The sequence below is a fragment of the Ylistrum balloti genome, unplaced genomic scaffold, assembly GCF_031769215.1.
Source record: "Ylistrum balloti isolate Yb309-2 unplaced genomic scaffold, AGI_CSIRO_Ybal_v1 Utg370214, whole genome shotgun sequence".
NCBI classification, from domain to species: domain Eukaryota; kingdom Metazoa; phylum Mollusca; class Bivalvia; order Pectinida; family Pectinidae; genus Ylistrum; species Ylistrum balloti.
In genome coordinates this window covers 19542-80489 of record NW_026782182.1, presented here as the reverse complement: position 1 = coordinate 80489, position 60948 = coordinate 19542, and the positions used below count along the sequence as shown (strand labels likewise).

The following is a 60948-nucleotide window of genomic DNA, read 5'->3' as shown; positions in this document are numbered from 1 at the left end:
CAATTTTCGGATATGACACCAGCCAAAATTAAGCGTAAAGTCAGTATCATGTAAACAAAAACTGAACAAGAAAACTGTTAAAGTGTTGATAGTCTGAATTTCAATCTATGTTGCCAGGATGATTACATGATCATCAGTGGCGTAGCAAAACATTTTTAAGAGTGTATGCTTTCAAGAGAGAATCCAAGGGCGAAGCCCCGGTTAAAGGGGTCTAGGGGCGCAGTAAGGTTAAAAAAGAAGGGCAAATATATCTCAATGGAATTCGAGTGTATGTTTAAGCATACAAGCATACATTATTGCTACGCCTCTGGTCATTGTCTTAAATTATAATCTGTATTTTGGCTCGGGACAGAAAGACAAAAAGGTGACTCGCCACTTTTGTCTTTCTTCGCCCTCGTTAAAATATATCTTATATTTTAAGACATTCACAATGTATTCTCGATATATACGAAATAAACACAGATTAACGATCATATATGTATGGCGTCATCCCACTGAAATGTCACATCGCAGTGTTGTTATCATATGTAGCATCACCCCACTGAAATGTCACATCGCAGTGTTGTTATCATATGTAGCGTCATCACAAAGATATATCACATCTTGATATATGATAGTAATCATAGCGTCATCGCGCTGAAATGTTACATCGCGATGAAATGATCACAATCCGATAGCGTTATCACACTGAAATTTCTCTTCTTGAAATTTACTGAATAATTATACTGGAACACTACCATTGTGACTACACTCGGTGGTACTTGAGATGGAAAGTGTTACGCCTGGGTTCATCGGGTCTGAACACATCTATAGGATCAGCCAGGTCGGTGGAGAGTTTCTCATTTTTAATTCAACTGAAAACCGTGATTCTAAATATTTATATCGCGATTTTAAATATTAATTATATGTTTTCGACCGTTATTATTACAGTTTCGGGTATTGAAATAAATGAGTTAAATACATTATATACTTTGTACGAACTAAATTTACTTTACAAATGAATACTAAAATTGGTCCTAATTAAAAACGACACCAGAGAGGTATATATATGCCCATACTTATATATCTCTTAAACCCTCCTTACATACCACTACACAAGAATATAGTGTGTGTGAAAATCTCCTTTCAAGTATTAAACTAGTTTAGTTTAATAAACAATAATTTTATTAACACAAAAGTCTACTGTAACCAGAGAAATATATATACGTCTCTGACTGTACTGATAGAACAACAAATAAAAAAATGTACTCGTTACAAGTTCTGGCTACTTCTAGTTTCTAAAAAAAATCATAATTTTTAAATCTTCTTTAATATCGATCAATTATTTATCTATTGCTTATCAATAAATTTCAATTATCAACAACTGAAACAAACTTCTCTAACGACTCCGTCTTCTTAAAACATCTATACACTATACAAAATGTACACAAACACTGAGCACAAATCACGGACAGGCAGCGTATGTCAGTACCCTCCTTAAGGCTAACTGAAAAATTCCAAACAGCGTTCTTTTTTATGTCGTTATGTTTTGCTGTCAAAATATTTTCTTTCAGAATATATATGTTTATCAACAAAATCTACAGAATGATAGATGATTTGAACTGCCGTGACCAGTGTTTTGTTCTGCACGTGGGTACATAAACATGCAGGTTCGATTTGCACGAGCTACCCGCTTAGTAAAGAGAGCACTCTTTGTTGTCGAAGGTACGAAAGCTCCTCAAATGAAAGTTTTGTCGGGGAGTCGGAGATCCTCGTTGACGAAGACACCGCACTAGAAGACGCTATGGTTTTGCTTATTTTCATAACGATGGATGTACATAACCAGTAAGTCTTAACCCATGGTTTATTTGTATGCTGAGGCAAATGCATTTCGTTGTTACATCGAATTAGCTCTTAATACATAACCTATTCATGCAAGTTTGTGCAGCAAGTGTGATCAAGACACGCAAATCCTGCCCACTTACGTTGAAACTGAGTACATATTCATTCAGTGAGCCTTTCGATAATTCCACATTTTGTAAGTGTTCATTATTTTGTCAAATATAAACGACAAAGTTTTAATTTTAGTCGAAGTTAAAGCCATCCTGTTCCATCTTTATGGAAGGGAGATAATCCCAACTCGGATTGTGACGTCACTCCATGTTAAAGGGAGGTCTTGTAATTCTAATAATCATCAAGTTCAGATTAATATTTAAGGTTATTGACCGAGGATTCACACTTTTTTTAAACAGAAAAGTAACACTGTTTGTATTTTGTTGGATCCAACTTCTCAAGATTTTTTTGGTTTCTTTATTTCTATGCAAGTATGACAAGTCATGCTTTGTTTTCAACTATCATTAAAGCTACTTGAAGTAAGGGTCCTTTAGAAGTTGTAGGAGTAGAGTAGTCCCATTTATTGTCGTGAGGTCAGAAGGTGGACTGTCCATTTGGCCCGTCATCTGCCACTATTCCGTATGTGTTTTCCTCCACCCCAACCCAAACAATGAACTAATTATCAATGAATCATGTTAAATAATAACTATCAAAAGTAAACTTGCATTTCTTTTTACCACTAGTATATTATCTTTTTCAGCACAACATCATCTGATAGTAGGAGATTCACAACACCCTACGTCTGTTGTCTGTCGAACCATCTGCCCACAAACAAATAAATGAAGAGCAGGTAGGCTTACAGGTACACTCCCGCCATTATAGATTGTTATCACCATTTCTTGGTAAGGACGGGATAGACCTTTCCTAAATATTTTTGTATGTTACCCAGGTCCCTAGTTGTGTATTGTTTATTTTTGTGATGGATCAGAAGATTAAAGCAGTTGAAAGTCAATCATCTTCAATATTGACAGATATAGTTTTGTTATTACTATTTTGTAAGAAGTATGTGATTGATCATTTTCAAATTCCTTATGTAAGTAAGGTTTCCCTTGGTCCTTAATATGGCATTGTCAGAAATGATTGGAGAAAATATTCTCAAATTTTGCTCGTCAGTATCTTGTGTAATGATTAATGATGAGTTCATTTGTCAATACAATAAATGAATAAGAACAAAGGAGAGGAAAGATGAGAAAAGAAACAAAAGACTCAACTTGAATCAAACCAATAAAAATCATAGGATAGTGGGCACCAAGTTCCCTCTGGGGTTTCTCGTTTCCTTATTACTCACTGATAAACTTTGCCTATAATGATATATCTACATTTATGAAGAGTGTGATCACGAGAACAAAATTACATTGATGATTTTTTGCAATATTATAGCACAATAAAAGTACCAATATATCATGATTTTTAGCTCACTGGTTATAGATTGAAAAAGTGTATTACAAGCTGCATGCACCTCAAATCTTCCATGTTTTTACAGAAAGTTCATGGTGACAAGATTGTTTTTGAAACATTATAGTTATGCATACTACATTCATTTAAAATAATTTAAATAAAACTCTTAGTCGATACTGACATTCTAATTTCATTGGACAACTACAAAAAGATAATAACAAGTTCACTCTTTTTCACATCAGAAATAATCTCATGTTCATTTTTCAGATATATGCCATGCTCTTCCAGTTGATGCTGAAGAAATATATGAAATGTTTTTGACCAAGTAATAGAAACAGATGACTAGGTCGAGATGGAGGAAGCTATGATTGTCTCAGACAGCAACACCACCATGGAGTCAGATATGAAAGGAGAGTATTCTTCCGATACCAACAATGAAAGTGAAGTTGAAAATGATGATATAGAAATCACTTTTGGACCATGGCCACCCTTTCCATCTAAACAGGACACAGAAGTTTCCGAAGACCAGATTCAAATGACAATTAACTCTGAGGACTCTAGTCAGCCTTTTATGCTTTATGAGCAAGAGTCTGTCGGTAGTGAGATTTCACTAGATGAACATATAGACCTAGAATCAGTAGAAGACTTCATAAAAACTGATGGCATCATCAGTCAGTGTGTACAGACTGATGAAACAGAAACGGCGGATGTCAGTGGTCAACATGAGGTACTCACAAGTAATAAAGCCTATACTATGAAGGACAGACTGAATGACCCAGAATTCACTACAGATGATGAAGGTAAAATTCCAACAGATGACAGTGCTGTAACAGATAGTTCTGTACACTCTGGTAGTGACATTATAGCAGATATTGGTGAACAGACTGCAAACTTGGCGAGTCTCCACACAGAATATGATGATGTCACCAGTAAATGTGTTCCTTCTGACAGTGATTCTAGATCTGCTAATTCTGATTGTGATGTTGACAGTTCTAGCAGCATACACATCAATGAGCACACTAAAAAGATGATCATCCCACCAACAGAATGTGGTGATGTCATTAAAAAGTATGTTCCTTCTGAAAGTGGGATGAGTCTGAATGTAAATGAATCTGTAATCTCAGATGTCATCAACGAACAATCTCAAATAACACCAGATATTGTGGTGAAAGACGAACCAGTGACTGATGGTTACCCTGACTCGACCCAAATGGTGATTGCGCAAGATGACAATCTCTTTGTCTCCACAGAACATGGAAAAATGTTCATGCGATCTGTGGCAGCAGAACCTTTGGAGAATGAAGGGAATGAGTTTGAGGAGAGTAAAATGGATAACTTAACAGATAAAGTACAGACAGATAGGAATGAAGTGTACAGACTTGAACCAGGAAAAGAACTGCTGAATAAAAATTTAAGGAGAGGTTGTCGAGAGAAAGCCAGAGTCCCTGGAGGGGAAGCTGGTAAGTTATAAAGAAACAGTCACAGGTTCACATGCGCAGGCATGGCAGTTGATATCATATGACAGCATTGCTTTTTAGAGAAAGAAAAAACTATCAAAGGTTGAAAGTAATGATGTTTGTCTTATGTCAAGTTCGCTTGGATACATCATTTTGTGCTTAAATATGTGGTACAAGTGGGAACTTAAGTCTATACCAGCGTTATTCGCAGTTTGAAAATAATCAGTCTTCCTTGTATTTATACATTACATATCAGTTGTAAGTCTGCATTGTATCTTATAATTACAACTGGGATATGTACACATACATTGATCCTTTATTTTTACCACAGTTCAGTGCAAATTTCATGGTCCCGGATAAGCAACCCACCAATTATACCATGTTGGTTCCCATTTTGTTGTTACAAGCTACCATCGAGGACTCTGTTATGTAAAAGCACTTGGCTTCCTAGGCCTGTGGACAGCGGAACAGGGTCATATAGGGGAAATGAAGCAATTGCTTTAAAATCCTTTCTCCTTCTGTTTGGATGAAGGTATTCTGATCAAATTTGGTCAGAAATATCCTTAAGGAAGAGACAACAATTTGTATAAATGGTGGGTCTTGGTCCCCCAAGGGCCTCAGGGGATTTTATCAGATATTTGATTTCCTTCATTTTCCTTAACAGAATTTTGTCCAAATTTATTTAAAGAGAGAAAATTTATTGTGTTTAAACCAGAGGTCTGACTTTTCTGACAGAAAAGGGTGGGATAGGGGTAAATATCTAAAAATTTTCCCCTTCTGTATTGATCAAACAATTGTGACTAAACTAAACCTGGCCTCATGTTTCATTTTACACTAATTATTTTTTTCATTATGTTTTTATGTAGATATTAGAAAAGGCCATGAGCATATACACGGAAGAATTATTAACCAAGATTCTGTTCTGGGAAGGAAAACAAGAGTATTGACAGAACCAAGGGATCACGAGGACACTAACTTAGATAAACAAGTACTAGTTCCAGGGACTAAAAGAGGAAAATTCAAGAAAAGATCTAGGAAATTTGCTCTTAGTTCTCCAAAGAAAAGAAAAAAATTAGAGGAGGGATCTGAAAAATTGATCAGCAAATGTAGAGTAGTCTCCCATTCTCAGTGCTTTTCTCCAGTATATAGTGAGGTTGACAACGACATGAGACCAGAAGACCAGGTTAGTAAATGTTTCCAATTTATCATTGGTCAGGTTAGTAAATGCATGTTTACAATTTAACATTGGTATATTGTGGTATATATACTGCTTTTGATATATTTTATAATACACTGTTTGCTATTTTCATTCTGCAACAAGCCCATTGGACCACCACAGCATTGCTTTATAAAAAATCAGGTGTGGGTTCATTACATGATGGTGAAATAACATATCTAGTTGATATATTTTGAGCAGGAATAGAAATGGATGGACTTAATGCTAGGCATGGACTTTTAACAGCTTTGTTTAATGAAAACATTGACATTGAAACTTGATTAGAAATGGGTGCATTTTTCTGACCTTGAAAAAATTGCCTCTGGATAAATTCTGTTGTTTTCATCCAAATATTCTGCAATGATGTTTAAAGAACAACTTTTTTTGTGAGTGGTGCTTTTGTTACAACCTTAACCAAATCATGTCTGTACAGCTCTTTCACTTTTGATCCAATTTTAGAGATAAATGTGTAGTGACCACATAAATGAAGGTTTGAACTTCATCTATAATGTTATTATGTGTAGGGCGTACTTCTGAAAGCTGTAAAATCATAAAAAAATATGTTGAATATTGTGATTGCAAAAGATTAAAATCATACCTTTAGAATCCCCTTAAATGCTGACATTTCCTTAATTGATATATCTACCAGAATAAAATAAATCAGTCAGTGTATTTACTTTCAGGAAATGATACACACACTATTCTCAAGTTGTTAGGTCAAATGTAATCACATTGGAATTCAAACTTTGTGTAGCTTTTTGATTCATACAATTCTTAATTGCTCTTTCCTTTACCTTGAAACCTGGATATCGTATAACATGAAAAGTGATTTGTGCTGTAATTCTTAAATTGGAATCCCATTTTTTTTTTTCAGGTGTCCTACAATTTAAGTTCTAGTTCAGCTGTCAATGCAGTGGGGAGCCTTACGAGCCATGAACAAGTTGACTTATCCCTGGTGAAGACTGAACCAATAGAATCCACTGACCAGGATCAAGGGAATGCTGGTATTAAATTAATGGAGACAGAAGCTACATCATGGATGAAAAAGGAACCAGATGAAAATAATCTTATGGAAAGTTCAATTGAAACCACTATTCCAGTTCCAGTGAAACTAATCCGAAATGAGGTTATCAATTCTGGGACACCAAGACCAGGAATGGGGACCGTAATTTTGACCAATTCGCATCAACAGGTAGGTAGTACAACCAAGATTTTGAAGAGTGTGACTACTGACATGTTAGAAGGACCGTCCATTAATCTAGAGAGAGGTCAGAAAATATGGTATGCTGTACCAAAGGGAGACCACTCTACTATTCCGATTAGTGGTACTGGTAGCAGTGATCAAAGGATTGTTAAAGTAATAAAACTGGACAGTGTAAAAAATGCCCCCCAAACTCTATTGCTACCCGGTAATCTAAAGCTGTGTAAACTTCAGAAAACACCAAATATGGCACTCTGTGAAGGCAAAGAAATTCCATTGTCATCTGTTCCAAGTCATAGACACGCTGTTGCTGACGATACATATACTTCTGATAATGAGGAGGATCATGAACAGAAAAATCTGTCATCTATTCTAAATCATAAAAATGAGATGCTTGCTGACAATACATGTACTTTCAATCAAGAGGAGGATCAGGATGAGAAAAACCTCATGCTAAAGAAAATTGATAGTATCATCGAAAAAAATCTTGAACTGATGAAGAAAAATCAACTTCCTACTATGAGAAAAAGAGGGTCTAACTTAACACAGAAACTGTTTCCCTCCCAGAATCAAGTGATGGGACCTCATTGGTGTGAAAAAATTGATGAAGAAACTGGAAAAACCACTATGGTTCTAATGCCAACTACAGGTGAAGAAATGACGACAAAAAAAACACTCCCTAGGATTATCTACAGATCAAAAAATTCAGGTTCTAAGAAAAAACAAAAGACAGATAAATGGAAAAAAAAAATTCCTGTGGATGAACAAATTGATGGTATAATTAGAAAGAATCTTGAGATGCTGAAGAAAATTCAGCTTCCAGAGAAAATTCAGTCGCAACCGCCACAAATAGAAGAAAAAAATGAAAATACAGATATGGTTGTGGTGAAAAACATAGTCGGAGAGGAAAAAGATGGGAAACCACTCAACACAGTTATCTACAGATTTATCTCATCTAGACGTCAGAGTAAGCAAAATATTACAGACACTTCCTGTTCCAAGACACCTACTCCAGCATCCCCTTCTTTACAGCTACCTGATGTAGCACTTCAAGCCAAGGAGACTCCAGTCCACAACAAACCACTCATGTGTAACAGTTTCACGCAAACAAAGGGAGATAGATCAAATGTTAAGAAACATGAGACTGGAATAGCTGTGATGGTGAGGGATGCTTCTACACAAAGTAACACTAATCTAGAGAAACCTTCATCATTCATTGAGGATGGTTCTGTGGACATTCTTGAAAACAGTGTAGGTCTTACAAGTCCAGATGTGAAAATATCAAGTCATACAGGAGATACAGACCTGTTAATGGATGTAGAAGAGGTTGACTTGAGCAATTTGGAGAATAAAGCACCCAAAGATCCACTCACTACACTCCGACCAATGTGGAGGTGGGCTGGTCGACAGACAGTGTCTGTTGGCGTAAACACAGGCGAAGCATGCAAGGATGTCTGGGAATCTGTGAACCCTGTTGATAACCAGTATACATTTGGGCCCATCAAAGAGAAAGAAAGGCGTAAAGCTGTTTACAAGACTGAAAGAGTGAAACAGCATAGTAATCTGTCAACAAAGGGCCAAAAAATGCAGAAACTGATTAAACGCAGGAAGTTTCTTAAAAATAAACAGTGGGAATATAACCGTAAGGTTGCTAAACTAAGACTGAAATTTGAACAAAAGAAGGCGACCAGTTCTGAGGTTGTGAATAAAGACTTGTCTATAGAAAACACTGTTGTGTCTGCTGATATGGCTACTAAGCAAACCCAACAGTTTGGGATGAAAGATTCAACTAATGACAATTCAGTGGGTAAAGTGGAAGATACAAATTTAGACAGCAATGAGACTAAAACTGATTCTTCAGAAAATGATAAGCATGCTGCTGTAGAACTTGGAACTCGTACTAGTTCTCGCATCAAGGCCTGTCAAGTTAAAGCACTTGACAATGCAGACTTGTCAGGTTTCTTTGAACATGTCCAGAAAAAGCTTAAGGATGTGGAGGAGGTAGAGGATGTGAAGAGCACCACCTATATTACAGATTCCAGTGATGAGGAGTGGCAACAGGTTAGTTATGTAGTTAGGACACATCTCCTTATGTCCAGTGAAATTCCTCCTGGCTTCCCAAGTGTTCCTAGTGGAAAATTTCTCTTTTTTTGCCATTTTTCGAAAAATTGAATCTTATGTTCCATGTTGAAATGAAATTTCAAACAGAGAAAAAATATCTACGATTGAGCAGAAACTGTTTTGAAAAAATTACTCTGCATTGGTAAAGTTTTAAGAAGTATCTTCAGCTTGGCAAAGAAGTCTGGGTGGAGATTTTCTGATCTCAGTCCTACTCTTACAAGTTGATTAAAAATGTTTATTTTACGTAAAGTTTTGAGCTAATAGACACTCTTGCATAATCTATCACAAATAAAGTTACAGTATGACAAGAATTCCTTTGCATGGACTTGTGTAATAAGGAAGGGGTTGGTCTCTCATAAATGACCCCAGTTACTTATATTGAGGCACATCAAACAGTGATGGACTGTCATATATTATGTCTGCATTTGGACAGATTGTACTTACATTGAGAGATTTAACAGAGACAAGATCTGTTCAGTCAATGTCTGCACTAGTACTAATGCAAGATAAGTTACATATTTGATCAACATGTAATATAATTAAACAAACAAGTAATTGAATTATGACGACATATGAGGGAAATGTTTATAAGGACAGGTAAATTTACAAGGTTAGGACTTGACTACATATAATCCCTGTTGATCTAATTTTGTTACATATTATGCACATTTGTTAAATTGTTCAGTATTTTGCACCTGTAACACTGTTTACCTCAGCATTTTTTACCTCCAGTCCTTTTCAGTTATGTATCTGAGGTTTCACTGTCACTGTATACCACAGTATTGACCTGTATCACCTGGTATCTAAATTTGTGTCATCCTTTATGCAGAGTTAAAATATAATTTCTATTTTTTGCAGCAATTTATAGAGAAGATTGTGTGATTGAAGGAATTGAAACACTGCTTTTAAAATTTGTTGTACATGTAGATATTGCTATCTTATACTTTGTGTTTCAAAAATAGATTTTTAATTTTATTTAGAAAGAGTTAACCATAGTGGTCTAAATAATTGCAGCTTCAAATTTTATTTGAAGCACCTTATGTAGGCTTTTGAGGCAGAATTTTATAAAATTGTTAGCCTCTACTAAGGATGACACTGCAGTTAAACCAAAATGTTTAAAAAAAAAAAATGCTACACTCCTGAAATTAATTCTTTCATTAACTTTGAAGCTTTCTTCTGTTGCCGATCATTTTCTTGACTTTAAACATTTTAAAAATGTGAAGAAGAGGGCAGTGTTGCTTGTATGATTACAAGGTAAGTATAGTGCAATTTATACTAGCTGTGTTTTGTGTTGTGATGAATACAGACATTTAAGTATACCACATTGTCTTGTGATAGTTCATGTTTAGTACCAGTAATTGTATAAATCTGCTGTTCACGGTAAACAAAATTTCAAAAAGATTATCTTATTGTGAAGAATATTTTTTAATATTAAGTTGAGTTTCCCAAAGAATTTTTTTAGGAATCAACATGGTCAATTGTTTCTCACGACTTATTGTTCCTGTTACAAAGTCACAGGTAGCATGTGTATATACTTGAATGTTTGAACACAACTAACATTTATGAAACTTTGCATATGTCTTACCTTCACATTAATGTTTGCATGTGTAACTAATCACTTGGGGGACCTAACAAAGTCTTGTTCTTCTGATTTACTTAAGATTTATAATTTCAATATTTTTTCTGAATTGTTTCCCTTTATTCCTCCACCATTTAATTGGTAGGGTTTTGGAGAGAGGTGGGGCAGGGAGGCAAATAATAGTATTACCCATGGCCGTCTGTCCAATCACATCCATTCATGGTGTCATAACATCTAGTTCTACACCTTACCATATTCATGTGGTTTTCAGTCCATTTAAGATAAAACATTGACATGATCACATTTATCTTTAAGACATTTTCTAATTTTCTTTTGGTCATGCCAGCGATGAAAAGTCGCATAAGTGAGATTAGGATGTTGCATTGTCAACATTTTACTTCAGGGTTTTTGGTTTAGATCAGTTGCTCAAAAAAGTCTTGTGTTTAACACTGTTTCTTGTAAAAGACATTTGCTAATCCATTCATACTTGGAATATGATTACACAGAAGTTCAACATTTAAACCCTTCAAATTGATGATATGATGTTTTCTTTTCATACTTTTTTGCGAAAAAGACTTTTGAGAAATAACTACACAATCTTAATGACTTGTTCTATTCAGATTAAGTTTAAAGTCATATCAAAACAAATACTGTAGTGTGTTATCACATTATCCTCTCCCTCTTCTATAAAAGCAATACAGAGTGAAAATGTCCTTGTTTCCATGTAGAACATTAAAGAATATGAAAAATTTCATTGATTAATGTATTGTATCAATATTTAAACATGACAACATGCTTATGGTGCTTACATGTCATTAAACAAAATTCACTTGACAATTTTAGAGTATTTATTTTCCTGAGGGGTGGGGTGGGGTGGTGGGGGGGGGAAGAGGGGATCAGAATATAGGTGTATTTTGCAGTTACATTAAAAATCATTTTAATAACAAAACATGACAGGTGATAGTCACACAAATTCTTGTATGAGAGTGAAATTGTATATCATCTTTTTTAGCTGGTGATTAAGCCTTAGTTATTACAAATTATCTAATTGTCGCTGTCAAGAATTTTCTAATAGTAAGTACTCTTCTGTATGATAATTTGGTCATTTTGTTTCACATTAGTCCATTTGTTAGCACATCATTGAAATTGTAGTAAAGGCCTTCAGATATAACATACACAGTAATACACTTCAGTGCAGTGCCAAAAAAACGCACATCCAACACATGAGCTCAGTTCACACACAATGGGATGCCATCTTTAAATGTCCCTAGCTGTTTGAAGGACATTAAACAACATCAAACCAAACCAACGAGGTTAAAAGAAGAAAGTTCATGTCAATATGGCTTATCAGCCAAAATTAAAATTCATGGTACAATTGGATTGGATTTGAGAAATTGTAAACTTTATGGAAATTGAAGCACAAGGAAGTGTTTAGTCTATTCAATCAAAGATCATATTGTCAATGTGAAATGAAGAAATTTTGTTGTTGAAATGTTGTGTAGAAAAATTAAAAAAAGAAAATAAATAAATAGACAAAATTTCTAAAATTAAATTAATATGGAATACCAAAAAAAAAAAAAACTGAAATTAACTTCAATAAAAATTATTTTTCCTGTTACAGGTGATCACTGAATTGTCTTCCCTTGGCACTGTATCTGATGTACAAGATACTCCCACATACACCAGTCAGTCTGTCAGTGACAGCAGTGTTGACCAGTCTGGAATACAAGGGGTGAGAGAAGTATGTATATCAGAGGAGGAGAATATGGAAGTGTACCTGATGTGTATGCAAGACACTAGTCTACAGGAGATGGATGTCTACTTAATGTACACAGATGACTTTGACATGGACAAATATACAGAAGTCATTCAGTCTGAACATCACGACCAAGCAGTGAGTGATGGTAGCTGGGATGAAGATGTTGAACTTGAACCTCAAAATGACATTGAAGACATTCAGCAGAATATTGATGAAAATATTTTCACAGAAAACGTGAATGTTGATGGAAATTCATGCAGTGGTCAGTCATATTTGAGGCATAATAAGACACTGAGTATCAATCCATTGTCTCCACATCAGTTTGATAAGATGTCCAGGGAGTCACACCATTCCTTAAAAGTCAAGACAATGAGAGCTCTCTCACTGAAACCTGTCTCTAATATAGCATCAACACAGGCAAGTATAGAAATGTCACCAAGTCACAAAATCTCACCTTCTCTTGAATCATCAGAGGTTAAAGAAATCGAAAGACTGAAAAATAACTGTAAACCATTAACAGTATCTCTGGCAGTTCAGGAAAGGTCACATACATTGAGACAACAAGAGGTCAAGGAAAGGTCACATACATTTAGACCACAAGAGGTCAAGGAATGGTCACATACATTGAGACAACAAGAGGTCAAGGAAAGGTCACATACATGGAGACATCAAGAGGTGAAGGAAAGGTTACACACAATGAGAACACAAAAGGTCAAGGAAAGGTCAAATACATTTACACCAGAAGAGGCAAAGGAAAGGTCACATACATTGGAACCACAAGAGGCCAAGGAAAGTTCACATAGATTGAGACCAAAAGAGATCAAGGAAAGGTCAAAGGGACGAGAGGTCAAGAAAAAGTCAATGCAACATCAAGTGGCCAAGGAAAGGTCATATACAAGGAGACGACAAGAAGATAGTCCCACGATACAAACAACTATACAAGAAAGTCAAGGAACATTACCATCATCAGGACAGCTATGTTTCCTAGAAATATCTCCAACTTCAAGACCATTGAATGTCGGAGAAAAGTCACAAGTATCAGGACCAGTTAATGTCCAAGTCCAAGAAATGTCACCAAAACATAGAAATCAAGAGGTCAAGGAAACTTGTAATAACTTTCCATCAACACAAACTCCATTTCAGAACATAGAATCAACACACATGACAGAGAAATGTGAAGAAGTGAACAAAGTGCCATTCTTAGGGTATGGATCTGAAGTGGTATGGGATGAGACTGCTGACGTCAAAGATGCTGATAATGTAGAGAAACAAAAGATAGATATAAATAATAACAACTGCACACCAATAGACTCCCCTACAATGTTCTTCACTGATTGTGAATATGAATATACCACTACTGACGATTATCTGTATCTGGATCCGTTGGATTTGTCCATGAAACCACAAAACTTCAGTAACCCTTTCCCTGGGAATGATCAAAACAGAAGCAATAGTGGTGTACTTAGAGAACAGAATCCTGGGTATGCATCAGGCATGTTAACTGACAATGATGTTTGTACTAATTTTGCTGCAGAAAGCAAATTTCAAAAGAAACTCTCCAGGCCCACTGTGGGTGCCACCCGAGTCTCGCCCTCGGTTAGAATCCAAATTCATCAGGATACTACCAGCATTGGAAGTGAGGTTGGAGTGAATGCCTACTCCTCTAGAAATCATTTTCAGGGGCAAGATGATAACAGTGGAAGAACCTATTATGCAAATGGCAGATCCAGGTCTTGTCCTGAATATAAGGAATTTGATATGAATTCCAACCATACTGGTCTTGATTTGAATAACAATGAGCCATGTTTAAGTAACTCAGATGTCATTTGTCAACTTGATGTTCGTAGTTCCTGTGAAGATTTAAAACAGCATCCTAGCACTAACTGTATATTTCCACATGCTGCTACTACTCAGTCATGGTACAATGACAGATATTGTGATACATCTACCAATTCGGAGTGGCCCTGTCTCCGCTGGGAGGGAGATATTAGTGAGAAGATTCATTCCTGTTGTCCACTACTAACAAGGCATACTAGACAAGAAAAGGAGGGGGACGCTCTGATCACTCACCTAGAGGACAGAATTCAGGACAAATGTAGATCAGTAGGGGATGATGATTTCCTAAATTCAAACTGTCGCAAAATGGGCAAGAATTTATTGGAAAGTGAAAAACATTTTGCAAGTACCAACTCCTTGAATGAAAGCCAAGAATGGAGAAAATTCCACGACCCCTTTAACTCTACTATGGATAGAAACACTGGACCTAATGCTCACGAGAGGATGTTGATGCATAGGATGTATGCTCAGTCAGTGTTAGAAGATGATACATGTAAGGAGGACCCCTATGTAGAACAGAGAGTTTTTAACAGATTACATTCTAACCATCCAGTTGATTCAATGGAAATGTGTCTGAACCCTGCTGGGGATGCACTCAGTCAGGAAGATTTACCGTTGGATTTGACTTGTAATGTAAATTATACAACACCAACAAGATCCATTCATGGTCAGCCTGATTTAGGAAATTCTGTATGCAAACTCAGGCCTGAATTTGAAAGTTCTATTTTTAATATACAGCCAAGTTATGAAACTGAAAACGAAATGCTTAATAATGGAAAGTTCAACCCCAGTTTTTCGATGAAGCAAGGAGTTTTAACAAATCTGCAGCTCCCTGACAATATACCAGAACTTTTGTGTCAACGTGCTATACCCAAGCCAGGCTGTCTGGCCTACCCGCCACAACATACTACTCTGTCTAATCCTAGACCTACAGGTCCTACTGATACTTGGAGGAACTCTGCTGCTTACCAGCCTGTGCTAGATGAGGTTCCAAGAGGTTTTGCTGAAAGGAATGTATGCACTAATCCATCAGCATCTCCCAAAGCAGTTCAACTTCCAGCTTGTGTATTTAACTCATTTGGGGAAAATAATATACAAACTACGAAAGATGACATCAATAAAAACATTTCTAGAAAGCGAAAATCAAAGACCAAGAAGAACTATAAAGTTCTCAGCCAAATTCTTGATAGCCATAATGAAATGACATCTTACAATTTACCCACAACAGAAAACTGCCATGTTTCATCTGGAAAATCTGGTACTTCATGTACTGGTTACCATGTAAATCCTCTTCCACAGACTTTCCCTGCTATGCCTCATAGACATGCTAGGCTTAATACATCAAACGCTTACTCATCTTCACTGCCTGCTAATTCCTCTCTATGGCTTCCTTCTCAGCAGCCCTTTTATTCTGACAATACTTTCAGAACAAAGCTATCAGGACTTTCAGATTATTCAATGTCAATGCCTACACACAAGGACTTGTTCAGACCCTATATGGACCCTAAGAAGACACAGTTTAACAGGGATTCAATTATGACAACAGATATTGGTTTTCAGAATTTAGATTCAAACAGGGTAGGCATGCTGGGGAAAATGAAATTTCCTGAAGGAAGGAATAATGATGAAGGAGAAAGTTTTGTTAGAGAGTCCTATGAAGAAAAGAAACGGTTCCCCTTCAGTGGAAGTCAAGCGACATGGTCAAACGCCTGTATTAACAAAGCAGGATATCCTCAGTGTAGAGACACAGGAAATATTCACCAGTTTAGACATCCTGATGGTGCAGGTTCACAGCCAAGAGGACTTGGTGGTAACTGGGGGCAATTTTTGTTCAAGGGCAATGAGTCCAATATATTTAGATTTTCCAATGAGACTGGCCAAGTCAAGTACAGGAATAAAGGACCTGCCCTGGATGGCTCTATCAATGCAGCTGTCTTTACCCAACAAGGAATGATGGACATGGAAATGTTACATACAGCTGGAAGGCCAGAAATTTTACAAAGAACTGAAAAAACTGGTAACATGGGAAAGGCCCATACTAGAAAATCAGGATACACAGAAACAACATCCTTTGAACAAACAAATCTTGTAGATTTTGCTGATAAAAGTTTAGCATTTGCCCAGGGTCTTAGTAGAAGGCAGTCCATGAACAAATCAGCTTGTCAAAGGAATGTGGAATGTGTAAATGTGAGTATGCTTTTATCACATGATCTTAAAATGTCTAAAAAAATTCGATGTTTAGCTCACCATGTGATGATGATGAGGGCTTCTCAACTCATTCTTCGTCCATTATCCTTCGATACATTCATAAATAATTCTTCTTGTTGCGATTTCTGGAGATGCACTAGATAGGTCTTTCCTAAAATTCCTAAATAGATTCTCCTTGATCCCTAGTTGTGCAAAGTTCATTTTGAGACTGATCAAACTAGGAGGCAAACATGTGGCCCTCTTGAATTTAGACTGTAAAAGTTTGTGTGTAGTATTTCTTGATGTATTGGATAAATCTTTTTCATATTTCTTAGTTGGTTCTCCTTAGTTCCTATTGATACACACAATCATAAACATATTACATTTAAGATTTTATCTTCTAGAATTTCACTATTTAAGAAGGCACAACTACTATATTGAATACGTTTATTTTCTTACAACTAAAAAACCTTTTTTTTACTTGAAAATAAAAACCAGACAATTCATTAGTTACAGTTACAACTACTTTTTATTAATGTTAGAACAATAGTTTTATCACTTACTCTAGTTCTAGGAGCCATTTAAAACATGCATACCAAGTAGAAAGAATATGTATTTGAAGGAAAAGTTGTGTTAGAAATGATTCTTACCTGTTTCAGTACTGCTGTAAGTGTTGGTCGCGGGGAAAATGTCGTAGCTGTGTGTGTAGTAAGAAGGGCTGTTACAACTGTAGAAATCCTCTCTGCTGCTTTAAGGATATGGTAAGTACAGAGTCAGTGTAGAGATATTTTTTGTGCCAATGTCAACCGCTGACTTTTGGTGACTGTAGTGAGAGTGTTTGGTGCCTGTTTGATTGCTTGAGGTATCAGATATCTACATATATGTCATTGTTGTATGCTATATCAGCCATTTATCTAATGGGTATGTATTGTCTTTTATTGGGCATATAATTGATAGAATCTCAAAATTACATTGCTGTACATTCTGTATTTCTCAAACTTATTTCAATAATCTTAACTTTTCCCAAGTTTATATCTATACTGTCAGACTTTATGAAGCTTAATGACATTAGTGTACAATTGTCTTTTCAGAGTCCCAGTTGTAAGAAAGTGCGGAGGCAAAGCAAGAGTCAAACAAGATCTAGACGACTGGCTGGACAACACAATGGACAACACAATGGACAACACAATGGCCAACACAATGGACAACACAATGGACAACACAATGGACAACACAATGGACAACACAATGGACAACACAATGGACAACACAATGGACAACACAATGGACAACACAATGGACAACACAATGGACAAGATTGTAGTAGGGATCCCAACACTGGATTTGTCGGCTGGACATGTAGACTAAGAGGCACTTCTAAACAAGCTGAGGACAACAATGACCAGATTAAAGGTTCAGTGTTATTAGTTACTGAACAGGTAGGAAACTTACAGGCATCCAAAATTTCTGAACAAGCAACAAAGACCAGTTTTTGGCCAGAAGGTGTGATGGACAGAAAACTAAATATGATGGATGCGAATGAAAACTTTTGTGTCACAGAGGAAAATCTGGTGGCAGGATCAAAGGGAACATATGAGCCAGCTCATCAGACAAGGCAGAGGAACACTATTCAAGCCTTAAGGGAGAAGTGTGAAGCAGGCTCCATGAGGAAAAGAAACAAGAGTTCACTTAGCAATTCCATCACTGAGCAAAGATCAGAGTTTACAGAGCAGAGACCAGTTAGATTAACACCAAATCAGTCCAGTGTTATGATAACTGTAGGTGAGGACTTAGGAAGTGGACAGGATAAACAAAACTTCAACCAGGGAAAAGAAAATCAAAGAAGTAGTGCAACTTTTGAACATTTAGAGCCACAAAATGAAATTTGCGGAATATTTTGTGGGCAGAAGCAGTCATATAGGGTTCCTGTAAGTGCCAGCGGCTTTATGACATATTTTACTCGCGAACAAAATGACAGAGACAGAAGAAGTAAAGATTTTATCGAAATTGAAAACAAGAGTGACAAAACAAGTACAAACGTCAATGAAGGAACAAGTAAAAAAGAATGTGGAAGAAAAGGAAAGGAAAAGAAAACCAGATCGAAGGATAGAAAGAAAGTACAAAAATGTGACCTAAACAACAATGCAGAAAGTACCTATAGAAAGACTAGGAAGAGATTTGGTAGTGATGACAAAAAGGAGGACCAAATCCCAGATGTTATGATTGCCAAGATACCAAAATCATCTACCAACACAGAAGCTTCAGTTAACTTGGTGGATGTAAATAACAACTTAAACACTACCAAAGGCAAAGACTTTCCTGATGTTATTGATGTCAATAATAATGACTTATGCTGTCCAAAGCCTTCTACAACACTTATAAATCCTAAATCACAGACTGATAGGACAAAAATGGTGAATACTTTGATGAACAGCCCACACCAAACTATGAAGAAGTCAAAGATCACAAAAGAAATGGATAAAATTGGAGATGTTGAAGTATTTCACGAGCCATGTGTATCTGGAAACATTGACAATGCTCCTGAAATTGAGCCTGGGATGAAAATCAAACAAGATAGTCAGACTTTACCAAAGAAAGGTAGACCTCGAAAAAAACCACTACTGAAAGAAAAAAAGTGTGTTCCAAAAGTTCTCATAAAGCTTGAGGATCATACCGACAAGTATGAAGTAACTCAATTTACTTCATTCCACAAGAAAGACAGAAACATAGAGGTTGGTTTAAAGTCGTTTGAGCGGTTTACCTGTCGTTTGTGTTGTGGTATATACCAGTATAACACACCAGACCGTACATCCATGGAAGACCACCTGGCTCAGCATCTGTCTGGACGTCTCACCTGTCCGGACTGTGGACAGACATTTAGTCAGGCCATCCATGTACAGGAGCATCGTCAGAAGACCCACAGAACTGCTAAATTCACATGTGAAATATGTTCCAAGAAGTTCTTCACTAACACCACCCTCAAGCGTCACCTTTGTAAAGCCCATGGACACAAACTCTTCAATTGTAAACAGTGCATGGAGAAGTATTCATCTGTTGATGAAGTAAAGGCACATGCTTATCAAGTTCACAAAGGGGAGGCAACTAAGTGTGAAAAATGTGGAGTAATCTCATTGAGTAGTAAAGCAGCAGCAACCCATGCAAAATCTAAAATGTGTATTGCACGGGATGAGAGTAATGTCCCCTGCCCACACTGTAATCGTATTCTGTCCGTTTCCCAGATGGCCCATCATGTGAAGAGGATACACCTTCGTGTACACACATACAAGTGTGACCAGTGTCCATACACCACACTTGCCCGCACAGCACTCAACAACCATGTGATGATGCACCAGGGTAGGTGTAGTCAAATTACCAAAGTGAAATGTCCCTTCAGTTCTCTTCCATAGCAGTGGCAATTAGTTACATGTCCATGTTGGTAACTTTTGCTGAATCAACTTTAACTGCATTTACCAAAAAGAAAATGGTGTTAAAATTTGTAATTAAAAGTTCTCTCAAGCTTGTCTTGGTGTGAAATATTTATTTAATTTATCATATTTGGTTCCTTGATTTTAGGTGTACATCCATTCCAATGTGAGTTGTGTCCCTTTTCCTGTGTGAAATCCTACCAGTTGTCGTCACACATGCGAACCCATACTGGTGTCAAGCCATACCGTTGTGACAAGTGTAGCTATGCAGCTGCTTGGAATGTCCAGCTGAAGGACCACATGCGGGCCCATGTCTCGCCACATAGTATCCTGTGTAAGGAATGTGGTATCCTGTTTAAAGATGATCGATGTCTTAACCTCCACAACAAGAAAGTTCACAAATCTAAAGAGGAGGCCAATGTCACAAAACAGGGAAAGGTCAAGGACAAGCGTACAAGACCAAGAAGGCTGAACAAGACAATGGCAGTAAAAGACAAAACACCAGCTGATCCTAATTCTGATAACACACAGCGAGAAACATTGACTTAAGGTGGAAGAAACTGGATTTTCAGTTGTCACTGACTTGAAGTGGAAGATATTAGATATTCATGTGTGTCAGTGACTTTAAATGGAAAATAATAGACATTCATGAGTGTCAATGACTTAAATTGGAACATAATGGATGTTCATGTGTGTCAGTGACATCAGATGGAAGATACTGGACATGCATGTGTGTCAATGACTAAAGATGGAAGATACTAGATGTGTATGTGTGTCAATGACTTAAGATGGAAGATACTTGACATATATGTGTGTCAATGACTTCAGATGGAAGATACTTGACATATATGTGTGTCAATGACTTAATATGGAAGATACTGGACATGTATGTGTGTCAATGACTTAAGATGGAAGATACTGGACATGTATGTGTGTCAATGACTTAAGATGGAAGATACTGGACATGTATGTGTGTCAATGACTTAAGATGGAAGATACTGGACATGTATGTGTGTCAATGACTTAAGATGGAAGATACTGGACATGTATGTGTGTCAATGACTTAAGATGGAAAATACTGGACATGTATGTGTGTCAATGACTTAAGATGGAAGATACTGGACATGTATGTGTGTCAATGACTTAAGATGGAAAATACTGGTCATGTATGTGTGTCAATGACTGGACGTTTATGCGACTACCTATATCTAATTGTAATTGGTGTTACACATGTGTACCTCACTTGTGGAAGTACATAACTGTGTCCCCATATCTTTGTGATTAATGTCACAGAAACTGATCATGTATTATGGGTTAATTTTGTGAAGTTCATGTTGATAGGGCAATACTTACTGTTTAAAGGAAAGTAATAATTGCTCAGGATTTGATATAGTAAAATTTTCCTGGGGTTGAAATCTGTTGTATTTTTGTATATGTTGGGCAGGTGAGCGAAATACATCCAAAGATAATACTAGCTATAGTATTGACCTATTTCTGGTGCTATAAAGTTGTTGAGTGCTGTTGCCTTTTTTGTTTAAATGTGGCTAACAACTTTATAATGTAGTATTACTTAATTTGGTGAGTGTTTGTCTGGAATCAGCTGTTGTTTGATTTCTGGTGCTTGTGTACTGTTATTATTCTCTTGTAAGATTAATTCTGTCTACTTGGAATTTGTTTGTACAGATACATATTCAACTTGTAATGTTCAATGTCAAACTCATTTTAAAAACCCATGTTGACATTTCTGTTTTTCATTTTGATCACATTGTAGGGAGATAGTGCTGATATAATACCTTGTTTGATGTAGTTAAAACAAAATGCGATCATCATTAAATTTTATTATTTTGTATAATTACAGACAGTATTATACCATCTGTATATACAAGATTTGTACAGATGTTTACATTTACATAAAAACCAAATTGCTTAATTTTCATATTTGACATGTCTTTTTCAAATTTCATAGGAAGAATCCTGGTCCCTAGTTGTGCCCTTTTGATTCTGTAAGTGATCAGAAAAAACAAAATGGCTGAGAGGCAGCTATCTTGGATTTTGACTATAAAAGTTTGTTATCCTTATTTCTTGAAAAGTACAGGATTATTATTTTTCACAAAACATATGCAAGTTCTTCTTTGTCCTTTGTACTCTTTTGATTTAGGAACTGATCATGGTTGAAGGCAGTCTTCTTTGATTTTGACATTGCAGGTGCAAGCTTATTATTGCTTTTTCTAGGAGTGCTAAAGGACATTTCTCAAATGTTATATGTAGGTTCTCTTAGTCAAATGTTGTACCCTTTTGATTTTGAGACTGATCAGAAAAAGAAAAGCCGACAGGTGGCCATCAAAGATTTTGACATTTTAAGATTGTTATCAATATTTTTGAGAAGTTTTTCATATGTGAGTTTCCATAAGTACCTTGTATTGGATCAATTTAATTCTGATGGAAAGGTCTGGGTTTTTTTTATTGTTATTTCTAAAGAGGTCCTGGATGGATCATTCCTCAATTTTATTTGTTGGTTCCTAGCTGTACATCATCCATATTTAAACTGATCAGAAAAGCCAAATGGTCAACAGGCACCCATTTTGGATTATTAAGAATCATTGTCCATATTTTATAAGAGGTATTCTCGAAGTTCATATGATAAAGAAAAAGTAAGATGAGTGAAGAGAAAAGATCGTACTCATGAAGAACAAGGATCATAAAATGATGATTGTCAAGATGTTTTAGATCCGTTGATGGTGGTTGATATTGTGTTATCGTTGTTAAGTTCTTGGGTGGGAAAGACCCTTTACAACAATTTACTATGGATGACACGTGACTGACCTCCCCAGTATACTTCAGTTAGTTACTACAAGGAGACCATGCCTTAAAATGAACTTTGTTGTTCATTGAGTGATAAACTCGCCAAATAGTATCATTCAGATTCCCTGACTGTATAGATGGAATCACAATAAAATTGATGTGTTAAACATGAAATGATCTGAAGTTTTGGTTATTCTCACCATGTGTTATGCCATAAATGTGTTCAGTGTCATGACAGTGTCTGATGTCATATGACTGTTAAATGTTTGTTTAGTGTCATGTGATGTGACTGTTAGTAGTCTGTGTAGTGTTGTGAGACTTGGTTTAAGTGTTGTGTGACTGTTTAATGTTTGTTTAGTGTCATGTGATGTGACTGTTAGTAGTCTGTGTAGTGTTGTGAGCCTGGGTTTAAGTGTCGTGTGACTATATTAAGTGTCATGTGACTATATTAAGTGTCATGTGACTATATTAAGTGTCATTTGACTATTTAAGTGTCATGTGACTATATTAAGTGTCATGTGACTATATTAAGTGTCATGTGACTGTTCAGTGTTGCACAATTGTTCAGTATAGTTATTGTTACCTGTAATATGACGTTCCATGTCTTGTGTTGAAAGTTTTTTGACTATGTTTATCTTGTCATGTGATTATCTTCAATGTCATGTCAGTATGTAATCAATGTCATGTCAGTATGTTATCAATGTCATGTCAGTATGTAATCAATGTTATGTCAGTATGTAATCAATGTCATGTCAGTATGTAATCAATGTCATGTCAGTGTGTAATCAATGTTATGTCAGGTGTGAGAGGTAATTTAATGTGGAAGGGTGCGCCCTAGTTGATTCCAAGCTACAATGATACAATGGTATGAAAAGATGGGTGTTAAATATCAACAATTATATACTCATCTCACCAGAGACTGTATTTCATAAATGAGTGGCATAACACAGTTAGTAGACCTTGGATCAACCAAGATTTACATGGCAGGTGTCCTCGATGAAACACAACATCTGGTATTATTCTCCTCAATAATTCTTTTGTTTTTATTTTGCCATAATTTTTATGACTTTAGATTTGGATTATGATTATGTTGATATGATATTTTCGTGGTGTTTTTTAGGAGCCTTTATCTTCATTATATCCTTTGATAAGTTAGATAGAGGGGGATGATCATTCAGGTCGCTGTTACCTGAAATAGAATTTAGCATTCATTCTCTTTGTTATATATTACTGGAAAGGCTGCACTTCTAGACAAAATTATCAGTGTCAGTCAAAGTCAAGATCATTGTTATATACAGTCAAATTCCTCTCAAGTAGAATTCCTCAGTAACAACTGATTGCTGTGTCAGATTCTTTTTCCTGTATCAGTAGAGTAGCAGCAGTTCTTGACAAATTTTCATAATAAGTTTAGTTGTATAACAGCAGATTGCTGTGTATACAGGTCAGAATGATCAAGCAAAAAGTAGGTTATCGTTACCTAAAATAGAATTCCACTCTCTTACTTCTTTGTACGTATCACTGGAATGGCCACAATTCCTGATAAATTCTCAGTTGCGATACTACCAACACCATGTACTTACTCCAGTGCCAGAAATGCAGCTTACAATATGTTTGACAAACTCTAACTCAGTCCATCAGAGAATGTATGGTCACTTCACGGACATACTTGGGCCAATCAATACAAACCCGTGTCCCGCCATTTTATGTCAGACAACCACAACATTGATGATGTCAAAGTTATTATTATCACCACAACAATGGCCAACATCAACATCCACCTCAGAACAGAAAAAACATGGATTGAAACACTGGAACCATCCGGCCTCAGTCTTGGATATGGCTAAAAGGAAGTTTACAGCACAGAAGATACAACTGCCTACCAGTAACAAGACCAGCCTAGACTTTCCTCATTGCCCCACGTCTGTTGGAAACTTGTCTGCGTTACGATGACATATCAATCACAAGCATTCATCTAACCCACTGAGTACTGTTGTTAGATTTACGTGTATCTTCTCGTGTGGACATGGTCATGCAGATTTCATGAAACCAAAATATCTGATGTTTCAGTTTGTAAGTAACGAACAGAATTGACAGAAATTTTGACAGAATTGGTCAAAATTTGTCTGCTTTTTTGTGATATTTTCTGTATTCAATACAGATGTGTAGCCAGTATTTACAGGCAAACAGCCCAGGTCTCTTAACAGGCCCTATCTACCACACATATTGCAATATCAGGATACATGCCATGAATTTATCAATCTGTAATGGGCGTACCCCTGCACCAAATCAGAATTTATTGCCTCTTTCCTCCCCTCCTCCCACCTCCGCCCCCACTCTGTTAATGCATGATAAATACGGTAATTGTTTTACCCAAGTTGCATATACAAATTAAAGTATAAAATATGTTTATTTGAAAAACCGAATTAGGTGATGACCTCAGTAGAATGATAATGATTAACTAAGGATACATAAATATTGTTGAGTATTAAACCCTATAAGGAATTGTGTGTTGAACTTTATACATATTGTCATTTGTTTGAACAGATGGTGGAGGAGCAGGTCACCAGAAAGTTAAAGCAGCTTCATAAGGAGATGAGAAACTTCGACCAATCCTTCTCAGATTCTGATTCGAACACATCTGAACCAGCTATTGAGGATGATGACACTTATTCACCAGATGAGAATGAGAGCAGCTTCTCACACGATGAGAATGATAGCAGCTTCTCACCAGAAGAAACATCTCAATCACCAAAACCTAATAAGTTTATCAAGGTTGTAGTGAACCCCAAGCTGTTGAAGAAGGCCTCCAAAATAAAGCCAAATCTCTATCTGGATATAAAACTAGAGGATTTTCCAGAAATGTGGGAAAGAAAACTCTTTACTTCAAATTTACGTCAGGTGAGTCACTATGTATTAAAAAGGATTAAGCACTTGATTTAAACAACAGGTCAGTTACCAGATATAAAAAAACATGTAATGGTCGCCAGATGTATATATCAAGTCACTCAACAGATGTTTACATCAGGTCGGTCCACAGATATATACACCAGGTCAGTCACCAGATATATACACCAGGTCGGTCCACAGATATATACACCAGGTCAGTCACCAGATATATACACCAGGTCAGTCACCAAATATATACACCAGGTCAGTCACCAGATATATACACCAGGTCAGTCCTCAGATATATTTACCAGGTCAGTCACCAGATATAAACACCAGGTCAGTCACCAGATATGTACACCAGGTCGGTCCACAGATATATACATCAAGTCAGTCACCAGATATATACACCAGGTCGGTCCACAGATATATACACCAGGTCAGTCACCAGATATATACACCAGGTCATTCCTCAGATATATACAACAGGTCGTTCCACAGATATATACATCAAGTCAGTCACCAGATATATACAACAGGTCGGTCCACAGATATCTACACCAGGTCGGTCCACAGATATATACACCAGGTCAGTCACCAGATATATACACCAGGTCGGTCCACAGATATATACATCAAGTCAGTCACCAGATATATACACCAGGTCAGTCCTCAGATATATACACCAGGTCAGTCCTCAGATATATACACCAGGTCAGTCCTCAGATATATACACTAGGTCAGTCACCAGATATATACACCAGGTCAGTCCTCAGATATATATACCAGGTCAGTCCTCAGATATATATATCAGGTCGGTCCTCAGATATATACACCAGGTCAGTCACCAGATATATATACAAGGTCAGTCACCAGATATATATACCAGGTCAGTCACCAGATATATATACCAGGTCAGTCCTCAGATATATATACCAGGTCAGTCCTCGGATATATATATCTGGTCAGTCACCAGATATATACACCAGGTCAGTCACCAGATATATACACCAGGTCAGTCCTCAGATATATATACCAGGTCAGTCCTCGGATATATATATCTGGTCAGTCACCAGATATATACACCAGGTCAGTCACCAAATATATACACCAGGTCAGTCACCAGATATATACACCAGGTCAGTCACCAGATATATACATCAGGTTAGTCACCAGATATATACACCAGGTCGGTCCACAGATATATACATCAAGTCAGTCACCAGATATATACACCAGGTCGGTCCACAGATATATACACCAGGTCAGTCACCAGATATATACACCAGGTCGGTCCACAGATATATACACCAGGTCAGTCCTCAGATATATACACCAGGTCAGTCACCAGATATATACACCAGGTCAGTCCTCAGATATATACAACAGGTCGGTCCACAGATATATACACCAAGTCAGTCACCAGAGATATACACCAGGTCGGTCCACAGATATATACACTAGGTCAGTCACCAGATATATACACCAGGTCAGTCACCAGATATATATACCAGGTCAGTCCTCAGATATATACACTAGGTCAGTCACCAGATGTTTACACCAGGTCAGTCCTCAGATATATATATCAGGTCAGTCCTCAGATATATACACCAGGTCAGTCACCAGATATATACACCAGGTCAGATATATATATCAGGTCAGTCCTCAGATATATACACCAGGTCAGTCACCAGATATATACACCAGGTCAGTTCTCAGATATATATACCAGGTCAGTCATCAGATATATACACCAGGTCAGTCACAAGATATATATATATCAGATCAGTCCTCAGATATATACACCAGATCAGTTACCAGATATATATACCAGGTCAGTCACCAGATATATATATCAGGTCAGTCCTCAGATATATACACCAGATCAGTTACCAGATATATATACCATGTCAGTCACCAGATATATATATCAGGTCAGTCCTCAGATATATACACCAGATCAGTTACCAGATATATATACCATGTCAGTCACCAGATATATATATCAGGTCAGTCAACAGATATATATATCAGGTCAGTCCTCGGATATATACACCAGATCAGTTACCAGATATATATACAAGGTCAGTCACCAGATATAAAAACAATATACAGATATATAAAATGGTTCATTATGTAATGATACACACAATAAGTAGTTTTCACATTTATGGCCCCAACAGCTAGTTAATTAGAGAGCTGCCCTCTTAAGTTAATGCTCCTCTTAATGACTGTATGATTTCATGTTTCAGGAACGTAACGTAGCAGTAGAATCCAAGTCGTATGAGGAATACAGGTGTTTACTCTGTACTGGACACCATGCATTCCACACAAGTGCCGCTGACCTCATGGAAAGCCACATTGAGGAACATCTCAACTACAGCTTCCCGTGTAAGGAGTGTGCTGCAAACTTTGATCAACAGAGTTTGCTGACAGAACACTGCCAGAAAGAACATAGTGTCACGTGTGAGATCTGTAATCAAGAATTTTCCTCAAAAGGATTATACAAACGTCATATTGGACGCATGCACGGGCAGAGGAATATTCCCTGCTTCAAATGTGATGAAAAGTTTAAAAGCAAGTCACTGTTTAAACAACATCTTTTAGAAGCACATCCTGGCTCAGCACAAAAGTGTGAAAAGTGTGGCGTTATACTAAGGAGCCATCTCAATGCGATGCAAGGACACCTTAACTCTAAGAACTGCCTTCGACGGCAGCAGGGTAATCTAAAGACACAATGTGAGATATGTGGTAAATTATTTTCGGAGAATGGGATACGGAAACACAAGCTGCGAGTGCACCAAAAACTACGTACATTTAAATGTGATGTCTGTTCCTATGCTGGTATAACACTACAGTCCCTAAAGGATCACAAAAAAACTCATACAGGTGGGTAAAGTCATTTCAGGGTGTCTTTACACTACATAAAAAAAATACTTTCCATTTTACTGGAAAAGGAAAGCTGTATGTCATTATATTAGGTACAAAATGTGGGTGTCATTATCTTAGGTAAAATGATGAGTCATAAGGCTGGGTTGAGGTGCATGCTATGTCCAAGGTTACAGTAACAGCAAGAGCTCAGAGGTCAAATAATTGTAACAATCTTCAAGACTAAACCATATGAATTGTTCTAAATTTTTCATACATGGATGACTACTATAACTTTTTTTCATATACTTTAGTATACAATAAGCCCTTGTCTTGTAACAAACCCACATTGCTGTTCAGTATAATTATCGTTTAGTATCAACAAACACAATGTACGTTCATTGTCCTGTAATTTAGCCAGTATCTGTGTGAAAGGTAATGGGCCTATTGCAGAATATACATAAGGTACAGTTATGGTGTCTATATCTGGTGTTATGTATCCTCTAGATCTGAGGGGAAAGTGTTCTAATATGTTTAGCAATAAATCTACCTGGAAGTCCTGAGTCCTGTACTTACGTAATTTTGTAATTTCTGTATTTTTGATAGGACTCCTGAAATTTCTCTAAATACCTAATTAAATTTTACATTGTAAGATCCATTGTTTTTGGCAACAAAGTTGAAAAGACCCGTGAAAATGATTTCTAGATTAGTCACTTATGTTTCTATCTAGAATTTCTGAATGATAAACAAAATCAAGGCCATTTAGTTTTAGAACTGGTCATTCATATTCAGAAGGTATATTAAGGGGTCAAAGTCAAACCATTTTCAGATTTGCAAATAGCAAATTTACAGCAATTCATGAAATTCATTTCTGAATGACTGATTATACCTTCATTGGAAAAAACTTTACTATATGTATCCTGAAAAGACATGTTCTGTGTAAGAAACACTGGTATTGTCGAGGTCACAGAACTGTGAGGAATGTTAAAGCACCATCATTATGAGATGTGAAGTAACAAGGGACATATAAACCCAAAGATTCCTCTGACTCAAATTACCATAAGCTAGACATTTTGACAGATATCTGTCACTTAAAATGACAAAAGTATAGTGTTAGAAGTGGAAGCATGGAATAGGATATGTTATACTCCTTCAATATGCCTATATTCTCTATACTGTAGTGAAGAAGTGGGGAATCAGACTTCTAATTTAGCTATGTGTTTCAATTGTTTTCCATCTACCATAATATATGTACATATAGCTCATATGTAAAGTAGGAAGTATTCATTCGCTGCATTATGAATATATGTATGCGCCACCAAATTTACAATAAATATATTGTTTTGAATCCATCTCTCTTTCCCAGGTGAGCATCCTGTAAAGTGTACACTGTGTGAATTTTCCTGTATCAAGCCATATCAACTGAAATGTCACATGCGGACACACCTGAAATTAAAACCCTACAAGTGTGACAAGTGTAACTACGCTGCCTCCTGGAATGTTCAGGTGAAGGACCACATGCGGGCCCACTTTAGTCCAACACGAGTGGACTGTATAGAGTGTAATATTTCTTACAAAGACCAGCGAGGGCTGAACCTCCATCGCCTCAAAGAGCATGGGGAGGGACAGGCAGCCAAGAGGGATAAAGTGAAGAACATCACTTCAAAGAAACGTGGAAGACCGATTCGTCTAATGGAAGGTGATGAGAAACCCAAAAGTAAGCGGAGAGCAAGCAAGAAGAAATTAAAAGAGCTATCATCTGAGGAGGAATATATGGACACAGATGCAGAACCAGAAAATGAAATGTCAGAAGAGGAAGAAAAATATGTTCCTCGCAAATCCACCCGCAGAAGAGCCGCCAAAAAACCAAACCCACAGTATGCACTTATTTCAGGGGAGGAGGAGTATGATAAGGAAGAGCAGGAACAGGCAGATTCTTATGTACCGTCCATTTCAATGCTTAACAGTAAATAACTTCAGATGACACTACTCATTTGCCTGTGTATGAAGTTGGAACAGGAGAAATAATGGGATTTGTGGCCAACTTGATAGCATTACACATCCAGTTTACAGCAATAAACACACGGTTTACAGCAGTAGACACCCAGTTTACAGCAATACACACCCAGTTTACAGCAGTACACACCCAGTTTACAGCAGTACACACAGTTTACAGCAGTAGACACCCAGTTTACAGCAATACACAACCAGTGTACAGCAGTATTCAGTTTACAGAAGTAAGACCCAGTCTACAGCAGTGCACACCCAGTTTACAGCAATACACACCCAGTTTACAGCAGTAGACACCCAGTTTACAGCAATACACACCCAGTTTACAGCAGTACACACCCAGTTTACAGCAATACACACCCAGTTTACAGCAGTATACACACAGTTTACAGCAGTATTCAGTTTACAGCAGTACACACCCAGTCTACAGCAGTGCACACCCAGTTTACAGCAATACACACCCAGTTTACAGCAGTATACACACAGTTTACAGCAGTACACACCCAGTTTACAGCAGTAGACACCCAGTTAACAGCAATACACAACCAGTTTTCAGCAGTATACACACAGTTTACAGCAATACACACCCAGTTTACAGCAGTACACACCCCGTTTACAGTAGTAGACACCCAGTTAACAGCAATACACAACCAGTTTACAGCAGTATACACACAGTTTACAGCAATACACACCCAGTTAACAGCAGTACACACCCAGTTTACAGCAGTATACACACAGTTTACAGCAGTAGACACCCAGTTAACAGCAATACACAACCAGTTTACAGCAGTATACACACAGTTTACAGCAGTAGACACCCAGTTTACAGCAATACACACCCAGTTTACAGCAGTACACACCCAGTTTACAGCAGTAGACACCCAGTTAACAGCAATACACAACCAGTTTACAGCAGTATACACACAGTTTACAGCAATACACACCCAGTTAACAGCAGTATACACACAGTTTACAGCAATACACACCCAGTTAACAGCAGTACACACCCAGTTTACAGCAGTATACACCCAGTTTACAGCAGTATACACACAGTTTACAGCAGTAGACACCCAGTTTACAGCAATACACACCCAGTTTACAGCAGTACACACAGTTTACAGCAGTATACACACCCAGTTTACAGCAGTACACACCCCGTTTACAGCAATACACACCCAGTTTACAGCAGTATACACACAGTTTACAGCAGTATACACACAGTTTACAGCAGTATACACACAGTTTACAGCAGTATTCAGTTTACAGCAGTACACACCCAGTTAACAGCAGTAGACACCCAGTTTACAGCAATACACACCCAGTTTACAGCAGTACACACACAGTTTACAGCAGTAAGCACCCAGTTTACAGCAGCACGCACACAGTTAACAGCAGTACGCACCCAGTTTACAGCAGTACACACCCAGTTTACAGCAATATACACACAGTTTACAGCAATACACATAGATCTCGAATACATCAGATCCTCCCATCTTCAGGTACTTGTATTACCGGACTAAATTAGATCCTACCATCTTCAGGTACTTCTATTACCAGACTTAATTCATGAAACCTAGAACTAAGATTGATCTATATGTCACAGAATTGGATTGTGAAATGCCTGCTATAATATGGAATATTCTTCATTAGAAAATTAAGGAATTGCCATCTCAATGGTTTGGCAACATTTGGCTTAACTAATGAGCTGTCAGTATACAAGTCATTTTATAAATCCAGACAGGACTGTTACAAAAGTATGAAAACAATGTGCAGTTATAATAGAACAAAAAATATTTCTTGAATGTTCATCAGCTTACTGAAAACATTTGCTTTTGTAATGTGAACATGTGGACATTCTGCAAGAAATGCTACCAGATCTTAAGAATTCATTTCAACTGGTATTGTTGTGAGGACTTATGATTAAGTTGTGAGATATTGCAATTAAGTTGTTTTAATACAGAATATTATAGGTTTTATATACATGGATGAAATCAATATTATTATTTGATAGATATTTATTTTAATATATACATAACTTTTATCTGAAAGAAAATCCATGAGGCCAACTAAAGATCTCTTTCTTAATGTGATGTGACGGAAGATAGTGGAAAAGAATTCCTGCAATATGCGTTGTTGTAAACCTGCAAAAGCTTATTACAAGACCAAATGGTAATTTGCTTTACAGTACTGCTGATTATGTCAAAGCTTATGTAAAGTTTGTACAGCGTAAAAATGATTGAATAGAATCCAGCATAAATTGATTTGAAATGTGACCAACATTATTACAGTCTGTGTTGTCCAGTATTCTGTTGCTATGCTCTTGCCCGTGATATTCATTAGCAAGTATATCTCAGCCAAATATTAAAATATTGAAGATCAATCTTGTTGTATTCTTTGTAAAAGTAATTACATGTAGAGCCTATCTCCTGAAAAATTAAGTAGAAATAAGATTGAAAGTAAGACTACTTGAAAGCAACTATTTCTTTCAAATTTTTCACCAAATTGCCATAAATTTGCGGCTCCATCATCAGCGGCTCCCTCTCCAGTAAGGAATGAAAGGAAAGATGATAATCTTTGATGTTGCATGGACGTCGAGGAAAACTTAAGTCTGTCCGTCCCTCCAATCCCGGGAGGAGATGACTAACAGAGAAAGCCTGACTTAATATCTAGCAGGTAGCATTATGGGTTGTAGTAGGATGTTGGCCTATAGTTGTGGCGACACATGGTCATGATCACAGCAGGCAAAGGTGTACAGTAGTTCTGACCATACCAAATTACTGATGCATGTAATTACTTCTGTCAAATTATCATTATTCATTATTGCAAACTCTGATAAAATTAAAATCTCATTTATCCAGTTCTAGTCAAATCTTAATCTTAGTTTTGATTAACTGGGTTAAATATAAAGTTTTTCATGATTCTGTTGACTTTGAGATAATGAAGTTGGAGTACAAATAATATTATCAATGACTGTAGAAGTAACGACACCACTCGTGTTTACAACCAGAGAATAATATTTATTGAGTAAAACTTATATAGTAAGTACAGAATTTAGTACAATCAAAAACTCATAAAAATCAGGTTTCTTCTAACATTTAAAAATAATATTATACTCAACAAAAAACTAACAGTCAACCCAGTTCTTAAAGAAAACTTAAACTATGGCATTTAAGTTGCAAGACAATTTCATAAAATTAATTGATCCACACATTATTGTATGTATATAAGAAAATCTTAACATTCCAGAAAATATCTAGAAACTTAATTCTGTTAATTCGAGATAATGTACTAAACAGTAAAATCTAAACAGATTCTAGAATCCGCTAAAGAAAATAAATGAAAATCATCCTTTGATTTCCAACAAATGCTTCTAAACTAATTTATGATGATGATAACCATCCTACTTCTGCAGGAAATTCAGCTTATTGTTAATTTTACTGCCAACAAATCTAGGTTGCCATCGTTTGAAAGAATTTTGCAATAAGAATGGAGTTAGATTATAAATATTTGTCAAAAAGAATTCACTGCAACTAGATGTGATGGCCCCTCAGTCTACAGCATAGTTGGAGATCATTACTTAATGGATGTACTTTGTCGGTGACCTGCACCTTTGATATCCAAGAAATTCCAATACAGCATTTCAGTAACATAAGGAAAGACCCAATGTAAATGTCTGCAGTTTGATTTTCCATTCACAATGAAACTTGAGTTAAACTTTGGAAAATTAGTGTCTTATTTATTGTATAAAACCTTGACCTTTAAAACTGGTAAGCATGTAAGAAAGATTGAGTGATCGGCCAATGAAAACGCAAGTTATTGTTTGGAAAAATCAGTATTATTAAACAGTAAATGACTTGGCCTTTAAAACTGTTAAGTATGAAAACTCAAGTTAAGGCAACCTTGCAAGAAAATGCAAGTAGCAAAAAGAACTTGATCTTAACTGAGATAAGTAGATGAAGTGGCAATCAACATAAGGTGGATCATAAGATTTTTCAAACTTCAATTCAAATATGTATCTAAATTTATTTATATCCGTCACTAATGATCAAGGTATATTCAGTTGGGGACTCCAATTCATTACCATTATCTTACCAAAATCTATTTAAAACTAATTATCAGGATCATGATAAGGGATTACATATTTTCCATATTGTTCATTTGTGCTCCATGTATGCTTTTCATGGAGTTTGATGTTGTGCATCAAGAAACCAAGAATGCTTTGTAATTAAGCACATCTTCAAATATCACTTAAAAATAGCATGTCCAATATGGTAAGTTGTGTTGGACTCGGAGAGAACTATCTGGATTACTCTTGTGAGACCATGTATACCTCTATATCCATAGTAGGTTTGTTTGGATTTCCACAATTTCGACACTGAGGGACATTTTCTTTTGAAAGACAATGTTCGCGATTTCCACAATTTCGACACTCAGGGACATTATTTTTTGAAAGACTTTCTTAGTGTGTGCACTCCCCATTGTAGATCTATTTTTTTCAAAATTATTCAGTATATACACTGAAACAGATTGCTGATGTTACCCGTTCACAAGGTAACATGTGTTGATGCATGCTTTACACTTTTTCCATGTACTCCAGATCCTCAAGATCAGAACTGCTGTCATTTTCTGTTCCCTCTATCTTCACATCATCCTTAACAAAATTGTCAGAACAATTAAATGGACCGGATATCTTGTTGGTTGACGATGATTGGCCATTTTGCTCAGTGTCCATTATGGAATGAAATGTGCCACAATCTGAAGAAACAGATATATCTTGATAGGTCGTATTTGTATTTGAAACTTCAGTCGTTTTATCAAAGGTTTCATTCACCAATTTTAATATTTGTTGCATGAAAGAACAGTCCATTTTTCTGGTCTCCATAACAACGCTTCTATCCTCTTCTTTGTTAGCCATGTTACTAGAATTTTCTAAAACACTCGAACATGGCTCTGACTGCTGACCACCACCACAGTATAAAGGCACATCCGCATGCAATTTCTTACATCCTAAATCAAAACTGTCCTTAAATTCATGGCATAGAATCTTCCAATTAGTTTCTGAACTAGAAGATATTTCTGTTTCCTGTATTGTAAGAGGTTTGACATCATCCAAGTGACCCTCAGGATGATTGTGTGAACCAAAGCTACTGGAAGACATGTTACCCTGAAACCCTGAGGTCCTACTGGTAGATTTATCATACTGTGTGTTTTGTAACTGAATATTCTGATCTGAATTCTCACTTGGATGGCATCCTTCACTGTATGGCCTCTCAGTTATTGTTACATTCTCCACAATATCTACATACATATCAGTGTGTCCTTCCTCTCGTCCTCTTATCACTTGGTTTTCTGCGGGACACACTGGATAGGAAACAGTGCTGACAGTAGCACATCCATTGTTAAGAGTACACTGGGGTTTGTGCGGATATAAAGAACTGTTTGTAACATTATGTTCGGGTTCACAGAGGAAGTTTGCCATTTCTGTAGTGTTGCACAGTTGTAGATTTGTTTTAGGTCCACCATTTTTGGTCACATTACATTCAGGTTCCCATTTGTAGTTCACTACTTCCGCAGTGTTGCACAATTGTAGATTTCTCTGAGGTAGGTGTGTTACACTCTTTCTGTCCACAGATGAACACGGGTGACAGTCTTTTATTTTATGTCCATCGTATTTATCTGGAAAAATTCCCTCTGTCTGTTCCCATGCAAATGTTATTTTATCGAAATTCTGTGTGTTGGACACGACAGGACTAGCCACCTGTGGTGCAGAATCTGGCAAAATGGAACAAACATTGCCAAAGTGATCTAGTTTTTTGTCTACTTTATTTCCAATGGTTTTCTTGTCACCTTTTCCCTTCAACAATTGCTCCCTCTGTGTTCCATCCAATCCAGATTCTGTCTTTACATCACCATCTATAACAGCTTCAGAGTTTTGAAACCCTTCAGTCAAAACCTCTTTGTTGGGTAGTTGTACCTTACAAGAGGCATGGAATACCTTTGACAAAGTGCTGTGTGAAATGAATGAATTACGTTGCTGATAAGCTTTTCTTGATTTTTTCTTAATATGAGCCTGGATCATATTGACAAGTCCAAATGCATATTTAGGTGCTTTCTCGTCCTGCTGTCTCCTACTTTTTTGCATCTGAGAAGGAACCGTGTCTAGCTTTTTTCTTTTGGGACGTTTTCTGTATGTTTCGGCTAAGGTTTTCCTTCTATGTTTTTCTGATCCTTCTTGTAATTTCTGAGTAAGTGCCGGTAGTAACTTACCTTTTAAGATTGCGATAATTCTGAGTTTCTGACAAACAATATTCTGTCCTATATAAGAAATTTTAGGAGCTTGTTTATAAAGAAACTGTCCTCTACACAAGTGAAGACTTCTGTTGTCCAATGATCCTTGTCTACATCTTTCCAGCGAAGTATCATCCAGATAGGAAACCAGTCCACCTAAACTGTTCAACTGCTGTGTGAGGACCTCCTGATCATGTTGAAGAATTCTAATTAAGAGATTATTGCTGCTAGTTCTGTCACACTCACATGACGCAGAGTATTCATTAATGACACAACCGTCCTTTCCTCCATGGTCCAGCAAAGGTCTTGTTTGATGTAAAATTGGCCTATCTCCCTCCTTCACACCATAGCAGGGAAGTTCTTCAACTGGAAAGCAAAAAAATTGTCTGTAATGATTGTTTATTATCTATTTAAAGAATGTACCAGTTAGAAAAAAAGACATATAATTTGTCTCTAAAATATGTGTATACACAGTTTCATACACAAAAAACAGTTTCATAGTCAAAAGAACATTGTTTGGAACAACAGCGTAAGTTAAAAAGAAGAAATAGAAAAGTATTAACTAACAGGTAAATAAATGAATAAGTAAATGTAAACACAGACTCTAATCCTGCCTATACAGATTTCATTCTTAGATCAGAAAGTAAAGTAGTAATGAGTTTTACTGGATATATAAGTATGTAAATATAGACTCTAATCCTGCCTATACAGATTTCATTCTTAGTAGAAAGTAAAGTAGTAATGAGTTTTACTGGATATATAAGTATAAATATAGACTGGATATATAAGTATGTAAATATAGACTAATCCTGCCTATACAGATTTCATGTAAATATAGTAATGAGTTTTACTGGATATATAAGTATGTAAATATAGACCCTAATCCTGCCTATACAGATTTCATTCTTAGATCAGAAAGTAAAGTAGTAATGAGTTTTATTGGATATATAAGTATGTAAATATAGACCCTGTATTTCATATAGAAAGTAAAGTAGTAATGAGTTTTATTGGATATATAAGTATGTAAATATAGACTCTAATCCTGCCTATACAGATTTCATTCTTAGATCAGAAAGTAGTAATGAGTTTTACTGGATATATAAGTATGTAAATATAGACTCTAATCCTGCCTATACAGATTTCATTCTTAGATCAGAAAGTAAAGTAGTAATGAGTTTTACTGGATATATAAGTTACTGTAAATATAGACTCTAATCCTGCCTATACAGATTTCATTCTTAGATCAGAAAGTAAAGTAGTAATGAGTTTTACTGGATATATAAGTTACTGTAAATATAGACTCTAATCCTGCCTATACAGATTTCATTCTTATATCAGAAAGTAAAGTAGTAATATATAAGTTTTACTGGATATATAAGTACTATAATAGTATGTAAATATAGACTCTAATCCTGCCTATACAGATTTCATTCTTAGATCAGAAAGTAAGGTAGTAATGAGTTTTACTGGATATATAAGTTACTGTACTGAGCTATGAACAAAAGGCCAATTTTATTGGCCTGTATTACTCATCTGATCTACAGGTCAATAGAAAGAATTTGTAAGAAAATATCATCTATATGCCATTTTTAGCCCACCATCATCAGATGGTGGGGTATTCAAATCGCCCTGCATCCGTGGTCCGTCCGTCCGTCTGTAAACAATTCTTGTTACCGCTATTTCTGGAAAAGCACTGAATGGATCTTTTCTCAAATTTCATATGCAGGTTCCCCTTGGTCCCTAGTTGTGCATTGTACCTTTTTTGGACTGATTCGAATTCAAGATGGCCGACAGAAGGCCATCTTGGATTTTGGATGTAAAAGTTTGTTACTGCTATTTCTTGGAAAGTACTGGATGGATCTTTCTCAAATTTCATATGCAGGTTTCCTTTGGTTCCAAGTTGTGCATTATACCTTTTTGGACTGATCCGAAATCAAGATGGCTGACAGGCAGCCATCTTGGATTTTGAGAGTAAAATCTTGTTACTGCTATATCTGAGGAAGTACTGGATGGATCCTTCTGATATTTCATAGATATTGGTTTCCCTTGGTCCCTAGTTGTGCATTGTACCTTTTTTGGACTGATTTGAAATCAAGGTGGCCCACAGGTAGCCATCTTGGATGTCGACAGTAATACAGCACAAGCATATTGTCCATTATCCACCTGTAACTGACTGCTATCTAATAATACTTTGGGATCTTTTCAAATGATATTTGCTAATAGGTGCTTAATAAAAATATCTTGTGCCATCATTGAGTACATTCAATGAAGACCAGTTCATCAACATTTACAACACCTGTAACAAACAAAAAAAAATAAACAAATCTTCAAGAACTCAAAACAGATCCTCAAATGGTGGGCGCCAAGATCCCTCTGGTCATAGTTATGTAAAACAGATTCCCCCTAATCATTTTACTTGACTATCTTAAGAAAAAACATTGGGAGTAGTGTGAAAGGAGCGGGTTGGAATGGCTTGTAAATAATGTTAAATACAGTCTCCGTCACTCAGCTAACTGAGCTTTGGCTCAGTTGGTAGAGCTGGTCAATTACCACAATGGAGACCTGGGTAGGATTCTTGGACGGAGCACTTGACAGGTATGTGTATTTTCCCTGTTCTTTCACACTATATTACATCACTAGAACTGTTGATTATTCAGAGCCCTTTAATGATGTGTCAAACCCCTATGATATTGAATGTATGTCCAAGTTGCTGTTGAAATAAACTTTGGTTGAGAGGAAGGCATTTGAATATTTAAACATATTTAACTCTGTGATCTCAAAAGTGGGTCAAGATCATTCATTTGAATGAACTTAGTCCTTCATCCAAGCAAACTATGGAACCACAGAATTGAGGTCCTGGAGACAAGAATTGAAACATGGTTTATGTTAGTGAAACTTGCTAAATTCATTCAACAACAACGCGGAACCCATATCTATTGTTCGGTAGAATTACCAACATGTTCAATAAAAAGCCCTCCACTTTAGTCAAGAGTAAACAATATACTCACCAGAAAAAGATTTTCTTGTTTCCCAGACAACACTTGATCTAGTATCAGAATCTTTCTGTACACTTAATATGTCTGGTATGACATCAAATCCATTTGTATTTTGAAGCTGTGTGTCTGGCACAGTGTCTGGGCCTCTGGTTTCTACAACTGCACCCAGTGGAAGATCAGATCCTTTGGGTTTCCCAAACATACTGAGTTCAGTATCAGATTGTTTGAGTTCAGTAAGTATGCCTGTATCCACATCAGGTCTTTTGGGATGTTTTACTACGATTCCGGATTCAGTATCAGTCTGCATTAATTCTTTGACTAGGAGGAGCCTAGAAGCAGCAGATTGTTTCCAAAATCCACCTGGTCCTGTATCTGTACCTCTAGGTTTGCTGACTAAGCCTGATCCTGTATCTGTACCTCCAGGTTTGCTGACTAAGCCTGGTCCTGTATCTGGCCCTCTAGGTTTGCTGACTAAGCCTGATCCTGTATCTGACTCTCTAGATTTGCTGACTAAGCCTGGTCCTGTATCTGTACCTCCAGGTTTGCTGACTAAGCCTGGCCCTATATCTGTAACTCTAGGTTTGCTGACTAAGACTGGTCCTATATCTGTAACTCTAGGTTTGCTGACTAAGCCTGGTCCTGTATCTGTACCTCTAGATTTGCTGATTAAGCTTGGTCCTGTATCTTTACCTCTAGATTTGCTGACTAAGCCTGGTCCTGTATCTGTACCTCTAGGTTTGCTGACTAAGCCTGATCCTGTATCTGACTCTCTAGATTTGCTGTCTAACCTTGGTCCTGTATCTGTACCTCTAGATTTGCTGACTAAGCCTGGTCCTGTATCTGGCCCTCTAGGTTTGCTGACTAAGCCTGATCCTATATCTGTACCTCCAGGTTTGGTGACTAAATCTCCTCCTGTATCTGTACCTCTAGGTTTGCTGACTAAGCTTGGTCCTGTATCTGTACCTCTAGGTTTGCTGACTAAGCCTGATCCTTTATCTGACTCTCTAGATTTGCTGACTAAGCTTGGTCCTGTATCTTTACCTCTAGATTTGCTGACTAAGCCTGGTCTTGTGTCTGTACCTCTAGGTTTGCTGACTAAGCCTGATCCTTTATCTGACTCTCTAGATTTGCTGACTAAGCTTGGTCCTGTATCTTTACCTCTAGATTTGCTGACTAAGCCTGGTCTTGTGTCTGTACCTCTAGGTTTGCTGACTACGCCTGCCCCTATATCTGGCCCTCTAGATTTGCTGACTAAGCCTGGTCCTGTATCTGGCCCTCTAGGTTTGCTGACTAAGCCTGGCCCTATATCTGTACCTCTAGGTTTGCTGTCTAAGCCTGGTCTTGTGTCTGTACCTCTAGGTTTGCTGACTAAGCCTGGCCCTATATCTGGCCCTCTAGGTTTGCTGACTAAGCCTGGTCCTATATCTGTACCTATAGGTTTGGTGACTAAGCCTGGTCCTGTATTTGTCCCTCTAGGTTTGGTGATTAAGCCTAGTCCTGTGTCAGATCTACTCAGTCGGCTGACTAAGCCTGGTTCTGTATCAGACCTTCCTTGCTCCAGGAATATGCCTCTTTCAGTATCAAATCTAGGTTGTTCCCGGAATTTGGCAGGTCCAGTATTAAAACCTCCATGTTCCCAGACTATACCATATTCTGTAATAACACCTATAGCCTTCCCAACTATGCATGGTCCTTCTCTTAGTTTTGGTATATTTGACCCAGAATCAGACCCTTTTGGTTCCCTGAATAAACCTAGATCAGGGGAAGATTTTCTTAGTTGCCCAAATATTCCTTCTGCGGTATTGGACCATCTTGTTTGCCTAACATCCCTTGTATCAGAACCTCTTGTACTCATTTCAGTATCAGTCTTTCTAGGATTCCCAATTAAGCTTTGTGTGGAATCAAAACTTTTTTTTTCAATGACAATCCTTGATCCAGTATCAATCTGTCTCTGTTCTCCTATTACAGGTGGCCTAAGATGAGATTGTGGTTTAGAATCAAATCTTCCTGATTGTATGGCCATAATTGGCTCAGATTCTGTCATATTAACAGCTAACCTACTCTGTGATAATTTCTTTTCTTGTTGGATATTAAAGTCATTGTTTGACTTTGGAACAATTTCCAACATTTTATCATGAATGTTTCTATCCAACACCAAGTGTGAGACCTCACAGAGCAAATCATCTTTTAACCTTGTATACTTCGACAATCCCCGTATATTTGTTCTGTTAGAAAGAACATTTGACTTTACGCTCAGAATTCCATCCATTCTATTACCTGGAAGAGTGTTTCCGGCATTGCTGACATTTTTTACCTGTTTTTTATTATTATCGGAGTGAAATGAATCACTAAATTTTGCACCTTTTGATACAAGTTTGCTCAGCTGCTTCAATTTCTCTCCATTAGATTGCAACCGATTTCTTTCACTAATCTGATTGGTAGAAAATGATCTAAGGTGATTTTCTGTTGGCTTTGGTAGTGGTTGACAGAAAACTGGTCCTTTTGATGTGTCTTTTTTCATGCATATCCTGTTAGGTCTGGAAACTGTTCCTATCACAGGAGCGGTACTCTCCATGCTGCATAGCTCTTTAACTGAACATGAATTTTTGTGTGTTCTGATCCTTCTCAACTGAGGAGTTGTACCAAACACACTATATAGATCTTTTACTGAACCTGAATCTTTGTGTGTGCTGATCCTTCTCGACTGAGGAGCTGTAGCCACCATACTGCACAGCTCTTTTACAGGACCTGAATCTTTATGTGTGCTGATCCTTCCAGACTGAGGAGCTGTGCCAACCACACTGCACAGCTCTTTTACAGGACCTGAATCTTTATGTGTGCTGATCCTTCCAGACTGAGGAGCTGTAGCCACCATACTGCATAGCTCTTTTACTGAACCTGAATCTTTGTGTGTTCTGATCCTTCCAGACTGAGGAGCTGTAGCCACCATACTGCATAGCTCTTTTACAGGACCTGAATCTTTATGTGTGCTGATCCTTCCAGACTGAGGAGCTGTGCCAACCACACTGCACAGCTCTTTTACAGGACCTGAATCTTTGTGTGTGCTGATCCTTCCAGACTGAGGAGCTGTGCCAACCACACTGCATAGCTCTTTTACAGGACCTGAATCTTTATGTGTGCTGATCCTTCCAGACTGAGGAGCTGTAGCCACCATACTGCATAGCGTTTTTACTGGACCTGAATCTTTGTGTATGCTGATCCTTCCAGACTGAGGAGCTGTACCCACCAAACCTTTGAGCTCTTTTGCTGGCCCTGAATCAATCTTTGCGTTGATAATGCAAGATTTGGGAGCTGAACACTTCGGGCTGTTTTGCTTTTTTGCTGGATTTAAATTGGGTAAAGCCCTCTTTATGTTGATTGTGCCCTTGTTGGGAACTGTACCCATCACATAATTTTGCTTTTTTGCTGGATTTAAATTGGGTAAAGCTCTCTTTATGTTGATTGTGCCCTTGTTGGGAACTGTACCCATCACATAATTTTGCTCTTTTTCTGGACTAAAATCATATAGAGTTCTTGTTTTCTTTATTCCAACAGATCTTGGAAAAGTACTTATAAGACTATTTTGTTCTGTTGCTAGACTGGAATGAGGTAGAGCTCTCTTTCGGTTGACTATCACACTATTTTGCTCTTTGGGTGGACTAGAATTGGGTAGAGCTCTCTTATGTTTGATTACCTCAATATTTTGATCTTTCAATGGACTAGAATGAGGCAGAGCCATCTTTTGGTTGACTTCTACACTTTGTTTTGTGGAGTGCAATTTCCTGCCAAACCGGGATGCTGTACACCTGAGCCCTGTTGCATTGTTGTCCTCCCTGTCAGGACTAAGTAGCGTATATGTGTTCTGCTCATCCTGTAAAGAATATCTTAATGAGGAGAAAGACCCTTCACTAAACACAGAGTCTTGAGCACTATATTTTACTCCTGTCGATAATATCCGCAACTTTGTGAATGGATGTTTCTCCTGTTCATTTTGTGTTTTGTCAGGAATTTCATTACAGTTTTTGTCCTCTAGTCTATTATCTACAATAGCACTCCCAGTCCTTTCATAAGTTTGAACAGATTCTGCTGGCACATTGCCTTCACTTTTTTCTGCCTCAAAACGTGTATTTAATTTCCTCTGTTTTTGTGAGGTAGTCAATTCCTCGGTTATATATTGCTTATTAACTCTTTTTTGAGGTTTGGAAAATGATGGTTTCCCAGGCAGAATTGGTAGTTTGTATAATTGAGACATTCCATCAGGTGGCAACACTAGAAAAGAGTTTTTTTCATCAGGAACATTTTGTTTGTAAGAGATGGCCTTGCCTTCATTTTCCGATACTTTTTGAGAAAATGCTTTTACATTGGACGACTTTAAAACAAAAGCAGTAGACTTTCCATCAGATGATAATAGTACAAAAGATTTATCATTCTGATCAGTTCTTTGCAATTTGTTAGAGGTGGATTTTTCATCCGGTACTGATAGCCTATCTGATGGAGGTTCTTCTCTAGATTTTTGTACTAAAGAGAGAGATTTTTCACTGGAAGTCTTTTGTACAAATGATGTAGATTTCATGTCATCTGATATTTTTTTGTTGGGTGTTATCTTACCATCGGACATTCTATGTGCAACAGCAGTCCCTTTCTCCAGCAAATCTGAGCACATGAGCAGCCCACAAGAATCACACAGAAAGGATTTGCCATCACACTGCTGCTCATTCATGTAATCATCCTTATCTGTATGTAGCTCTTTCAGCTGGTTCATCTTTTCACATTTACAAGGAGTGGACTCCAAGCAAGAATGACATGATAAAAGATGAGGGCCTGTAGGAGACCTGAAGAAGGAACCAGTCTGATCTTGCAGTACAGTAGCACTGGAGGCTTTACCATCACTGAATTGTCTCCGATTGTTAGGACATACTGCTGACAAATTCTCCTGGACATTATGTTGTGTCACAGTGTCTCTGGCTTTCCTGAAGTGCTGTTGCTTGGAATTCTCCTGAGTAATAAACAAATTTGTCATTTCTCCATTGATGAGGCTGTTTGATGTTTGCTCACTCTCCTGTTCCATGTGAAATCTTACTTTACAAGGATCACAGTCTCCAGTCATTGACTGAACTCTAATCTGGTCCTTCATCCTTGGAATGCTGTCCCCATGACAACTTTCTGTGCTGCTTCTACATATAACTGGGCCAACCATCTAACATTTTCCAAGGCTCTGCTCCTCAGAACTGCTCTTTGAAATCAGTGGCACTGAAAATAAAGACATCAAATTATTAATATTTCTCACATTTTACTCTTTCCCATTTTTATTGACAAATGATAATTTTGTTTTGCTGATATATATGTATATTTTTCTGCAAATATTTTTTATATATTGTTCCCCTGTGTTTTCATTTTGCTCTATCAAATCAAATTTGGAATATTTCAAAATCACAAGAGAAAGACTATCAACTATCTGAATGATTACATAGACGCCAGCTTAGCATACTGGTCATCAGTTAGTACAATTAGTGTACATGTATGGTAATCAGTTAGTACAATTAGTGTATATGTGTGGTCATCAGTTAGTACAATTAGTGTATATGTGTGGTCATCAGTAAGTACAATTAGTGTACATGTATGGTAATCAGTTAGTACAATTAGTGTATATGTGTGGTCATCAGTTAGTACGATTAGTGTATATGTATGGTCATCAGTTAGTACAATTAGTGTATATGTGTGGTCATCAGTTAGTACAATTAGTGTATATGTGTGGTCATCAGTTAGTACAATTTGTGTATATGTGTGGTCATCAGTTAGTACAATTAGTGTATATGTGTGGTCATCAGTTAGTACAATTAGTGTATATGTGTGGTCATCAGATAGTACAATTTGTGTATATGTGTGGTCATCAGTTAGTACAATTAGTGTATATGTGTGGTCATCAGTTAGTACAATTATTGTATATGTGTGGTCATCAGTTAGTACAATTTGTGTATATGTATGGTCATCAGTACAATTAGTGTACATGTATAAAACACATGTATATTTACTAACACCATACAACATGCAGCTCTATTTGATCTTTGTGCATTCTTTAATCTTCTAATATCAATGAACAACTTACATATTTTCTGTTCACAAGATACACAAGTTATAGAGAGATATCTAAATATCTCTCTCTACTCTTATTTATCCAAATCCACACCAAACTGATGATCCACATTTCAACTTTTGACTTTCTACAACCAAGTCCCGAACTCTACCTTGACTTCTGACACTCCAATCCAAGACAATCCATATGTCCACTTTGACTTCACACAATCCATTTTACAGGCTCCATTATCCACATGTCAGCCTTTTCTTAACACAATCCACTCCATATCAATGATCCACATTACCATTTTAACTTCTACATTCCACACAAAAACATTTTGTCTGCTGAAAGGCTGAAAGACTCTGTAGTGAACATAAGCCCCTTCCAATACATAAATCTATAACAATGACCCACATCTCCATTTTTGACTTCCCACAATCCATCCTCACAACAATTATCTGCATTTCCAGTTCCAACAACTTACCAACATCCACCCATCATTTACAATCAATATCTCAACTTTCACCTCCCATGAAACACTCCAATCCAACCTTTTGTCCAAAACACTTATCTTTGAGAGTGTGTATACCTGGCAACCTTCATGCACTGCAAATGATTTTTTGGTCACTGTAAATTGTTTCATTTACATGTCCTGTCGATGGAAATATCTTACCTTTATAACCCTTCAAATCATTGGAAACGCTTTTTATATTTCCATTTTGGTCAAAAATATTCTGATCTTGGAAATTTCCAGACTGAGCTTTTTTACTAAATCCCATGGATGTGTTCCCTATTTGCTCAGCTTTAGCAACCTTCCCATTTCCATTTTGTTTGATCTGTTGTCCCACTGACTTGGCACCGCTTAAAACATTGCAGAGACTTTCAGAATCATTTAATAGAATCTGAGTGGTATGTCTGTGTTCCACCTGGTGTTTTTCATTTGAATTCACATTAGGAATGTCTTTCAACATATATTGCAATTTTGGAGGCTTGACATGTGGCCTTACTTGGAAAACGGTCATGTTCTGTGATGTGGGCAAGGGATTTAATTTCCATATTTGAACCTCTGGAGTATTTTCCATCAGAGGCATTCAGATATATATATGCCACTTATTTTTCAGTTTCGTTTTCTTTTGTGGCTGAAAAATCATAAAGAACAAATCACACAATCGATACAACAACAAAAAATGAGAAAGTTCCCTCGTGCTGTGCAGTAAACCTGGAGGTAGGCCTCCTTCACGGTACTATCTCTAACAAAAGTATTTCAGGGATTAAGAAACGGCTATATTTTTGTGTCATTAAATATCCTCAAGGCATACATAAGACAGACCTATCTACATTTTGACGGACAGATGTTTTGTGTCATGGCTCCATAGATAAAATTCTAAATCTACGGACAAATGTTTGATGTGGAGGTTATTTTTAACCGCTTCGATGCGTGATTTCTGACTTTCCATCATTATGTATTGCTTGAGAAGACAGTCCTGAGGTTACTATAATTACCTATTAGGCCAAGGCCTTGAGATGACATTAAAACTGCGCTTGCCACAATGAATTTACCCAGGCCTATGTGTTAGGAACTAACCTCTTTGTGCCGTATCCAACGTCTTCTTTCTATGCCATTTTAGTACCTGCACGTGCATACCTCAGATGTATGCCGAGTAGACAAAGTCAATTTCCGAATGCATAACATTCTAACGGCGGGAAATTTCGACGGTAACAAAGTTTTTTGTTTGTTTGTTTTTTACAATCATTTTAGATTTAATTGATACTAGCATATCAAATTCATCTTAGCAAACTGGTGGTTTGATGGTGATAAAATAGTCTCATTTAAAAAAAAAATTATAAATGATTTATACATTTTTCCGAGCCGGGTTTCGGTTTGCTAGTGCAAGTGGATTTATGGTTAAGTTAGGCCTGACCCAAAACGAAAGTAGATTTAAAGCTAAAAACAAAAATGAATATTTATGTGATTATGATTCGCTATGCTTATGGCGGTCCTTCCTATTTTTCGATACTTATTTTGAAAGCATTAAAAAACAAACAAAGCATCTATGTTTACTGTTGGTTATTTCAATTTGACATAGACACAAGGTCCATAATGCATTGCGCTACTTCATGCCAAAGTAATGAAATGCCATCACTCTCTGGTTATGAAAGCTCTAATAACGTGTGTATTTCATGAATAGTATTGACTAAAGGCCTATATTGGTGATGTCTTGTCTAAATAATACAGAACGCTGGTGGCCATGATCGCATGATACTCATCACCTGGCCACGTATTCACAAAACCGTACTCGTGGTCAATATCAACTTTTGTGCTTGTGCTCACACCCATGCATTAGCACTAAAGACAAAATTAGAGGACTGGAACACTTAAGTTTGGGTACTGAGATAATTGTAACGTTTAAGCAGAACTCAGGGGTTGGAACAACAAAACATTCTGGTACGAAACATTTCATCTTAATGAGTATCATCCCTCTCAAAAGTTCTGAAATACGATTACTGTTCGACACTACTGTTCAACGCTCTGAACGTAAGAGACAAGGTTGAAACCATACCGAAAAATATTACACTGAATGTGAAAGAGCATGGGCATCAGCCTAAAAAGTTGTTAAAGCGGGTGCCAATGAAAAGGAGTGTGGACTTTATACGCTTACGCATTAAAGAAACATCTGCATTGAAGACTGTATTAAAACACATAAATGAATATCACCTTTCAATACATATTTACTACGCTGTAAGTAAATTCAGTAACGCCAAATAATTGATAAAACTGCTCCATACTACTGTTTTCAATTGATCCAGATATCTAGATTGGGAGGTGAGCTTAGACTTTGTAATTTTCCCTTGGAGTTTTACCTTTACTGTCTACCAACTGCAATGTCAAAGATTGTACAAAAGATCTCATTCAAGCTCTGAAAGGAAGACCTCGTGCGACTATTAGTTTCCACAGATGTGCTCTAGCGACGGATCAAGGAGGATGTCCCAATGTCGACACAACATGGAAAAAGTAATTAGAACACATTTCCTCTCCGTATTTCCATCATGTCTATAAGCGCTTGACTATAAAATAGTAAAATGTCTTAAAAGAATTAAAAATTACAATAAAAGGGGAGAAAACACAAAAAATAAATAAAAAAACATAAACAAAATCAAAATAGAAGAAGAAGAAAAACAAACAAACCAAAGCAAACAAAAATGATAACAATGAAAAAAATACGTATGGTTTATTTAAAGTTTTCCTCACACATGACACATGACCTGGTTTGGATCAGAATTATATATAGGTATACATATGATATTGAAATGTTTACATTCTTATAAATATAATATATATCATTTATAAGGTATCTGTGGGTTTCCTTGCTGCCTTTTATAACACTGTCCTAACTGGATTTGATTATTTGTTCAACATCAAAGAACAACTAAAAGCATGGTTGTTTTAACATAAAAAAAACAATCTGAAATCAGGGACGTAGATAACTAAAATTGATGGTTGATCTATGTACCTTAAATATTTTTGGTACGAAATCCTATGTTATGTATACCAGCCCGAAATACGGAGTAAATCGTTTCTTCATTTTCATAGAGCCGTTCATGTTTTTCTTTTCTTTCTTTATTTTTTAAAAAACTTTAATGAGAAATAAATATCATGCTGTTTCGAAAAAATCCTAACAAACCAGTAACATTCACCTTTACGTACATTAAACAGGGACACCATAACGTATGTATTGTTCGTACACGATAAAATACGTACTCTTTGTCAGCACACAAATCAAAATTATCCAAAATTAAACAGATAAAGCAAACTTTTATTCATATCAATAATTTAAAATAAACATTACTTCATACAGAGACACGTAATCATATTCAAGATTACGTTTTCATTTGGTAAAGTGAAAGTAAAAGTTATGATAAAACTAGAGAGACCCCGAGTGACTTTAGCGCAGAACGTCACTTCCGACGAAAACTATGGCTTCTCCTTCCCTGGATTTTCGGTCTCCCTTTAATAATGTTTTGAATAATCTACCACAAGGACACGAGAAAGCATTTAAACAAGCAATCTATACCACAGCAGCAAATTTATTTGTTCTGTTCGCAGTTGGAGCTGCAGTAGCAGTGTATTTTATCTTGGAAGTGTTTTTAAGACCGCTACTATGGGCAGTTTTGTGTGGAACTTTCTTGTATCCAGTGAAACGTTCGCTGACCAGTTGGCTACGTAGGTGGTTACACGGACTACAGAAGACAAATACACCTATCGTTATAGGTGTAGCTTTTATCCCTGTCAAAGCGATAGACAGGGTCTATGGGAATGTGTTTAACGTATTCGTGAAACATATACGCTTAATTTTAGGCGGCTTCGCAGGGATTATTTTTACGTATCTGCTGTGGCATTTCGGCCCAGCGAAGAACATATTGTTTGCGTTTCGATCTGTTTTTTACTTCATTTATGACGTTCTTGGATATTTTACATCATTTTGGGTAAGCATATAAAGTGTTTATTGATTTTCATGTATGTAAGGATTTACTTTGTAACCGCAGTATTATAATGTACATGTGTTACCACTTCGAAAGGCTTACACGTAGCAGACGACGCATTCTTACTGCAGTGTAGATCTAAGTTTTATGCGTTCGTGTCAGAATTATGCGGTATATTGGCATTAGTCATACATTCAATGTTTGTTTTTGAATTTTTGCCAAACAAAATACTATCTTATCAGAAATACAAACTCCATTCCATGTTTTTTATCATTTTGATATCACTTGTATAAATAAGTCAGTGATCATGAACTGGCAGCATATGATTTTATAGGGAAATCCTGTAGGTAAATTTGGATCTGTATTATTTCCAACAACTGACTTATAGGTGTGGCAACACTTACATTGTATACTGTGTTTTTTAATGTAAGTACATGTAGAGATACATTGTATTTAGTCTGCAGACAGTACAAGATATACATGTGGCATTACCTGTACATTGCAATCTGTGGCTTGTACTTGTGCATGTATCCCACAGAGATCACTGGAAACTTTTCATCAGTTGTATAGATGAAAAATCCTCGATATACCACACACATTTAATTGACCTCCTGAAGCTCTTTAGTAATTGTCTGTGGTATTATCTCCTTTGATTTTGAAAACTTGTTTGATCAGATAAACAAAATGGCCTTGAAGATATAGAAAAGTGGGGTGTAGGCTTATTTGTGGAAGGGGTTGGTTTGGTTCCTTTTTGTTTAAAATGCTATAAGTAGCTACAGTAATTATATAATGGTCTCCCAGTGTAAACATGGTAAGAATGGTGTTTTTGGAAGACTGCAAAATGTTCGTGTAAGCCTTCATCTGATGTTATGTAACAGAAACCAATTTTATAGTGCTATCCCACTGAAATATACTGCCAAGGTCACCTGACAGGACATATATATTTATATTTTTATATATCGTATTATTATTAATTCACCTCTCAATATATCTATATCTCCAACAACCATTAGTGATCATACAATAATTGGTGCCAAGATCTTTGTGGATTCTTCGTCTTTACTAATTTGGTATTAAATTAGTAGTACTTTGTTTCTTGAATATCAGAGATGTTCAGTTTTTCATTAAACATGCAAAAGTTTTAATGTATTATTTTTTATATAACTTTATGTTAACAATCAGTATTGTTACAAGGTGTCCCTGATGATTAAGTTTAGTGACTCATGGTCTTAAATTAGAAGAAAAGACACAACAGTATTGATTTTGGTTTTATTACAATTGTTTCTTTAAAACTTAACTGTTCTCTAGCTTAGTGCAAGAACATCTCCAATGTAGATACCAGTATTTGGAAACTGGCAAGAGTCAATTTCCTGCTTTGAATCATATGCATATTAATAGATGTTTTGTCAACCTGTAATCTGAAGATTGTAATGCTTTAATAATTTCCTTTCACAGATATGGACCTTATTGGTAGGGTACCTGTTAGCTGTGGTTTTCTTATGGTCTCCAGACACCAAGCGTTATCTTCGATATCTGTCCATCCCTGTCTGGATTGTTCTCACTCTCCACATAGCTACTGCAGCTGGATATCTCCGAGTCCCACTCTTAATTTTCCTTGTGGTAGTCATTGTCTTTGGTTTTGTGGCAGAAATAAACGAAGCAAGGCTAGCAGAAGGTTTGTTTGTCACAGATCTGATAACATCTTTGCATATATCTTCACCATCCAAACTGTTTTATCTAAATTGAAGGCCAATGCACAGGTGATTGAAAGAAATAAGTAATATTTGAATGATTAATGAAGGATTTCCTGTCACTAGTGGAATATTTACATTTCGTTAAATAGGAAGTATACATGAAATTTTATTGTGTTTTTGTTTTAAATTCTTGTTTAGTTTAAACTTTTGCTAGTACTTAGGAGTTTGATAGAAAAAATATCACTAAGAATGACACATGAGTCTCTACTAGTACTTAGAATTTCAAAAAACCATGTTGTACATATAGCATGATAATTTCACTTCTGTAGTTTTGAATTGAAATATGGTGGCTCTTCAAAAGAAAAACAACATACAGTGTATTAGATTTAAGCAGACTTACTAGATTTAGTTTGGGATATTTTGGGATGTTTGAAACATTTGATATCATGTGAAGTGACGTTGATTTCTACATGTTGCTAGGTGATCCTGCTAGTGCCTCAATTGGAATAAATGTTTAATGATTGAAAAATGTTTATTTGCATGAGGTTTTCATCCTCATAACAGCGTTTCTATGGAGAGGTTGTTACTACACTGAATGCCTTAACCTGGGAACAGTCTTATGATACTGGACTTCATCACATTTTACTGAAATTGAGTTAGATAGTCTTAAACTGTGATTGGTTTAAAGTCCACTACTGGTATCAAGTAAAGAGCAGTACTAACAATGTTTCCAAGGAAAAAATCTCTTGACAAAAAAGTTGAAATTGAAGTAGGGAAATAATCAGTTGGAATGGGAGAAAGCATTAAGTTAAATTTCTGCAGTGGATGCAACAGTTGTATTACATAGTTGTTTTCATAGCTCCAAGAAAAGGACATTGAAAAATTCAAATGTCCAAGAGATCTTCTATGTATAGATTACTTTTACAACCATGCAGGAAGGGGTGGACTTGTTTTCTCTTCCTGATATAGCAGAGTTAATATATCACCAATCACTTTGTTATATACATACATCAATCATTATACTAATGTATGTATTAACAATTTTACAATTGTAATGTAACTTGTATTACAGGTGCTGATATTTTGAATATTTTACAGGAAAATCTGTGCCACCAACACCTGTAGAAGCTGCATGGATCATTCTGGCAGGTGACTCAGAGAGTGACCAGTCCTCGTCTGCGACAGAGAAGGAGAACGAGGAGAAAGTCGATGACCAAAGCATTAATACAACAGAAACGGAATCTCATGAAGATGAAACAGGTAGAGGATTGTTTCTTGGCAGCAAAATGAATTTACATATATATATATACACCTACAAGTATAAACATATTTAATTGTTGCCTGCTGAAAGGTTGAAAAGCTGTTATATCAGACATAAAACTACTGTAAATGAATAAATGAAATAAAAGTATTTATCACTTTCATATCATAAGATCTACCATTTCTTGTCCTTGGAAACCCTGGCCTATACCAAGATCTTGTTGGATCAGAATACATACCTGTCATAAAAAGTAAAATGCCAAATGGTGTGCTGTGGAGCTCATGAAAGCAATGGCTACTTAAACCAGATATCTATCAGTAGACCTATCCTGCTTATCTTGACCCTGGTTTTTTTACGAGGGGTTAATATAGTGTTACCCATACCCTCCTTTTGCCTTCCGTTCCAAATCTATGTCATAGAGTATCTCGGAAACCTCATAAAATTTGGTTCATATTTACCCAATAATATCATACTACTAAGTTCTTTTCTTGATCAGATTCTCATTTCCATAGAAGTTTAAGTGATTGTGTGATCATATTTTCTAGTTTTGTAGTATGATAACGGTTCAAAAGTTTGTTTTTTTTCTAGAAGAGACAAAAAGTTCCAGTGATGTCAAAAAGCCATCATCATTACCAGTTAGGAGCCCCACAGTATCATCAGTTTCTTCACCACAGAAGAGAGATCGTCCCAAACTACAAATGAAAGAACCTGCAGAAATCTTGGAAGAGAAGTCTGAAGAAAAAACACGATCACTTATTGACAATTGCTTTATCTACCTCTTCTGGCTCTTGGTGCTTACAAGGATATGGCTCAACATCTGGATCATCCAGTTGCTTTTCCCTATAGGACTTGTTATGTGGCTGTTCAAAACTTTTTGTAAGAAGCTATCATAGTGTGTTTTGAAGCATCATGACAGATATGTATGGCTTTCAAGTCATTATGAAAATCACTCATAACATATCAGTTTGTTTTTGCTCCTTCAATTTTATGCAAGACATTTCATTTAAGATTTTGCAAGTCTAACCAAGTACTTCTTTGTGTAAGTGTAATAATTGATACCAGATGTATTTGTACCAATAATTTTTTTTTTCATCAGTGTTTTGGCCAAAATTGGGAGTTTGAAAGGATGTGATGATAGATTTCTTGTTGATGTATTCAGTGATACAGCTTGGCAGTGGGGGAATATTTGGTGAGAAAGTGGAGTTGGTGAAGGCTGCACTGAAGAGATGGCTGATCAGTAGGCGTGATGTCCTGGCACCAAGGTGGATCAGGGGACTACCTAAACTGGTTCTACGAGGTGACCATAAGGTAAGGCTTTATAGCAGTGGAGTAGAAGTTCTGTCTACCTGGTAGATTAGGGCTTCACTTGACTGTGTAACATAGTTGTAAATGGAAAAGAGATACATTTTACTGAGTGGAGAAAATGTTTCCATGACTGAGTGACAAAAAGGATCGCTTGACTCTGGAGAAGGGGATCTGTTGATTGATTGGAGTTGGTTTTTCTTGGTGGACAAGTTAATTGAGCAGCTTAATAAAAAATGCTTTACATATATCTGGAATGTACAGTGGAACTTCTCTATCCCGACTATTGAAGGGACTTGAGTATTTGGCAGGTTGAGGAAGGGTTGGGTTAGTAGAAGTATAGAAAAGGCTTGGTTATAAGGCCGTTTTTCAGAAGTTATTTTCAGTACAGACATTTTGGACACAAATTCAGTTCAGTATTGAGAGGAGTTGGTATTGGGAAGGTTTTTATTTCCCTAATAAAGAGGACATCATTCCATACATGAGGTGGTCAGTTTTGAGAAGGATTGGTTTTGGGAAGTTGCACTGTATTTTCTGTATGATAATCTTAGTCTTAAGAGTTCCAAATAAGCAGTTTTGATACAAAAGAAACAAGAGGGAAATTACTGAAGAAAATTAAGTGTCCTTTTTCACTTTCTTTCACACAGATTTGAGGTAATTCATGTGACAAAATTTCTGGAGACTGGCATTTCACATGTATAGTCTACATTACCATCTTCATGCAATAGTGCTCTATTGACTGGATTCCAAGAACCTGGTGTATGTTTATTTCTCACCAATTTTCAAATACATGAATTAGCTTGTTCTTGTGGTGCTGATTGTGTCATGGTTGTTGCTAGAATCTGGTAGCCCTTGTTTTAATTATATAGACAATTCAAACCCAATATTTCCTGTAGCTCTTGTCATATTTATACAGATTGTGTCAGTGTTGGAGCAGTCCCTGGACAAGACAACCAGTGTCCTTTTTATCCTATTGCTGTTGTTTGGGACAGCCATCCTGGCCATCATCGGTGCTATACAGGTATGAAACATGTTAAGTTTAATCATAGTGCAACTTATATTGTATCTGTTTGTATTTCTTTTATATCAGAATCATTCAGAAACTATTATTACACATTTTATAAAGTAAAAACAAAAGGATAGAGTTATCGATAATAAACTGTAAAATCAAAAGAAGCCACAGACAGATAAGGCAAACAAGGAATATTGTATGAGAAGTGTAAAGACACAGAAAAAATAAAAATAAAAGTTTTAATTTTCTGTAGATGATATGGTTCCATCGGATAAGATCTCTAATGTTTTATTTTGAAGTACAGAAAGTGAACAAAAGGTAGAGCATTTATTAATGTATCATGGATTTAAGGGATATCAAAGATGCTTTGACATTGTAGTGAATTTCAAATGGCTGTCATTGTTACCCATGTCCATTAGTTTCATCCATAGTGTTCTGCAGGTTTACTCCATAGTATCATAATACCATGTTCTACACCCTATATATTAAGGTTGTCTGTCAAAGGGTCAGAGGTCACTTTTCACAACTTCAGCATAAAACAATGATACAAGTAATTATACACATTAGAGCAAGGTCCTTTACACCTTTTATTTTCTAGTTTGACTTCATGTACTACCTGTGATTAATCTATCTATGAGTCCTGACACAAATGGCACATACTTTTCTAAATTGTCCCATTAAAGTTAAGAAATGTGATATACTATATTCTATGGAATATCTCATTATTTCTTTGTTATTTTTTTTTGTTTTTTTTGTTTTTTACTTTTTAATGGAAAATGTTGCAACATTTTAAAATGTGAATAAATCACAGACTACTATTCAGTCTTGAAATGTTTTTTAAATATTTTCATATTTGGCAAATGTTGTAACATAAATCTGGTAACCTCTTTACTTATTTATCAGATACAACAAGAAAGTATGCTGTTTGTGAAAATGACCAGTGAAGTGATGAATAATACTCTCAACTCAGAAATCAACTCGTAAGTATACCCATACAGTTGTGATTGAGCTGGAGGCTGAAAGTATTCTACCGTAAATACATCATAACTAAACACATTGTACTTTTTGAAAAAGTCCTGAAGGATTTGTAATTTTAGAATTTTTGAAAATTGAAAAATATAATTTGAAAATTATACTAGCAGAAAAAAGAAAGACAATTTTAGATTTTATAATATAACTTTAGACACATGAACAAAATTTAATTAAATTTGACACTGAGCTACCTCCGTACACTGAAAATGTTCTTCAGTTAAAATTCAGCCGACCGTGACTGCTCAACGCTGCATGCTTTCAGCAGATTTTTCAAGAAGATATGTGCTGGTAAATCATTAGAAATTGAACATTGGAACAGTACAGATCAGATACACAACATTTCTTTTTGAAGCGATTGTAGAGCAAAATGCCATGATTGAGTCGAAAGGGGTAGGGCCATTGCTCTGATAATGTATAGGCATTTGCAATGTCATGTAGCCTAGCAACATAGTGTACATGAGACAACAATATCCCATTTAGTTTGGCATCTCAGAGCCACTGGGACATTGGGTGACCGTCTCAGTAGCTGACGCCTGCACGGTACGTTGCAACATCGAGATAGAGGCATATATCTCTTGCACCTCTGTAACTGATTTCAGACAGCAACAGAGACCGCACACCAAGTTGTCTACACTAATGGTCGGCCGGTGTGTCCAAGAACTGTTAGGAATCGGTTGCAGGAGTTATGGTATGGACAGGGATATTTCAAGGCATGAAAACACCTCTCATGGTTATCCATGGAAATCTTAAAGCAATAAAATATCGGGATGAGGTCTTGAGACTAAATGTCCTTTCTCTTATCCATCAATGTAACCTTACATTGCAGAAGGGCAGTGCATGGCCCCATGTTACTCAGGTTTGTCATGATTTTCTGGCTCAAAACAACATCCCAGTTCTTGATTGACCACCACACAGTCCAGATTTGTCCCCAATCAAGCATTTGTGGGACAAGCTGAACAGGAGGAATAAGAACTTCCCATATAACCCACTCAACTCACCCAGGCTCTTATTCAGGAGTTAAATAATATCCCTTAAAGGGCAATTACCAATAAGGAGAGTAAGAGAAGCTAGGGTTGGGCACACACGCTACTGATTTGAATCAGGAAAGGGTGTAGAGTACCCTTGTTTTAATATTATTCACACAAACGCTGTCTGTGATAGGAAAAAAAATCGTCAAAATGTATTTAATAGTGATGAAATAATCAAGGAACTCAAACAATGAACTTATCATCAATGAATCATGTTTAATAATAAATATCGAAAATGAACTTGAGCGTTTCTTTTTTCTGGTAGCATAGATTTTAACCTTTATCTATCATATGCCTGTAAGAATATGTCTAAGGTGTATTCATCAATACATCTAATAACCATGGTTTCCACCTAATTCTCAGAGTTACTGATGACAACTGTATTGCAGATATAATGCTAGAATATCTTGATGCACACCTATTAGACCAATATATATATATACAATGTCACCTCATTCAGGTGGCTCCCCAATGGAGAAGATTTGCAAAAAGCCATGGATTCTATGGTAGGGAATGCATACCTCTATGGACGCAATTGGATTGCTGCAAGGGTTGGTATACAGTTACATAATTGAAATAATAACCAAAATTAGCTTGAACTATTTATACAGTGAAATGCATGAGAACAAAGTATATAGTTGAATACATTATTGTGAAGTTTATAGCCATCTGTGACAAATTTTGTATTGAATGAGATTTTGTAAAAAGTCAGTACCTACTCCTTATTGTAAATTCTACTCCCTTTACTCAGACAATAAAAGGTGTCTCTTAGTATGTACCTCAAGTAATTAGCATGCAAGAGATATTACATGAAGACAACATCTTAAATATATGTTTCCAAATAGGAACTGATTTCTCAGAAGATGAAAAAGTACATCTTTAGTGATTAAATAAAATCAGTTTCCAGTATAAACCAAGCATTTTACCAGTAGTTAGTGTGATGGTGTTAGGACTTACTGTGTAGTGGTTCTCAAACCAAAAAGGATGTTTTCAACCTAAGTGGCTATATAGCAACTTATTTATTTGGCAGCTGCGTGACTTTGTGAGTGGGAATATGGATCAGAAATCTGGTACTAACAACACTCAGATAGAGGCTCAGGTACTGGAGGTGTGGGATAGGCTGTATGAAAGCTGGCTCTCAAGGGTGAGTTACCATGAAAACATGCTTGTCACTTGTGATCGGTGTTCATAATTTTAAAACAATATAATTTTGTCCTGTAGCTTTATTTCAATATCTATTTAGAAGTTAAAAGGGTGTAAGCAAAAATAATGAACAAATTTGCTGTTTTAAACAATTTTTCATATTTGTACATCTGCTGCTAACCTGTATTTGTCTGGAGATCCCTTCCCACAGGTTTTAACCAGTCATATTCAAACTTGCTGTATGCATGTATCCTTAACTGGATGCCACCCTTCAGACCTAATGAAAATATTTTTTTCTGATGGTATGAGATTTTAGATGACGTCCATTTATTTTTTACATATATATTGTATACATAATGTGTGTCCGTACACTAAGGCTGGTCATGGGTGGTAAAGTTTGTTAGGGATATCTTTGGATGAAAGTGACCCAAATTTATACAAGTCTAGGGTCTTGCCCAGTTAGAGTCAGAGAGGCAGGCTAAACATTTAAAATAGTGGTTTAGTTTAAAATAATTCTTTCGAATGTTTGGATGAAAGTATTTTGATAAAATTTGGGTTTCTTTCACGTAAACGGTTGAAAAGAGTGGATCTGCTGATCCAGCATGAGAAATACCAATTACAGACCGGGGCTGAGGCAGAATATTTGGCACATACAGTTTGAGTGTTCCAGCAGAACCTTTTGTAAACTTACTGGCTGAATGTCAAAGTTTCACAATTTCTGCATAAAGCAAGGTCAGGACACATACTCTTGGAAATGATATACTGTACTATAATGTGGTAACATTTAGAAACTCGTTCTAATAGATAATTGAAAGTACAACTGAAAGATTGACTTAAGTGTTTTCTTTATTCTAGAATGACACAAGCAGCAGTCTACAGACCACGTCAGCATTGAATGTTCTTCCCACCGACATAAACAGTGTCAAGTCCATGTGGGAGGTCATATCCAAGGGCGACGCATTCAACATCAGTCAGATTGTTGCCTTTGTTAAAGATAACATAGGAACCTTTATGTCTGTAAGTTTCTCATGGTTTATAGTGGTGGTATTAGCTGGTGACTGTATGTTTAAATATTCTTTTCATCTAGATGACTGAAGTCCACTTTATGTCAAAATGGTCAAGTTGTATTAGCGGTATACATAATTTTCAGAGGAACAGCTTAATGCAAGATGGTTTTGATGAGCTCATTATGTACACTACAGAATAAATATAACCTTTCTCCTTCATTGCAACTGAATTAAGTACTGTATTTGATGTAATAAGCAAACTGAACACTTACAAAACCATAAAATATACATTTTATAAAAAAAATTCCCATGTCAAATGTATCGTGACATAAAACTTAAGTAGAAGAAAATACGATTTCAGATTTTTAAAAAAAAATGATTTCAGTTAAAGTACATTTTGGCTGGGCATATGGGAGGCAGGGAGTTAAAAGACTGGATATTGTATTAATTAATTACTGAAGTAAGCAAACTTGAACATAGCACACCTAGCCTCTTCCAAAAAAAAAAAAAAGGTGAGGGTTCACTTATAGGGTCAGCTGCATTAATTAGGTCAATTATGGTAAGTAGTGAGGTTTGTGATATAATTTATATGACCTAGATGTAAACTTTGTAAAATTGTTTCAGGTTATAGATTCAGTGTGGATTGTACTGAAGGGAAACATGAACCTTGTATTAAGTCTAGTCACAGCCACCCTGTCTGTGGTGTTTGGAGGAGGTACAGCTCTTCTTAACTTCGTCATCTCTTCTGTAAGTAGTTTTTTCTTCTCCTCGGCGTGTTAGGGAGCTCCCTTCACTTTGTACCTATACAAGTGGTATGAATTTCCGCCTTTTCAATCTTTTTGAACACTCATTGAGTAACTATTTCTCTCCACCAGTCACCATAGTGATCATGCCTGTGCTGTGTTAGGGAGCTTCACTATGTAGCTACTGGAGCAGTGTAAATCACATTCACTGACCTTTCATATTTACAAGCTTTACTGATACAATGAGTAGAGAATATCAAAGCACTG

The 60948-nt window shown here is 36.5% G+C and overlaps 2 protein-coding genes across 2 annotated transcripts in view; both read left to right on the top strand.

Annotated features, from left to right (window-relative positions):
• The first annotated feature begins 1775 nt into the window (after positions 1–1775).
• Positions 1776–32997, top strand: LOC132551788 (uncharacterized). The gene is made up of 8 exons (XM_060215931.1): positions 1776–1824; positions 2573–2662; positions 3538–4730; positions 5594–5910; positions 6818–9205; positions 25398–25751; positions 27992–28628; positions 29974–32997. Exons 3-8 carry the CDS (start codon positions 3623–3625, stop codon positions 30579–30581), a joined length of 5412 nt encoding a protein of 1803 aa, XP_060071914.1. The 5' UTR covers positions 1776–1824; positions 2573–2662; positions 3538–3622; the 3' UTR covers positions 30582–32997.
• Positions 32998–49952: 16955 nt separating this feature from the next.
• The window catches only part of LOC132551787 (transmembrane protein 245-like), a 14948-nt gene continuing 3952 nt past the window's right edge, over positions 49953–60948 (top strand). Inside the window, exons 1-11 of the mRNA XM_060215930.1 lie at positions 49953–50462; positions 51915–52134; positions 53252–53413; positions 54003–54290; positions 54574–54722; positions 55633–55737; positions 56632–56708; positions 58249–58339; positions 58819–58932; positions 59787–59948; positions 60563–60685. Of these exons, the coding sequence (XP_060071913.1) occupies positions 49953–50462; positions 51915–52134; positions 53252–53413; positions 54003–54290; positions 54574–54722; positions 55633–55737; positions 56632–56708; positions 58249–58339; positions 58819–58932; positions 59787–59948; positions 60563–60685 (2001 nt within the window). The remainder of the gene's footprint in view (positions 50463–51914; positions 52135–53251; positions 53414–54002; positions 54291–54573; positions 54723–55632; positions 55738–56631; positions 56709–58248; positions 58340–58818; positions 58933–59786; positions 59949–60562; positions 60686–60948) is intronic.

What these genes read in the sequence shown, in the direction of transcription:
- LOC132551788 (XM_060215931.1), top strand. Translation starts at nt 3,623, where the DNA reads ATGGAGGAAGCTATGATTGTCTCAGACAGCAACACCACCATGGAGTCA. An exon ending in AGTCCCTGGAGGGGAAGCTG is followed by an intron (nt 4,731 to 5,593) that starts GTAAGTTATAAA and finishes GTTTTTATGTAG; the next exon opens with ATATTAGAAAAGGCCATGAG. An exon ending in TTACTTCAAATTTACGTCAG is followed by an intron (nt 25,752 to 27,991) that starts GTGAGTCACTAT and finishes TTCATGTTTCAG; the next exon opens with GAACGTAACGTAGCAGTAGA.